This window comes from Benincasa hispida, chromosome 1 (assembly GCF_027475165.1).
Source record: "Benincasa hispida cultivar pf3 chromosome 1, pf3_genome.v1.1, whole genome shotgun sequence".
Taxonomy (NCBI): domain Eukaryota; kingdom Viridiplantae; phylum Streptophyta; class Magnoliopsida; order Cucurbitales; family Cucurbitaceae; genus Benincasa; species Benincasa hispida.
In genome coordinates this window covers 76,829,976-76,902,064 of record NC_143478.1, presented here as the reverse complement: position 1 = coordinate 76,902,064, position 72,089 = coordinate 76,829,976, and the positions used below count along the sequence as shown (strand labels likewise).

The following is a 72,089-nucleotide window of genomic DNA, read 5'->3' as shown; positions in this document are numbered from 1 at the left end:
TTTTCTGCCAATTGATCATGCAATTGAATTATGCATGCACAACTACCAAATTGATGCGATTTAACCAACTTCTACAAAGCCCGACAACTAATCAAATAAAAATCAATCAAGCATCTTGATTGTTAATTAAGGTCGGAAAGATTATATCTTAATTAATCTACATGCTTCTAAATTATATTGGGTCCGATAGCAGCCATATAGAACTAAAAACACATGCATTACGATTTAGGATTAAATTATGTCAATTAATTGTCAAGAAAGCCATATTCAATTAATCAGTTTTATCTTTGAACCTAGCAATTAGCGTAGTATTAAGAATAGCAATCAAATGCCTAATTTACTATTGCTATTTAGGTGATCATAGCAAGACTAAGAATCATTAGCATGCACAATAAAGTGTGAAAAGTCAACCTCAATAATCATGTTTGGGAATTTAAATAGATTCAAAGAAAAAACAATTTTGAATTACAAACATCAATTAGAGCATAAAACTCAAGAGATTACAAGGAATTCTCAACCCAAGAACTATATAGAAAATTACCTCATCGATTCATGGACAAACCCATGAGATACGGTCCAATCTATGTTTACAAACCAAAATTAAACTAAACACTAACATAATGATACTGAAAACATCAAGGGAAAGGAAGAAAACAAGGCCTTTCCTCGGCCTCCATGAATTTCAGCATAAGTTTGACCTAAAACTGAAGAGAGTATTTATAAAATTAATCGCATCGTTGCAACCCTAGGAATGGGTGTTGCAACGTTGCCCTGTATTTGAGCTGAAGAAGAAACTTGCGCGCACGACTAATTAGCATCAAAATATCCATAGCATCGCAATGCTAACGACAATGTTGCAACGCTGCCCTGCGAAAGCAGTTACTACCTTATAGTGGCAGGTGAATGTTAGGCTTATGTAAGTCACTAATGTTGCAATGCTCTCCAGGGTCATTTTGGTTATTTTACTCTCTTGAAGCTTGGATGCTCAAATCAACACCAATTGGCTTCAAATTGACCTCTTTTAGCTCCAAATGGAAAATTCTACCTCTTGGTTGCGCGGTACCTACAAAATAAGACAATAAACGCATAAAATCCATCAACGAGACCAAATTAAGCTAGGAATAATATAGCTCTTTTTTAGAGCTATCAAATACTCCCAACTTAATTCTTGATCGTCTCAATTAAGGTAGAAGCACACAGTGAAACACATATATAAAACACATGCTAGCTTCAGTTGCAAAGTTGTTACTCCAGTCTCAACAGTCAATTAGAATAAAGTTTGTAATCAAGAACGAAATTCAATTACAATAAATCAATGAAGAACATTTTTAAGAAAGATTCTGAAATGTATTCATGCATGAGTGAGCCTAGAGTCTTGCTACTTAAGCTTGCACGGCTTGGAAAGGTTTTATACAATCCTCGATTTGTTTTCCCCTACTATGGCTCAGATATCAACCTTGGACATACCAAACTTGTAAAAAGAGGGCAACACTAAGACAAGAGTGCCTAAACACACACACAAAAAATATATAAGGCATTTCTTTTACCTAGAGGGCTCGCTTTCACACTCAACTACCAGGAACCTAGCCACTCTTTTCTCAGGGGCCTAACTAGACACGACAAAGGTAGCTCTTTTCACCTCTATTCATGCACACACACTTTTTATTTATTTATTTATTTATTTATTTTTTTTTTTGTTGGCACACTGTCTTATGCCTTATTTTTTGCATTTTTTTAAAACTAATTTGCTTTTCCTCATTTTTCTTTTATCCACAGTAGGCCCTATTTTATCAATTTTATCTAGTTTTAGGTGGACCTTTTGGGGTGACAATAAAAATACAAACCAAATAACCCCATTCTAAGCATGCAAGACTTTAATTTTTCAAAACAATGACTTAAAGATGCATGAGAGAAAAGAAAAAAAAATAAAATTAGGCTAAAATCATGATCAAGCTTTCCTACATTTTTTCATGCAAATTTTATTACAGGAAGAGTGCGTCACAAACCATCATGATAACAACAGAGCAACAAAGCAAACAAGATAATCAAAGCATAAAACATAGTCCGAGCACAGCATTCAAGGACCCCAAGCTAATATATAATCATTACCCAATAGATACCCTACCCCCAACTTAAAATCATACATTGTCCCTAATGTATCCTAAGCAAAGATCAAAAGAAAAGATCAAGGGAACAGAAAAACTTTCTTGAAAACATAGTCGCGCACAAGATAGTGGTTGGCAACTTCTCTTCACTTTGGCCTCTTTCTCTTCTTAAGACTTTGGAAAGACCTACAAAAAAGAAATAAAAAGAAAAGAAAGAAAAGAAAGCAAATAAATTTGTCACCTGGATGCCTCCAGGAAGTGCAAATTTTTAACATTGTTTGCTTGACGCAACCTGTCTTGTCAAAATACAAAGAAATTTTCGTATTTATCTTGTCCTTTCTTGGATGAGTTGATATAGTCTGGTAAGGCCATAAGGGTTCCCATCTTTTGAAAAGAACCAAACAGGTCAAATTTTAGATTTTTAATTTTTATAAAAGACAAATGAAATAAATTAAAAGACTCAAGGACTAACTCTTTAGAAAATAAAAACTCTGACTCAACTGACTCACAAGGAAAATATGAGAAATATTAAAAAAAATGTTAAAAAAAATACCAGGAGAAAGAACAGATTGAGGCTTGAAACCTCTAACTTTTTTACCTGAGACTTCTCGAAGTAAAGCTTAGACTTATATTTAACCTCACCAACTTGTTCTGGACATGGCATGGGATAGTGAACATCATTGTTGTAAGTCCTAAGTTCCTCCACGAATTCGGCCTCAGTGGTATGGACAGTGGAAGACACGGGATGACTCTCCAACGTAAGTATGAGGGCTTGAATCTCCAAGTAAGACTCTATAGACTCTTGCACACACTGGAAGGAACCACTAGTAAGTTCATATATAAAATCCAAAGTCTTACCTTGACCTAAAATTTGAGAAACCAGTTGCTCAACGAGGGGGTTGATGTCAGTCACTCTACTACTCATCTCAATACTCTTAGAAGATGCTTTCATCCAAGACTCTTTAAGTCTCCCAACTGATTCAGTAATCTAAACAACAAGATCACATAGATTTTGAAACTCAGTTCTAGCTTCATCTCTGGAATAGAAGCTATCCTGCTAGAAACTCAAGGGTTTTTGATAACTGATAGGGGCATTCTTGCACAAACTCACCAGAGCTGTTAGAAAGTTCCCTAACCAAATCTTCTAAAGAAGTACCTGTATTGGCAGAAGAGTATTGCATCGATAATGGAGTTTGGCTAGGCATCTCCCAAGGAGGATAATATTCGCGCTTAGGACCACATGAAATTTGCATCTGCTCAGTAGCCAAAACTTGAACGTTAAAGATTTGCTCAAATATTTGACTTTTAAGTTCATTAAATTTACTTATCTCTTATTTTCTTCGTTGAACTACGTACTTCATATGAAGCGAATAATAGATATTCATATCATCTACCATGAGAAAACACGTAAACATAAGAAAAGAAAAAATATTTTTGGGGTTTTTAAGGTTAACAGTTAGTTTTAACTAAAAGAAATTAATTGGCTTGCCTCCTTGACAACAACGCCATTTTTGTTCACAACCTTTTGGTGTCACCCCCAAAAGAACTTCGAAACAAAAGAAAAATTATAAATCACCGAACTACTCCTATTACTATAAAAACGTAGCAACAGTGATAAGTGCGGAGTTGAACCACAGAGAGGCACAAAATTAATTTCTATTAAGCTAAATTTGACTGTGAAAGTGATAAAAACGGATTTTGTTGTTTGGTTCATAGATAGATTAAATGCAAGAAATTAAATTGCAAGAGATAAATGTAAACAAGGTTGGTTCATCTAGTTATCGGATCAAGATAGACATTCAATGTAATTTCAATCATCGTTCTCTGCCAATTGATTATGCAATTGAATTATGCATGCACAACTACCAAATTGATGCGATTTAACCAGCTTCTACAAAGGCCAACAACTAATCAACTAAAAATCAATCAAGCGTCCTAATTGTTAATTAAGGTCAGAAATACAATACCTTGATTAATCTACATGTTCTAAATTCTACTGGGTTCTATAGCGGCCATATAGAACTAAAAACACATACATTATGATTTAAGATTCAATTATGTCGATTAATTGTCAAGAAAGTCATATTCAATTAATCGGTTTTATCTTTGAACATAGAAATTAGCGCATTCTTAGGAATAGCCACCGAATGCCTAATTTACTATTGCTACTTAGGTGATCGTAGCAAGACTAAGAATCATTAGCATACACGATAAAGTGTGAAAAATCAACCTCAATAATCATGCTTGGGAATTTAAATAGATTCAGAGAAAACACAATTCTTGATTGCAAATATTAATTAGGGCAAAAAACTCAAGAGATTACAAAGTATTCCCAACCCAAGAACTAGATAGAAAATTACTTCATCGATTCATGGACAAACCCATGAGATACGATCCAATCCATACTTACAATCCAAAATTAAACTAAAGACTAACCAAATGATACTGAAACATCAAAGGAAAGGAAGGAAGCAAGGTCACTCCTCGACCTCCATGTATTTCAGCATAAGTTTGACCTAAAACTGAAGAGAGTATTTATAAAATTAATTGTAGCATTGCAATGCTGGGAATGGGCGTTGCAATGCTGCCCTATATTTGCACTGAAGAAGAAACGTATGCACGTGGCTGATTAGCATCAAAATATCTGTAGTGTTGCAACGCTGCCTGGTGAAAGCAGCTACTACCTTTGTAACAACCCAGATTTGTACGCATACACTACAGGAAATTAAATGTCAAATGTTAAGCAGGACGAAATTTTATTTAAAGGGGTGGTAAATGTAATACCCTAACCCTAATTTAGAAAGCAGGAAAACAAATAAAATATATAATTAAGAATGAAAAATGAAAAATATATAAATTTAATAGGAAAATCGGGTGGAAATTTAGAATTGGAAAAAATAGGAAATTTATTAATTATCCAAAAATAATGAATAAGGTGGCAGAATCAGGGAGAATTAATTAGAAGTTGGACGCTAGCTAATTTAGGAGACAACGGGTAGTAGATAACTTTTTGTTTGGGCACTGCTCATTGGAAGAATTGGAGGTGAATTAACTGCACATATACTCTTAAAATTTGAAAGAGTTAAAAAGAGGAATTGGAATCCACAAGCAGTGAAGGCAACCATGCGTGAAAACTAGCGAGATTTGAGAGAAAATTGGAGAGAGCGAGAGTAAAGAGAGTAAGATTCTCAGCGAGACAGTGGGAGAGAGAGAGAGCGAGAACGAGACCAATGAGAGCGAGAGTTACGAGAGCCAGACCAGCGAGAAAGCTGGAGAGAGCGAGATTCTGAGAACAAAGAGAGCGAGATTTGGACAGAAGTGTGGATTATGCATTGAATTTGGCCACGATCTTATAGATTATACATGGAGAACCCTAAAATTGAATACAAAAAAAGGTTGAAGACGTAAGGGCAAACGTTAGCCAAAATTAGGTATCTTATTAAGAGAAATTCTTAAACCTAAGTAGTTTTAAAGAAGACATTTGTAGGATAAGTTGTCACACTGAGAAGAGCTGAAAACCACTATAAATAGAACCCTTTGCCTGAAGATTTAACCCATTTTCAAACAAATCTCAGTAATAAAGAATCGTATGAAAGAGTAAGTGTGAGTGAGGAAGTTCTGTGATGTTAGAAAAGATAAAGCTCGGGTGAGATGCTGCCCAAATTTCCTTCTAGTTTAAGAGGGAAAGCTCTACTGATCAAACCATAAGAAATAATAGGGAATAATTAAGATCGCAGTCAAGGTAAGTAGTTATCTCACCAGTGTTTCATGATAGTGTACCTTTAATATGTTGCATAATTATGTTATTGTTATATTGCATTGCATGTTTAAAATACGTTTATCGACAAGGGACCTCATGCATTATGTTTGTTCATAAGATTAAATTTTAATTAGATAAAGGTTATGCTTCTAGGGCTAGCAGGGCATGTATGGTTGCACCCCTCTAGACCCAATTCTATGTCAAGATTATTCTAGGGCTAGTAGGGCATGTATGGTTGCACCCCTCTAGACCCATTTCTTTGTCAAGATTATGCTAGGGACTAACAGGGTATGTATGGTTGCACCCCTCTAGTCCAATCTTACGTTTATGTTAATGGTTGATGTTGGATGCGACTCTGGCCCTACTGACTGCATGACCCGTTAATCATCAGATGGGTTAGTTTTCGCCTAAGTCCTCATCTTCCTATCAGGGCGGAGAAATTTACATTAGTGATGTTGGATACGACTCTGGCCCTACTGACTGCATGACCCACTAATCATCAAATGGGTTAGTTTCCGCCTAAGTCCTCATCTTCCTATCAGGGCGGAGAAATTTACGTTAGAAGCATAACCGACCACTACATGTTATTATATGTTGTCGGTCCCAATCATATGTTTTCAGAACATGTTGCATGTGATTGTGCATTTGGTCACTACCTTATGTGAGAACTACTTACTGGGTATATTATATACTCATCTTATTTTTATAGACTTTGTAGGTAAGGACACAACGTAGGTGGCCGAACTGGACGTTGCTCAAATAGCCAACCATCAAACTCACTATTATAGGCATATGCATTTTTGTATCACTACGCTAGTGTTTTATGGATCCTGACGTTTTGTAAAATAAACTTTTTATATAGTTTTCTACACTATTAATAAAATCTTAGATATGTTCTTTTGAGATGTTTGTCCAAAACTCATCTCATAATAGAAAAGTCTAAGCATGCATGTCGTAGCAGTCGGACCATAGTATGTAAGAATCCAGTCGTTATAGGTTGGTATCAGAGCATTTGAGCCAATTAGGCTCTACTAATTAGAAGAGTCGTGGTGTTTGATGGTTCGGCTATTAAGTGATGCCCACAGTTATGCCAAATACGTTGGTAAGTAGAATTTTCAAATGAGTAATTTAGTAAATGATTTAGTAAACATAAGGTATGAGTTAAAAAAAATTAAAATTAGATTGCTTCCTTATTATGAAAATAAAATGTGTGTACCAGATGCCACCACAAAGAGCTCTAACACGACGAGGCAGACCTCGAAGTGAATCCACAAGGGATCAAAATCAAGGACATGGACAGACGCCTTACGTGTTACTTACACCAGAGGCACTACAAATACTAATACAAAATATGAGTAATGGAAACACAACCTCGTCCACCATACCAACAACCAACGATACAAATGACTCGAAGATCATTCGAGAATTCAGGAAGTTCAATCCTTCAACATTTGATGGATCATCTGTGGATCCAATTATAGCAGAGGATTGGATAACAGAAATAGAAACTATTTTCTGCCATATGAACATCCCAGAAGAACAGAAAGTAAATTGTGCCACCTTCATGTTAAGAGGCGATGCAAAGTTCTGGTGGGAATCCACACAAAGAACAATCAAAGGTACAGTCTCATGGCAGGAATTCAACCAGGCTTTTTACAACAAGTATTTCCCTTTGACAGTGAGATGTCAAAAGGAAGTGAAATTTCTTAATCTTCATCAAGAGAACATGTCGGTGGCAGAGTATGAACGAAAATTTGATCATTTGTCCCACTTTGTTCCTCAACTAGTGGACACAGAAGAGAAGAATGTGGAAAGGTTTATTTGGGGATTAAGAGAAGGCATTCGAGGCATTGTTACTGCTTTTCGACACAAAGAGTATGCCCTTTCCCTCGAGTTGGCCTTACTCATGGAAGTAGATCTTACTGCCAAAACCTCAACTTCTGAATGAGGATTCATGCCAAATCAAAAGAGAAAATTCACCCAACAGAGCTTCCAACGTTCACAACGGCAAGCAAAAATTTTCCAAAGCACTCAGGGCGTACAGTCACAACAGAAGAGTCAAACATTCACATATCCTATGTGTAGAAATTGTGGAAAACACCATCAGGGGAAATGTCTTCGGAACTTAGGGTTGTGTTTCAACTATGGCCAGACAGGTCACTATACAAAGGCTTGCCCAAAGCTCATCAACCAAGCATTAACTGCCCAGACCACCCAGCCTACTAGTAACAAGGTTACCCAACAACAGAAAGGACGAGTGTTTGCTGTTACGCGTCAAGAGGCAAAGGATCAAGATGCAGTTGTTACAGGTACATTACCCATCCTCGGGTATTATGCCTTCACTTTATTTGATTCGGGCTCTAGTCATTCATTCATCTCTACAACATTTACACAACATGCTCAATTAATATCAAAGCCCTTAGGCTACATTCTATCCGTAGCTACTCCTGCCGGAGTATCTATGTTGGCCCATTCAGTAGTAGAAAACTATGAATTGTCAGTATTAGGACATAAATTAGGGGTGACCCTTATCATCCTAGACATAAGTGATTTCAACATAATACTAGGTATGGACTGGTTAGCAGCAAACTATGCAAGCATAGATTGCCATAATAAAGAGGTCATATTCATCTTTTCAACAGGAACCAAGTTTAAGTTTAAGAGTTCTAATACACAATCAGCCCCAAGAATAATTTCAGCCTTAAAAACTAAACATTTGCTCAACCATGGGGCTTGGGCATATTTAGCAAGTGTAGTGGATTTACGAGACCAAAAGGATGAAATTAAGGCCATTCCTGTAATAAGGAAATTTGAAGATGTATTCCTAAAAGATTTACCAGGTTTACCACCTAGTCGAGAAATAGAATTTTGTATAGATCTAATTCATGGAGCTAAACCAATATCTAAAGCACCATATAGAATGGCACCTGCAGAATTAAAAGAACTCAAAATACAATTACAAGAATTGTTAGATAAGGGATTTATACACCCTAGCGTGTCTCCATGGGGAGCACCTGTCTTATTTGTTAAGAAAAAGGATGGATCCATGCATTTATGTATAGATTATCGGGAGTTGAATAAGTTGACAATAAAGAATAAGTACCCACTCCCACGAATTGATGACCTATTTGACCAATTACAAGGAGACTCAATATTCTCCAAAATAGACTTACGATCTGGTTATCATCAACTACGAATCAAGGAGTCTAATATACCCAAGACTGCTTTTCGAACAAGATATGGGCATTATGAATTCGTTGTGATGCCCTTTGGATTAATGAATGCCCCAGCAGCTTTCATGGACTTGATAAATAGAATTTTTAAGAACTATCTTGATAACTTCGTGATCGTATTTGTAGATGATATTTTGGTCTATTCCAAATCTGAGGCAAGATATGAAAAACATATTAGGGACGTCCTTTCCATACTAAGAAATGAAAAGTTATATGCCAAATTCTCCAAATGTGAGTTTTGGACGCGACAAGTCGCCTACCTAGGGCATATTGTAAAGCAAGAAGGAATCTCAGTAGATCCTGCTAAGACGGAAACAGTTAGTAAGTGGCCTCACCCAACAACAGTCAGCGAAGTGCGAAGCTTCCTTGGATTAGCAGGATATTATAGACGATTTGTGAAGAATTTCTCAAGTATAACATTACCTTTAACTAACCTCACTAAGAAGAATAATCCTTTTGTTTGGAATCAAGCATGTGAGCAAAACTTCCAGGAACTAAAAGAAAGGTTGACCACAGCCCCTATTCTTACTATACCTGACGGATCAAGGGGTTTAACTGTGTACAATGACGCATCGAAGAAGGGACTTGGTTGTGTATTGATGCAACACGGAAAGGTAATAGCATATGCTTCAAGACAACTAAAACCTTATGAACAAAATTATCTCGTCCATGACTTGGAGTTAGCTGTCGTAGTCTTTGCTTTAAAGATATGGAGACATTACTTATATGGGGAAAAGATCCAAATTTATACAGATCATAAAAGTCTTAAGTACTTCTTTACCCAGAAAGAGTTAAATATGAGGCAACGAAGATGGTTAGAATTAGTCAAAGATTATGACTATGAGATCCTTTATCACCCAGGAAAAGTTAACATTGTTGTTGATGCTCTTAGCAGAAAGTCAGCTCATACAGCAGCTCTAAGTACCATCTCCAAACACATAATGAATGACCTTGAAAGAGTTGAGATCTCACTAATACCAGAAACCTTCACAACTCAAATAGCACAGTTAATTGCAAAACCTGCATTAAGGCAAAGGATAATTGATGCACAACAAATAGATAAATACCTAAACAAACAACTACAATCAGAGAATGGAGAAACCAGTCAATTCTCTACAGCCCCAGACTCTGCATTCCTCTATCATGGACGTCTATGTGTACCAGATGATGAAGAAATCAAGAAAGAACTATTGAAGGAAGCTCATAAATCATGCTTTTCAATACATCCTGGGAGTAACAAAATGTATCGAGACTTGAAAGGACATTACTGATGGGTAACCTGAAAAAGGATATAGCCGACTATGTAAGTAAATATTTGCTTTGTCAACAAGTGAAAGCTTTACGAAAACGACCACAAGGACTCCTCTAGCCTCTAAATGTTCCAGAATGGAAATGGGAGCATATTTCTATGGACTTCATCTCAGGACTCTCGAGAACTGCTAAAGGCCACAACATGATTTGGGTGATTGTAGATCGACTCACCAAATCAACCCACTTCCTACCATGCAAGACTACTCATACTACGGAAGCACTAGCTCAAATGTACTTAAAAGAGGTCATCCGGTTACATGGAATCCCAGTATCAATTGTTTCAGATCAAGACCGTCGTTTCGTCTCCAAGTTCTGGAAAAGTTTGCACAAAGCAATGGGCACACAGTTAAATTTCAGCACAGCCTTCCACCCACAAACTGATAGCCAAACAGAATGAGTTAATCAAATCCTAGAAGACATGTTGAGGGCATGTGCTTTGGATTTTACTGGAGCATGGGATTCGCAGATACATCTTATAGAATTTGCTTATAATAATAGTTATCAGGCGACAATTAGTATGGCTCCCTTCGAAGCCTTATACGGAAAGAAATGCATATCCCCTGTACACTGGGATGAAGTCAGGGAGCAAACATTACTAGGACCTGAATTGGTGCAGCAAACATCAGAGTCAATTAAGCTAATTTGGGAAAGAATGCGAACAACTCAAAGCAGACAGAAGAGTTATGCTGATAACCATCGAAAAGAGTTGGAATTCAAAGTAAGAGATCACGTATTTCTAAAGGTAGCACCAATGAAGGGCATTATGCATTTCAGACAAAAAGGCAAACTTAGCCCCCGCTTTATTGGACCCTTTGAAATATTAGAACGTATTGGCCAAGTAGCTTATCGATTAGCATTACCACCTACCCTTTCTACAATACATAATATCTTTCATGTATCGATGCTTCGAAAATACGTGTTTGACCCATCACATGTAGTAAATTATGAACCTCTACAAATAAGTGAATACTTGAAATATGAAGAGACTCCAGTTTGCATCCTAGCAAGAGAGAAGAAGTCACTTCATAATCGGGAAATAAGTTTAGTGAAGGTTCTCTAGAGAAATCAGCAAGTAGAAGAAGCTACATGGGAACGAGAAGAAGAGATGAAAGTCAAATACCCTTATTTGTTTAAAAACCAAGAAACTTTCGAGGATGAAAGTTCTTAAGGGGGGAAGAATGTAACAACCCAAATTTGTACGCATACACTACAGGAAATTAAATGTCAAATGTTAAGCAAGACAAAATTTTATTTAAAGAGGTGGTAAATGTAATACCCTAACCCTAATTTAGAAAGCAGGAAAACAAATAAAATATATAATTAAGAATGAAAAATATATAAATTTAATAGGAAAATCGGGTGGAAATTTAGAATTGGAAAAAATAGAAAATTTATTAATTATCCAAAAATAATGAATAAGGGGGTAGAATCAGGGATGATTAATTAGAAGTTGGACGCTAGCTAATTCAGGAGACAACGGACAATAGATAACTTTTTGTTTAGGCATTGCTCATTGGAAGAATTGGAGGTGAATTAATTGCCCATATACTCTTAAAATTTGAAAGAGTTAAAAAGAGAAAGTGGAATTCACAAGCAGTGAAGGCAACCACGCGTGAAAACTAGCGAGATTGGAGAGAAAATTGGAGAGAGCGAGAGTAAAGAAAGCGAGATTCTCAGCGAGACAGTGGGAGAGAGCGAGAGTGGGAGTGAGAGCAGAAGCGAGAGCGAGAGCGAGACCAGCGAGAGTGAGAGCGAGAGTTACGAGAGTCAAACCAGCGAGAAAGCTGGAAAGAGCGAGATTCTGAGAACAAAGAGAGCGAGGTTTGGACAGAAGCGTGAATTATGTGTTGAATTTGGCCACGATCTTATAGATTATACATGGAGAAACCTAAAATTGAATACAAAAAAAGGTTGAAGACGTAAGGGCAAACGTTAGCAAAAATTAGGTGTCTTATTAAGAGAAATTCTTAAACCTAAGTAATTTTAAAGAAGACATTTGTAGGATAAGTTGTCACACTGAGAAGAGCTGAAAACCACTATAAATAGGACCCTTTGCCTGAAGATTTAACCCATTTTCAAACAAATCTCAGTAACAAAGAATCGTATGAAAGAGTAAGTGTGAGTGAGAAAGTTTTGTGAGGTTAGAAAAGATAAAGCTCGGGTGAGATGCTGCCCAAATTTCCTTCTAGTTTAAGAGGGAAAGCTCTACTGATCAAACCATAAGGAATAATAGGGAATAATTAGGATCGCAGTCAAGGTAAGTAGTTATCTCACCAGTGTTTCATGATAGTGTACCTTTAATATGTTGCATAATTATGTTATTGTTATATTGCATTGCATGTTTAAAATAGTTTATCAACAAGGAACCTCATGCATTATGTTTGTTCATAAGATTAAATTTTAATTAGATAAAGGTTATGCTTCTAGGGCTAGCAGGGCATGTATGGTTGCACCCCTCTAGACCCAATTCTATGTCAAGATTATTCTAAGGCTAGTAGGGCATGTATGGTTGCACCCCTCTAGACCCAATTCTATGTCAAGATTATGCTAGGGACTAACAGGGTATGTATGGTTGCACCCCTCTAGTCCAATCTTACGTTTATGTTAATGGTTGATGTTGGATGCGACTCTTGCCCTACTGACTGCATGACCTGCTAATCATCAGATGGGTTAGTTTCCGCCTAGGTCCTCATCTTCCTATCAGGGCGGAGAAATTTACGTTAGAAGCATAACCGATCACTACATGTTATTATATGTTGTCGGTCCCAATCATATGTTTTCAGAACATGTTGCATGTGATTGTGCATTTGGTCACTACCTTATGTGAGAAATACTTACTGGGTATATTATATACTCATCCTATTTTTACAGACTTTGTAGGTAAGGACACAACTTAGGTGGTCGAACTGGACGTCGCTCAAGTAGCCAACCATCAAACTCACTATTATAGGCATATGCATTTTTATATCACTACGCTAGTATTTTATGGATCCTGGCGTTTATTAAAATAAAATTTTTATATAGTTTTCTACCTAATTAATAAAATCTTAGATATGTTCTTTTGAGATTTTTGTCCAAAAATCATCTCATAATAGAAAAGTCTAAGCATACATGTCGTAGCGGTCGGACCATAGTATGTAAAAATCCGGTTGTTACACTCTTATAGCGTCAAGCGAGCATTGGGCTTATGTAAGTCATTAGCGTTGTGACGCTCTCTAGGGACATTTTGGTCATTTTTACTCTCTTGAAGCCTAGATGCTCAAATCAACTCCAATTTGCTTCAAATTGTGTTCAGCTTCTAATGGACAATTCTACCCCTTGGTCGCTCAGTACCTACAAAATAAGACAATAAACACAATAAATCCAAAAACAAGTCCAAATTAAGCTTTAAATAATAGCTCTTTTTTAGAGTTATCATAAGTCTAAGAGATATGCACCACATTGTCTAAAGCAAGTGGGAATATTATTGAGTATAGTGTACGATCTAGTTTATTGCATTAGTGTACATTGTAATTGTTATATTTACTATTTTGTATACCTACTAACTTTAGGACAAGTAGGAGATTATTAAGGATTGTGCCATAAATATCGTGGTTTGTAATGTATAAATAAAATTCATTTATTTAATAAAAAAAGTTGTTATTTTATTTAACATTGAGAATTGTGTCACTCAACCCAATAAATTAAGATCCGAGGTTATTATATGTAACTTAAACATGTATGTGGTTGACATACAAGTGGATCATGTTTAAGTAATAACCTAAATGGTTTGTAGTATATGAATAAGGTTGGATGTCTTATCTTGGTGACACTACGAATACAATTCACTTTGTATTTGTTACAATAGTTGTAAAGTGTTACAAACAATGTGATCCTAATCGTTATGTGGAGACAACTGAGTGCAGTATCTTATACAAAGGGTTTGTATAAGACCGGACCATGAAATGATTAGTCTCTCTTTATAACGTCGTTTCTTGAAGAGACTAACATTTCAATAGGATGACCATAGGTGACTCGACCTTCATCCTGAGTGGGTTATGAACTCCTATCTATGAGGGCAATCCTTTGTTCTGTATGAGTGAAAGTGGCTAATTTTGCAGACTCAATAAGCCTACCATTTTAGGGATTTGTCCAAGTAGGGAGCTGGGAACATAGTTACACAAGATTAAATTCACTCATTCATGTCTTTAGGATAAGTAGATGAATTGCTTTCTTAAGGGTTGATTCCAGGTTTTGAACAATGAGGCGTCTCATCATCCCATTGGCCCAAGAGGAGTTTTGTTTATAGTTAGACTATAACTAATTGTTTACTAGAGGAATTATTGGTACTTAAGAAGTTAGATGTAACTACAGGAGTAAAACAGTAATTTGACCAAACTATAGTTACGAGTGATACGTGAAGGGGTCGACTTACTATTGATTGGTTATATCCATGGACACAAATATATCTACTGTGCGAAGAGTGCAACTGTAGGTCTTTAGTAGAGTAACCTACAGTTAATAAATGTTGATTAATTAATTAATTAATCTCGTATCATTGAAACTTCTAATTTATAGATTCATTAGGTCCCTTTGCAAGTTTACTAAGGATAAAAGAAGGAATAAGTGATTTTGGAATAATTTGAATAGTTCAAACTATTTAAGGAAAATTTTATATTAATATGATTAATATAAAGTACAATGTATATTCATACATTATATACATAGTTAATTATAAATATGATTTACAATTAATACTATGTATAAGAGAGGTAAAGATTTGAATAAGATTCAAATTAACATAATGTATATTGATACATTATAGTTAACTATAAATGTGATTTAAAATTAATGAGAGAGATAAATCTTTGAATGAAATTCAAATTAATATAATATATTGTAATATATAGTTAATTATAAATGTGATTTATAATTAATACTATATAATATATGAGAGTAATATATTTCAATAAGATTTAAATATTAATTATATGAATGGGATTCATATAAATACTATATGTCAAAATTAATACAAAGAGATTCATATTAAAACTATAGATTATGTGAGAGGATTTCATTTGAGTATGATTAAATATACGATATTTAGTTGTTAATTAATCAACATTATTAATTTATTTATATATTAAATAGGATTTAATATATATTAAATTAAATAAGACTAACTCCCAACGTTAATTGGAGGGGAGTTGCAACTTTTCCTCCATGATCACTCTCTCACGTTAGACACTCATAAGTATTTTTTGTGAAAGTTATAGAAAATGACAAGAGAAAATAATCTCTCTCTCAAAAAAATCCTCATTGCGGTTCCTTTCATCTTCCAAAAATACTAGAGATCCCACAATCTTCATTTCTTGCCTGAGAATAGCAAGGAAGTCCTTTTGGTGGTGTCCTCGGTTTGTAACTGGTTGTGTTCGTCGGAAGATCCAATAGTACGTTGAGTTTAAGAGATATTTTTCGTGTTCTCCTAGAGGAGGAGAGGAGTTACGTGAATAGTAGTCTTCAAGGTAAGTTTTGTTTTATCGTTTCTCCTCCTTGTAACATGCTATATAATTAAATGTTTATCCTGTTTTTGTCTCTGTGTTTCTCTAAATTTTGTGTTTTTCAAAATTGTTTAACATGGGCTTTGCATTCATACGTTTCCACTAAGGAATTTAATTCCTTCAAAGTTATATATAAAAGTGGGGGCTCCCTCCTCCATTCCCCGTGTATTCAGGGATTCCCCTTTCTATTTGAGGCAGGTTCCCGTGGCTTCCCAGCCCCATGCGGTTTTCGAACATCTAGATGGGCATCATGAACTCGTCGAAAGTTGAAAACCCCAACAAACGATGATGAAAGCTTTTGACGAGACTATGAACCCACGAGTAGCAAACAAACGTGATGACCACGAACTAGTGATAGACTCGACCAAACATGACGGTAGTGACCACGAACTGGATGAAGAAAGAGACCTTTGCAAATACTGAGATGGTTACAAATATGAAGCCTCGAACTAGTCCTCTAGCAAATAAGAACGTCAAAAGCTTGAGCGAGTGAAAAAAAAAATGATGGGTATTGTTGGAGATAGAGGTCTCGACGCTAGAAGTGAGGTGCACTAACAAACCAAAAATGGTTTATTATTACAGAGTGATCAAGAAAGCTATCAGACTTATCTTGTAATAATTCTTTGTAACTCCTCAATTAGAAAATCATCAGCTTCTCCGTGGACGTAGGCTATCTTTGGCCGAACCACGTAAAACATCGTGTTCATCTTCTTCCTTGATCTTCTTTACTCTATTGTGTACCTTTTAGCCCTCGATCGTGTACCTCAGCACTTCCATCGTGTAGACTCTCCTCGACTTTGAACCCCATCGTCTAGACGATCTTCAGTAAAGCCTTCATCGTCTAGACGAATCTTGCCTTATTGTATAGACGAATCCCTATTTTACCTTTAATCGACTAGACGATAGCAGCCTACATCGTCCAAACGATCTTTGGCAACATTCTCCCCCAAGTTCTCCCCTTTCTTTTCTCTCGTTTTCTCTCTGCAACAAAGAAAAGAAAGAATAGTCATTGAAAGTCTTCAAACCTCAATAGTGCTTGATTCTAATCTCGACTGTCAAAGTGTAGGGTGAAGATTATTCTTCACACGAATTGTGCTTTTAGCACATTGGTTTTGAGTTTAGTGTTTTTCATAGGTGGTATCTGGTTTTCACCATCGGGCCTGGTTTCAATAAGCCCAAGATCAAATTCATTTTTAAGTTTGTAGTGAATTCTCAACCCATTTAAGCATATCAAACCCAACATGGTGGTTAGGGTTCCAACAATAGTGACTGAGAGTTTTAGTGTTTACATATGATTAGGTTTTCCTTCTCTAATATCATCTTGGATTTTTTAGATATAATTATATTTTTGTTTATTGATATGTGCAATATAGGTATTCTTATATAGAAGAGAGACCGTTAAAAATAAAGAAAGAGAATAAAATAAAATAAAATATTAACAATAAGTATTTACTCATATATACTCTAAGTAACAGAATTTTCAACTATGGACTAAAATGGTATGATCTTTGAAATCTGAACTATAAAATATAAAGATTACAACTAAAAGAATGATTAAAAAAAAAAAAAAAAACAACCAAGTTCTCATATTTCATATAAAGCAAGTATAGAATAACTCGCATATGATATTAATTAGAGATTAAAAAAAAATTCGTTGCTCAGTTCTCCAATTTCTAGTGGTACTTATGAAAAAACAAAACAATAAGATTCCCCTGTTTCATGAAGTCCATTAAACACTCACCAACTGTACAACCAAGAACCCAAATCTTATTAAATTCATTTAACCTAATTTTCAAACTCAATAATTGATTGTGTTAGGTCACCCTTTTCAACAAACTTGGCTTTTTATTTATTTTTAGATAAAATACACTTTTTCAACTCTCAAGTATGATGTTGATATCTATTTAGTTCTTACAATTTTAAAAGATACACTTTAATCTCTAAAAAATAATTTTAAAGAATCCTTCATTTAACTTTAAACTAAGAAAATGATAATTAGACCGTTAAATATTAACATGGATGAGATGATAAGTCTATTTCTTTTTCAATTTTTTTTCCTTCTTATTTAAATAATAAAAATCATCATCTTCTCCAAATTTTTCACAAAATAAATCGAAAACAGGAAGAAAAAAAAACGCGTCTAAAAATTATAGATTGAGATCGAACTTAAAAGCTTTTATTTGACATTGAGCATCAAAGATCAAACATTTTTTTCTCTCTTTTATGTTTTTTTTTCTAATTATTATTTTTTTGGGAGGGGGTTTTAGTCCTAATTATTTGTTTCATTATTAGGAAAAATTCTTTCATTCTCTGGAAAAATTCAATGTTCATCGTCGTCAACCAGAAAGAAGTGAAACAGCTGCCGGATCAAGCAAGAGCCCGGCGGCGGATTTGGCCGGCGGCAGTGGTGGTTGGAGTGGCCGGCGTGGACCTCAAGGCTCTTGGGGAATCTAAACTGCGACGGAGGATCTGTCTCATAGCCGTAATGAGATGAGGCGTCGGGTCCGGCGGTGGTCCAACGGCGGCGGCGAATTTCTTGCAGAAGCTCATGTGCTTTGCTACGGCTTCTTGGGTGGTGATGAGTTCGTCGGACTTGAGAATCTCATCTTGAACCGCCTCCGAACACAGACCGCAAATCCATTTCCCGTCGAATCGGCGGCGGATTCCCTCGATGTAAGCCCCTGTACACTCCTCTGTCAGCCCACAACACTCGCATTTTGCAAATTCAACTTCCATTTGTCCAATCAGCACCGCCGCCGCCGCATTTTCCGGAACTGGTGCTGATATAGCCGCCATTGATTCTGTGATTATAGTCGCTGACATTTCCAAAAAGAAAAGCTTTTAGAAACTCCTCTGTTTTGCTCTGTTTTATTGGAAGAAGCTTTTAATTTAAAAAACAGAGAAATCCCAGTCCAGAATCCAAAACGAAAGATCATTCCAGAACCATTTGAGAAACTTTAGAATGAAATCAAACCAAAAAAAGAGTAAAAAATCTGAGGAAATAAAACAAACCAAATTTGAAAATTGAGTAGAAAAAGAAAAAGAAATGATAAAAGAGATAAAACAGAGAAATACCTTGGGGATATTTTTTGTTAATGGGTGTTTGGTTTTATCTTTCCCTTTCCCACTCTCCTTCTTCCTCAAAATCTTTGTCTGTAAATCTAATATCAGACATGAAAATCATTTGAAAAGGATAAAACTTATGGGAAGCCAAACAAAAAACCAAAATTAGATCCACTTTGTAGTTTCTTTCTATCTCTGAACAATCACAGAAAAACCCAAAACGTTTCTCTCCCCAACAATGGGCAACAAAATCCAAAGCCAGTGTGGAAAAAGAGAAGAGATTGCTTTTTTATTTTTCCTCCACAAAATGTCTTCCTTTCTGCCTCTGCAAATAATATTCGACAGAGAAAAGTCTAGAGAGAGTGAAAGAAAAGACCCAATGATTGATGCTTTTAAAGGGTAGGGGGTGAAGAATCCTAGCCGTTGATTGTTAAATTTGCCAGCAACGAATAATTTGCAGTTAAATCTGTCATTAGTAACCTTTTCCAATGGTTAATTTTAGAGAATCACCTGCGCGTGTCAAATCTCTTTAAAATATTCAAATATTATTTTTAGTTTTTTTTTTTTTTTTACTGCGTATTTATTTTGATATTTAACTAAAAAGGGTATTTTTTTATTCTAAATTTTCAAATGTGTTTTTTTAGGCTAAATTTCACTTTTAGAAAGTTTCGATTTTTGTCCTAAAAAAAGTTTCAATTTTTCTTAGTACAAGAAAATTTTAATCAATCACTTGATTATGTTCTCAAATTTTGGATAGAAGAAATACATTTAACCTTTACTTGACATTAATAATGAATTTGTTTAAAGAGAAGAATAACGTGAATAATAAAAGAGAAAATTTGCACACCTGTGTGATTCTTGCCACACATACTTCAATGCTTAAACCAAAGAGTAAAAAGATGTGTAAAAGCTAGAGAATTTGAGAGTAAGACTCAGGTTTTCTCATATGAAATTAGAATGATGTATTTATAGAAAAAATTGACCTAAGTTTGTCCCTGTCGGATAAAGGGTTATGTTCGGTTTCATATTTGACTAGGGCCGGTCTCGACTAAGGCCAAAGTCGAGCATCTCCCCTCAGGCCCAAAATGGACCTAGTGTGATGCTTCGGGTCAAGGCAAGCGTGGGATATGCCCCTTTAGCTACTTTGCAAAACCAAGCTCGAGGTTGAGTATATCTATTTGGGCTTTGACTCCCATTAGTCCTCTTTCTTAGGTTCATTTTGGGTTAGAGTACTATTTTTGGCCTAAACCTTGTTATTTTATTGACCTAGTTGTTTTGACTCCATTTATACCTTTTGACTCAAAATCGTCGCTAATAAATTAGATTTTATGTTATTTATTAGTATTTTTTAAAGAAAAAAAGAAATGTAATGTATAGCCATTTTTACTCTAAATAAGTAAATTATTCTTAAAAAAGTTAACCACGTAATCTTTTTATTTTTCTAATTTTATAGAAAAGTCAGGACAAATAAAAAAGTTAGTTTTCTTTTGAAGAAGATATAGTGTAGGATCGAACTTATAATTTTGAAGTTAATAAGATAAGTTGGGTTTATTTAAGGTGAATATGAAGTTGAATTAGTCCAAATTTATTTCTTTTAATTTTTTATTTATATTTGGAGGAAACCCAAATGTAAATTATACCAATCATAAAGGAGTAAGAAAGCTGTGGGGTTAGGAAGTTTCTTTAGAATTTCTAGATCATTCTGAACAGCAAATTGGAATTAAAATTTTCAAAGATAATTATTGTCAATACTTACTGGTAACGCACCCATTTAACTCATTTTAAGTTTTAATACATTATAATAAATTATCTTATCTTTTTAATTGCAGAAATAGTCAAATGGAGATTTAAACATCAAATCTGATACTTTACTTCCCATTTAACAAGAAATTGTATTTGATTTTACTGCGTATGGCATATGCTATCGGATTTATTGTATTCCAGATAACATTAAAAATATATATTCATGATTTAAGTCTCATTTCTTCTCCCTTCTCTCACTTTGGAAAAAAAAATCATATTTTTATCTCTTATTTTCACTTTAGTGAATTTTATGATTAAATTTAATTATTTTATTTGTAAAAAAGACATTTTAAACCTATTCTCTAAAATTCATGGACTAAAATGATCAATTTAAAACATTAGGGATCAAATACACTTATTCTCGAAAACTAAGAGACCAAAAAGATATTTTTTACATACTTAAATTTATTAATGACTAAACTTAAAAAAATAATTACCAATTTAAACACAATCTAACGGTATAAAATATGTAAAATTATTAGAGAATTCCCTTTAAAAGTGATTGCAATGGATTTTTAGGAAATGCATGTTTTTTCCTAATCTCCTCCTTAAATATTGAGGGTCTGTTTGGATTAAAACTCATTTTTATTTAAACACTTTTGATAAAAACTAATTAAAATACACTTGAAAAGTTATTTTAAGTGATTGTCAAATACTCTAATTTTTTCCAAAATGAGTTATTTTTTTAATTGAATACTTGAAAATGTATTCCAAACACAGACCGAGTTTTGAATGATAAAAAAGGTTGATATTTACCAAACACATGGAAGTAGTCAAAGTAGGGTTTAATGATATGTCTAATATGATTTAGTGATAAAACAGTACTAGCTCCAAAACATTACCCAATTCTTAATTAATATGATTTAGTGATGTGTCTATTAATTTACATATAGTAGTTTCAACGCTTTCAAATTTCAATGTCCCATTTGTCTATTAATTTAGTCAATTATCAATTCAAATGTGGTAAATTAATAAACCGTTGAAAGAGTTTGATTTTGGTCTTTAAAAAATTGAAGTCTTTGATTTAAGATAAAAACTAATATTCTTTTAAAAATAATAATATTCTTCTCAATCATTAAGCTGTTTTTCAGGAATGGAATGGTGTATAGGAGATGCATCGACTGTCATGAGTAAAATAAATAATAAAATAATTTAAATATTGTTTATTTATTAAATTAAACAATATTTAGAACTAAAGAATAATATTTATTTTTTTAAAAAAAAAAAAATATATATTTTTTAATATATAATGACAAAAATAGGGTAGGAGGGAAAATATTGTCAAAAATAGATTTTTAAATCGTGTACTCTTTAATCGTGTACCGGGTACACGAGTTGCCATGGCAGTCATGCAGCGTTGACTGAGGTAATCATGTATCCGGTACACGACTTCTTCCTCCATTAAATCGTGTCGCGTCCCTTCTTCTTCCTCATCCGAGCTTCTGCATTTTTCGTCCAAAATCACGTTCTGCCTTCTTTTGTTTTGTCTTCTCCATCCAAAATCATCCGAAATCTTCCTCATTTTGTTTCCGTCTTGTGCATCCAAACGCATCATTTTGCCTCCATTTGTTTGTCTGTCCAAAATCGTCCGAATACTTCTGTGGTAAAATTCTTTTCCTACATTGTTTTCTAATATATAATCTTCCTATCATCTTGTTTGCATTTGGGCTTAATGTGTAGTTTATGGATTCATAATTTATTTGTTGGGATGAATCTAGAAATATATGTATATATTTGTCTATTTGTTGGGCTGATTATATCTAATGTAGTTATGAACTTATTAATTAGATTTTGTTGGGCTGATTTTGTTCGGGTATTTTTCTAGATGATTATGTTTGTCTATTTGTTTGGCTATTTTTTTTTATGATTAATTAGTTGGATTAATATATGTGTATGTTTATAAAAATGAAGATTGGTTCATATATATATTATTTTGTTTGTATTTGAGGAATTAAATGTATGGTTATGGATATATTATTTTGTTTTTATTTGGGCTGATTTAAATGTATAGTTTATGAATCTTAGATTTGGGTTGATTTAAATGTATAGTTTATGAATCTTAGATTTGGGTTGATTTAAATATAATATTTAGATCTTATATGTTGAACTTAGAAATTGGATTTTGTTGGATTGACATATTAACATATTTTTTTTGTCAACTATAACAGTTGAAAAAATCATAATAAATATGTCGATGAGTCCTGAAGATTTAGTTATTCTTGAACCGAGAAATGATAGAGATAGTTACATTGATGTTGAAGTTGATGAATTATTTGGAAACGATAGTAGCGGGGAACATGATCTTGAGTTGTACCGTGGATATGTTCACCCAAATAGATTGGAAAATGACAAATTCAACCTGTGAACTAGGGTATACTTTAGAAGAAAGGAATATAGGTGTAGATAACTGTAGTTTAATACAAAAAGGAATGTTGTTTAATACCAAAGAAGATCTACAGCTTGCTGTAAAAAAATATTGTGTGACAAAATACCACAAAATTGTTGTAGTGGAATCAAATCAAGATCTTTGGTATGTTAGATGTAAATCATGGAGGGATGGTTGTGCTTAGAGATTACGAGCATGTCGGCGTAAAACTCATGGGATGTTTGAAATCACCAAACTTGGGAACACTCATGTTTGTTTTCAGAATTGACACAGGATCATTCACATCTTGATTCAAATTTTATGAGTATTGAAATTCAAAATTTGGTTAGAGTTGATCATGGAGTACCTGTGACACTACTCCAAGAATGCAATTAAAAAACAATATGGTTATAATATTAATTATAGATGGGTGTGGCAAGCCAAAAGAAAAACGTTGATTGTGGTGTTTGGTGATTGGGAGAAATCATATTCAGAGCTTCCGTATTGGTTGAGTGCTCTTGTTCATTACAATCTAGGAACATGAACAGATTGGTTTTTCCTTTCCTTTGATGTGCCAGGTACGACTATTTTTGGACGAGTTTTTTGGTCTTTTAGTCGAGAAGGGTTCAACCATTTTAGGTCATTAATCCAGATCGATAGAACTCATCTCCACGGAAAGTATAAGGGAAAATTATTGACCGCCTTATCTATTGATGCAAACAGACATCCAGATCGATACAAACGGAACTCATTTATGTAATTGTATCTTTTTATATACTTTTTATGTATCTTTATGTCATGGATTTTATTATGTAACCTAATTTGAACTTCTTAGGTAATGGTATGGTCCTTCTAATCCTGTACAATTATACCAACAAAAAACGCATCGTTCACAATCAGTATGGGATAGTTCATATTGAGTTGTTGGAGAAGGGAGGCAACTGCACAGCATACTATCCCATTTGATTGCCGCATTATTTCCTATATTCAGCAGACAGGTTTTCTTGGGGTTGCACAAATTGGTTTTATCCAGCTTGATTGGCACCTTATTACTGCTCTAGTTGAGCATTGGAGACTAGAAACCCATGCATTTCACCTGCCTTGTGGGGAATGTACGATTACACTGCAGGATGTTGCCATACAATTTGGGTTACGAATGGATGAGCAACCATTAACAGGTTCATTGTAGTATGATTGGAAGAACGTTTGTGAAGAGCTCTTAGGCGTTCTACCAGAGGATCTGAAAGGATCAAGATTGAGTATCCCCTGGTTGGCATCCCAGTTTCCAGATTTACCTTCCGATGTCGACGACATCAGCGTACATAGGTATGCACGAGCATACATCATGCAGCTTATTGGAGGATTTTTGTTTACTGATAAGTCAAATACTCTAGTGTATCTCATGTTTCTCCCACTATTGTCTGATTTCGAGCACGCTGGTACGTACTCATGGGGTGGTGCATGTCTTGCATGGTTGTATAGAGAACTTTGTCGGGCTTCCAATGCACAAGCTTGGAAATAACGGGGCCACTGATACTACTACAAGTATGGGCTTATGACAGATTTCCAATTATAGCACCACAAGTCCAGCTACAGGCCCAGATCATCATCCACTTAGTGCCAGGTATTATTTCAATTATATATTTATTTTGTTACTATTTTATGTAAGAATATAAATTAGTTGTATTTTTTATAATTTTAGATGGAGTGGTGTATTAGCTGCCTCTGAACAGTCAGCAAATATGTTGCTCGTGTACAGAAAAATATTTGACATGCTGATGCACAATCAGGTAGCAAATGTATATATAAATGAATATTTAAAACATTTTAGATGTATACTTATTATTGTTCTTTTTGTTAGATTATTTGGACGTCATACACACAACAGATTTGGTCATCCTTACCTGATTATTATCGTGATGATGAAGACATTTGGTTGACTGTTAGCCCTCTTATATGCTTCCATATAGTAGAGTAGCATCATCCAAATCGTGTGTTGAGACAGTTTGGTCTATGACAAATAATATTTTCGTTGTCCTATACACTCCCAGCATTACACCAAATCGATTTAAGAGGTAAGCACGACCAAGACTGGCGTTGAATCCATGTGGAATATTTATCCTACTGGCATGGATGACATGATCATTGTGCACAGGGAGAATTGACAAATGGGCTAGTTGTATCAAACGACTACTTTTCCTGGTACAATTCAATCATGAGGCGATTTATCACACCTGACGGCGCTTATTATTATTGCATGGTAAGAGATTTAAAATCAGACATTTTCCATATATATGATATGAATATTGTTTAATATTTATTTTTTGTTGTTGTACAGAATAATTTTATTGGCGATATTCGACAATATTCAGTGTAGAACAACATACCAGAATTGGGTTCAATATGTCAGCAAACATTGGTCAACGTAGAAGGTATTATTCAACAAACAAGACAACTCAATGTTGCTGACACCGATCAAAGATGTATTCGTCGTAGACGATAGCGACAATAGGGTGAACCTAATTTAGAGGGACACGAAGACAACCCCCATGAAAGGTAAGGGCCAGGGAGTTGTTTTTAAATTTCATGTAAATTTTCATTTTCAAATTGTAAATTAAAAACTGTTTGTAAATATTCTTTAATATCATGACATTTTTTTTTGAATATGAGTGCAAGATGTTTTCATTATAGATTAAATATATAATTAAGTTTAATAATGGAGGAAATTGTAGACCCATTCCTAAAATTTTAATATTGTTGTACATCTACAATTGAAAAAAATTAGTTCACACTTTTAAAAAAAAGAAAAGAAAAAAAATGCAAATCGTGGACCGGGTCCACGAGTTTGCATCTGACCGATCAACTAGTCAGCCGACGTGGTGCTGACTGGATTAAATGGTACTCGTGTACCGAGTACAAAGTTTACCACATGGCAATCGTGTACCCCGTACACGATTTCACTACCCCAATTTTGTCAATAATTTCCCCAAACACCTATTCTTAGAAAAAGTTTCCATCTTACCCTATTTTTGTCATTATATATTAAAAAAACATTATTTTTAAAAAAGATTCAATAATATTTGAAAAATGGTTTTAATTATTAAGGCCCTTTGATTTAAGGTTTTATAGATACGGGAATTAAGGATGCTTGAGAATAAAATTGTTGTGAATCAATAATAATTGTGTTTGGTATGAGAATTTTATCTGAATCTTTATAGGAACAAATTATTTTTGTATTTAATTTATAAAATTAATCAAGACACCTCTATAAAAAATTTAATAGATTATTTGGTAAACAATAAATTCAATTCAAAGTTTTGAGAAAAATAATTATTTAATAATCAAATAATAATATTAATTAAATTATTAATTACAAATATTTATAAAATGAACGTTGTATAAATTTCGTTTTTGAAGATAGAACCACTTATAATAAAAGTTACATGATTACATAATTTGTTGGAACAATTGTATGAGTTTTTATAATTATGATTTAGTGATAATAAAACAATCAAAATTAGTTTGAGAAAATAGATAAAATATTTTGTGATTAAAAATTAATAATTATAATTAACCAATGATAATCTAATTATAATTATTAAAAAACAATCTCATAAAACATTAACCGTAATAATAATTAACTAGCTACATATATACTTTATTAATGAATTTAACAATTTTAATGCCTAAATTCTTTACGGTTTATAAAATATAAGTGTACATATAAGAAACTAATTTATTAAACTAAATTATATATATATCCTCAAAAGTTAAATTATATTTCATAATTAATTAATTTTTGTAACCGAAGTACTTCAATTCAAATATTATAATTTAAATTTTAATATATTTTTCTAAATGACAAATTTGATTTTTATAAATTAATTATTTTGTTTAAAAGAAGATTGAATAAAGTGATCCTTTTCTCCTAATTGAATTGTGATTAACAAAATAATAACATATTTCAAATATTTATTTATTGAATTAAAAATAGTTGGAAAAAAATAATATTTGAATAACCATTTGAATTATTAGGTGATCGAAATATAGAAATCTCTCTTCCCCTTCCTCATTCTTCTTCTTCCTCTCCTTCCTTACATCACTAAACCGACCATATTTCTGAACTTTACTAATTTTGGTTCGACCCTTTTAATGATGACTATATGGACATTAATTGTCATGTTAAATATCTTTATGTTTAATCGTCTCTTACTTTTAGATTGTTTATCTCCCATGTTTGAGGTCGTAAACATAAACATTGTATATTATGTTTTTCTTTTTTGTTAATGATAAGCGATACTTTGATTTTTTGAAACAAACATCTTACTCTTAAGTTGTGACATGAATTAAATTTTAACTCAAAGGTACCTGAAAAATTAATCCATGTTGTACAAAGGGTTCTACAATTCATAAAAAACATCCACTAGAAAAAAAAATAACAAAATAGCAGCGAAAGCGAGCATAACTCCACCGACAACTAATATATATTAATAACCACGAGGTCTATGATTTAAGTCTTCCACCACCCCCATTTTACTCTAAAAAGGGCCAAACAAAACAAAATAGCTAAAGCTAATAAAATAGGGAAAACAAAACTATAAAAACCAGGAAACCAAAACACTACAGCCTTGACAAAGTATTTTGATTTCTAAACTACATAACCCTACACACCCTACATAGTTTTCTAATTCTCAAGCATTTTAGAGCCTAGGCCACCAACATATCAGAACCTTGATGGTTCCTAGATTACACATCTTTCTACAGCACACTCAAGTGTCCAATAAAAAGTTATCATCTCATTTATGCAGCTATATCCAGATCGAACCATATTAAAAGGTCTATCAATCTTAATCTTGTTTCTTCTTGTATAAGCCATGCTAGTTACATCTCAGTTGTCAGTACTAAAAATTCTCTCGTGGGAGTAGCTGCTTGACAACCACTTACAATTTGATAAGATACTGCCTGAGAAACAGCAAAAAAAAAAAAAAAAAAAAAAACTACATTCAAAGTGATGCACATGGAAGAATCAGCAACTTGATAAGATGTTGAGATGAATTTGCATCAAGAATGATAACATTCTGAAAGACAGCTTGAGCCGAATCCATTGCGACATTCAAATTACACTCAAGGGCATTGAACTCTGCCAACAGATAATTACCTCATTCAACGTAGTGGAAAACTATTGCTATAAGAAAATTGTGGGACGCAAATACTATTCTGTACAGAAGTTCTTAATAAAATGTGTAGTGACACTACGATCACATTTCTCTATAAAACTTTACCTTTCCATTCTACAATTGTAACAATCTTCTTTCTCCAATTCTTTAATTAACTTTTCTATTTGTCTTCTATAAGCTGGCATGTAGTGGTCACTTATCATTGTCTGAGACAATCTGAGTTTGCTATACAATGATCTTGATGTAAGGAAAATACCAATCTTAGACTCTTCCAGTGGGCTATTGTCTGAGATGCTGGATGCGGAGCTGCTATCACTTTCACAAACTGGGGAATCTGATTGAATATCGATGATGTGCATGATCTTCCCAGCAGGAAAAAATCTGTGTGCTTCCTTTATTCCAGAAGTAGAGCTATCAGACTGTCCTACTGCTGCCATAGCAGCAGCTTCTTCTTCCCTTATTTCCTTGGCAACATCAGGCTCACCCCTATCGTATAGTTCGTGTTCAAGTTGCTGCCATAACTCAACTTCCGTCATTTGTTCATCTTGAATATGATCCATGAGGGCCTGACCATCATCATCAAGCCCATCTGTCATACCCTCAGGAATTATCTCCTCAGAATAGGAACATTCAATTTCATTAGTCCACTGCATTGCTGTCGTTGAAGATTCAGGATGTTCAATAGCTTCAACAATTTCTTCGGGGGATGATCTAAGTGGCTCACAAGGTTCCATTTTTCTTGGAGATGGTTTAGGAGAACTTCCATCTTCTTCAGCCACTGAATGAGAAGCCATGGCTCTACGACGTGGGCCTATGCATGACCAAGATGATAATCGGAGTGAAGGTCGTGTCCATGCTGCCTGAGCCATGCTCTGTGCTCTCTTCATCACAACCTGCAGAAACACAAAACATAACCAGGTATAAATTTAACTATGATATACTAGTCACAGGAACTAACCCGCCGTAACACCCCCAAGAATATTACGGATCATCATTAGATGTTCGAAATCTAATTGTTTATGAATCTGGGTATCTAATATCTATAGATTATTGTGTTTGATCATTAAAAAAAAGAAAGAAAAAAAAAGAAGAAGAAGAAGAAGAAGAAAGAAAAGAAAAGGTAGTACGAAAATCCTAAGATGCCTGTTGAGGTATACCACGTTAAAGTTTAAAAATAAAACCGTTCGACTATCCATTTCATGGGATCCAAGATAACTGCACAACAAAAAGCCTCTTTTTGCCATCGTATGACCTGTTTATTTTAAGTCTATACCAAGATCACAAGGTCCTAAGCCTACATTTCAGTAAACTATTAAGTCAGAACCAAACCCCATCCACTTCAAAATTTCTGTCAAATTCCAGCTCTACAAAAATTACCAATATGTATCGATCACAAGTGCACGATGCATCTTACCTGTGTGCCACTAGAGACTGGTCTCAGAATGGCCCCCGCACCAGCAACTTTTGCTCTCGCACTGGCTATGGATGGGAGACGGGATCCCAACGCCGAAGCAGAACGGTAAACAGTACTAAGAATTCGAGTTCTCTCAATTTGATTTCTCAGATCATTTACCCAAGCAGAAGCAGTCACCTATACCAGAAATTTCAATGCCTTCAGCAAAAGATCAGAGGGATGTGGCTAAGTTGGCAAATTTTCGTTCATCTAAATTTCATTCATCTTGGTGAGTATGACACACACACACACACTACCCTGCATATAACCTATGGATGGCCCCTTTAAGGGTAGAACCAATAACATGCTGGATGTACACATATATTCCAACTTTATACGTCTTAATAGCCAACCTTTTTCATAATATCTATAAAAAGCCAAGTAAACTCTAGCAGGCAAAAAGTGTCCAGACAGATTACCCATAACTGATCCACAGACATTCATTCCTAAACTCTAACAACACAAAAATTCTTTCACCAAAAGATAAAATGTAATTAGAAAACTTTCAGAAGAAAAGACACGAAATTCATAGAGTAATCACTTGAAGCAAATAAACTGCTTAATAATTAGATGAACTTGAAACATACCTCACCACGCAAGTCATCTACTGAAGCAGCTGAGAAGGTGGGTACCAAATCAGCTCCATTAATCACAGAAGTGATAAATTCATTGCCTGATTCTGCTAGTTCCCATGTCATACAAGCAGCTGCAGAAGTTAAAGATATTCAATAACATGATCGGTTCAAAAAAAAAAAAAGTCAAGTCAGAAACATCATGTCAAAAACACATACACACCCACACACAGAAACCATGCAAAATAATACCTGGGGCAAATGTAACACAAGAAGTAATAGACAACTCCTTCTGCTCTCTTAAAATATAAGTTAGAAGTGCAGCTGTCCCTCCACCCAAAGAGTGTCCCACAACCTATTAGAAACCAACACATGATTATTTCATCGATATTCTTTTCTTCATACTTTTGATCTGCTAAAAAGAATCACAGTAAATTAAGAAGAAATGTCAAACCTTAATATTATAACCAGAATATTGAGCAAGCGCTTTCAAAAGACAAGGAGTAGATAACTTTGCAATCCAACGAGCAGCCGCAACCATTCCACAATGTGCATATCCTAAAACCAAATTGCTAACCCCTCCCTCATGCACAACACTATGATGGAATGGCACCACAGCTCCAGTGGCAGCCGTAAGAGTGTCTTTGATACTGTGTGTTCCACGAATCAACAGGAGAATACATTTTGTATTATGGTCAACAATAATGGTAAAAGCAGGCTTCAAAATCTACAGTCATGGATAAATATGATAAATGTCAATAATAAATTGAACAAAATGAGTGGGAGAGCGCATAATGTACAATATCTATTTCATTTTTTATCTAAAGTTCATCAAGACTTACTCCTGCTTTTGGTTCCTGAAGGAGAACATTCTCCTTGGAAAAACCAGTTTCTTCTAGAAACAGCGGAAATGGTTTTTTTGAGAAATGCCAACACAAAGTTAATAAGTGCAAAAGGTACTTCAGCTCAGTAATCATTTCAGTTCCCTTAAGCTGAATACTATCTTCGTTACCAAATACACTGCCTACATGTAAGTTTCCCTGCACAATAAGAACATCCCATCAAAGGTCAAACCGATGAGATATGTAGCAGCATTAGCAATTAATTTAGATTGTTCAGGTCAAACATTATCTTCTTCTGTTGAGTTTTTTTTCTTTTTTCTTTTTTCTTTTTCTTTTCTCTCTCCCTCTCTCTTTTTTTTTTTTTTTTTTTTTGTTTCTATCTAAAGAAAATAAGAACTTCCTATTGATGTCTGAAAAGTTGCAGCAAAGAAAAGAAAATCTTCCTTTAAAGTATTACAATTACAAATTGTACCCGAGAAAAATCCCTTCAAAAAAGTTACGACATCATCCCCTTTAGAGCTACTACTTAAAAAAAAAAAAAAAAAAAAAAAAAAAAAAAAAAAAACTCCAACCTCCAAATTCTACAAACTACATCCCACACGAAAATTTCATATGGAATCGATCATACTACCTTCCTCCATAATTCGTATTTTAAAACTCACTAATGAAACCAGACTAACGTTACTGAATAATCCTATTAGTAAATACAAGATAAAAACCTGAAGTTTCTCAATAATCCACCATACTCAGTAGCCACTAGAAGAAACGTGAAAATTTTGAAGAATGAACTCCTAATTTGGAGAAGTTGAAACTTCATTTTTTCAAAAGTCGTCATTCTCCAAACCCAATAAAGTAGGCCTTGCCAATCACCATAAAATAAGTCTTTCCAGGTGAAAATCGATAAACCATCCTCTCTTTTCCCTCAAAACCAAAAACTCCAAGACCCTTGGTATACAATGGTAATATATCCAGTTCACCTCTTTTCTTCTTCCAAAAAACGCATATAAATAGACCCCAATTAGATTATATAATAAAAGAAATTCTGTTTATAAACCACCACTAATAGAACAATTTAGACCTATATGAAAGGTACGACAATATAATTCAAAAACAGCATAATTACTCATCATACATGTTTTTATGCATGTTAGGAGAATGAGAGATCAAATGAAGTGAAGACCACTACATCACGTAAACCCAAAGTGAAAACTTTCATTCTCACACTTTAAAGTCGTAACACCTTTAAGGAAACAGATTGATATCAGTACCTTCAGTTTTGAAGGGAGACATAGTGAAAGCCAGAACCAACCCAGCTTAAAACATACTCGGCTACACATCAATACCTTAAAAGTCTACAACCATCAAAAAGCTCCATACCTGTCTCTTTAAGAGAAAATTAATTCCAAATGCCAAATCCCCAATGGGCCACTTTCCAAGAGTCTCCGAGTATGTAAACCTTAAGGTCTCAGATAATGTTGAAATAGTTTCAAGCCATGTAGCAGGCGCTTGAATCAGTCTATGAGAAACTCGATCACCTCCCAGAAGAGCATGACTGGGAGTATCATTACCATCTACATCCCCATCATCTTGATCTCCACTTGAATGCAACTTACGATTCAATGTATAATATAGAAGTGCAGCTGCACCAGCAGCCGTGGCCATAGTTGCAGTTGCCATGAACTTGTATTCCCTAGAGCAAGAGAGCAGTAAAATAATCTGTTTAAAGAAGACTGCCCCTAAATTTCAGAAATTTCTCAATCGCCTGACACATACATGCAATAAACAAAAGACAAAGCTACAGCTTTCAACTTCTATTCTGTTTTCGAACAATAACTAGCATCCAGTAGGAGCAAAATTTTCTAGAAATGGATACCCAAGAACATGTCCTCTTTTCTTTCCATATTATCGACGCACCCCAAAAGTATGAGCTCAGTCAACCAACATAATGCCTATATCCAAACAGAAACTGCGAAGATGAAAGTATAGCATAAAAAGAGCATATTTGAGAAGAGTTCAATTACACGACTGACCGAAACAGAGAACACAAAAAAAGGATCGAAAATTCTGGAATCAGCTAGCGAAATTGAAGAACATTAAAAAAGCGTACCCGAAAAACTACGATTGTGCGGCGGAGTTCGTAAGGAAAGGATAGACGTCGCCGACGATTTCCAAGTTTATACTGTGTAGAAGAATTGAGGTTTTGGGGTTTCGATCGCTGCTTCTCCACGGCAGTTCTCAGTAAATTGATTCGCGACGAAGCAAATTTGGTACTTTCTTAGGCTTAGTTTCGTTAACCATATTTTTCTCAATTACACGCGCCAATTTCTTTCTTTTTTTCCCTCTTTTTCCAGAATTACACGCGGCAATTCCATTATCAACGAAACCGACTTTACAGGAGAACGTTTCTAGTAAATTCAATGCTACAAAATCATATTTATTTATTTATTTTTGTAAGAATCAGTATAAATTTAACAAATTTCAATACTTCTCATACAAACAATTATTTTTATAAAAAAAAAAACCCCAAAATTAAGCATGCAATGATTGTAAACATGAATCTTTTTTTAGTACATACAAGCTCGTGATTGTAAATATGGATTCTTTATAAAAAGTAAATACTACAAAATTATTTTCATCCATATGCCATTAGTATAAAAAATAGATGAATGTGTCAAAAAAATTGACTTTTTAATCCAAACTAATGGATGATTAAAAATAACACTATTTTGACCGGTCCTTTTGAAAAACTGCCCAAAAAAAGGCTGCATGTAATTCCCAAGTTTCCAAACGGCCCACATGGTCATGGTATTTATGATCCATAATATTTCAAAAAAAATTATGCATATAATCAAAATGAACATATTGGTAGCAGTAAAATGCGTTTGTTTTTTCTTCTTTTACAACAAGTGACTTGGAAAGATTTATTTTTTCCTTTTTTAAGTATGACATTGAGAGATTGAGGATCGAGTATTCAACCTCAAAAGATGAAGGTCATACCAATTATTGATAAGCTAAACTTTTACACTCTACGCTCACGTATATAAGAATATGATAAACAAAATGCTGGGGGCATAGTAATATATCGGATGAGCAACGCAACAGCTATTAAAAAGAAATCCAAAATAGCAAAATACAACAACAGAAGGGGCCATTGTGTTGAGAAGAAACGTCTACAGCTACGATTGGGAAGCAAACTAAAGGAAAAGTAGGCGGAAAGGGATGAAGGCAGGCCGCATTTCTTCCGGATATTGTGAGTGCGCCTTTTTTTATGCTCTAAACAAGCAATAATCTGATGTTACTAAAGCCTTCAACAACATTTAATGATACCATTCCTCCTCATGGTTTGGCCTCCAACATGCCTCTATATTCAGTCACGTTCACTTATTGCAGTTAAATGTTCGTCGATCTCCTCAGTCGTCAACACTCTAAACACAGGATTTTCTTGCCTCACCACTCCAACCTGTTCGTGTCAAAATATTCAACGATAATTACTCTTATGTTTGTACAACAATTTACTAACCTACTGCTGAGAGATATTTGGAATGCCAAGTAATCAATCTATGTCTTTTACACGATCTTACAAAGTCGAGTGATAATTGGAGCTAATAGAAGTAATCAGTGAAACAGTTTACGTTCAAATTACCTTAAACTATGGTTATATCTAGGAGATAAAAGGAAGATATGAAAAAACATATCACAAAATCATACAAGCTTGTAAAAATTGATTAAATTAGTTTTAAATCACTAGCGACTCCACAACTGAGTTATATATCATTAATATTCATATTTGTATTAATATGGTGAACCATTGTAACGTTTTTCATTCTTTTAACATTTCCAACGTCTTTTTGGCATTTCCTTAACATTAAAGGAAACAGAAGACTTCTCCTCCCCTCTACAATATCAAACCCTTCATCAATAAAACAATAAAAATTCTCCTCTATGGTATAGAACTCCCATCACATTATCACTCTAGTATAATTTTTTTTAGAAAAAAGAAAAGACAAGTAAAAATATCAGAACCTCAATCTCATTTGCCTTGAAGTCCTCCTGCAGAACCGATTGGAGGGCTGAAATTGCAGTCTGCAAATGGAAATACAACAATATTGGAGGAGGCATACACACAAAAGTAAAGGCAAGCATCCATGCACGTGCAGAGAGCCTAAATTATTATAATTTTTAGGTTTGCTGTGTGTCATGTAAAGTTTGAAAGAAAGCACATCGACCTGTACTGTCTCTTCATAGGTGAACTCTGGATCGTTCTTCATTTTCTTTTCCAAGAAATTGATTGATTCCTGCTCTTTTAAACCAGCACTCGTAGCCTACACACATTGGGAAAAAAAAACGTCTCAAGCATAGTGATGAAATACCAAATTCAAAAAAACCAACGGAAATTTTCAATGAGATAAAAGAAGGAAATTAAAAAAACAACCAACTGAGAAAAAAAAAAGCACTCTATACGTGAATATCTTTGAGAGACCAGCGAAGGTACACTCATGATGTTTGATGCTATAATTGTATTATACATAAATGAGAAAGTAAGTTCTGCCACAACTAATGTGTAATGTGCAATCCACACAAGCTTCAGCGCCTATTGCAGTTGAAATGGAGCAAGAGTGTGCAACAACACACTGACTTTATCCCTATTAAAAAAAATCCTATAAAAAAACAATGCATTGACATTCATTTGATGCATATAAAATGTTTTCAAGCTCACACAGAACTGGCGGTAGTTAGAGTATAAGAAACTTAATCTCACAGTGATTGATAACTAACTATTCCACGTTGGCAGCTGGAATAGAAAAATGTAAATATTTCAATATGATATGCCTCCCTAAAATATTAACCATAAGAGTAAATAAATTAACTACACCAACCTTGTGACCAAAGAAATGACCAGCTGGATCACATTTGTAAAGCCGAGGTCCAAACTCATCATCAATACCTAAAACCATGGCAACTGGATGCAGACGAATGAAAAGAGCATAAGGTTAAAAAAATATGGATAGATCACTTTTATTGTCCATAAATTCAAAAGTTGAAATTTAAAATATAATGCAACACCAAAACCTGGGAAAAACATACCTACTCCAAGTGGTCTCATATAAGCATGCTGAGTATAGATTTGCGATTTATCAGCTATCCTGCCAAGCAACAATCCAGCACAAGAGGTTAAAGAGGCCAGAGGTTTGATTCCCACGGTACATAATTACTCACAATTGTAATTACTACATAATATATATTATCAGTATGTCGCTGAAAGCAACAGCCATGATGAAAAAGAGATGCATGCAAAAAGCTGTTACATTGTGATTGTGCAGATATAGAAGATTATATTTTCACAGCATAAATAGAAATATAAATAAATTAAATTTCAAGTTATAAATTCACAATATCCAGAACAACATTATGGATAATGGAATAATAAACTACAGTCAGTAAGCAACATGTAGAGCTATTCTTTGCTCTACAATCCAGAATTCACATGATAGAACAAATTGTTTGCATGTGTGGTACAGAATTAAAACAATAATGTCATGGTATAGTATGAAACAAATATGATACCATTTAGCTAATACATCCACCGGCATCTCATATCCATATCTAAAACGAAACTCGGCTGCTTCATTCCTCGCTTGCTGAACTAAGGTTCTGGCATCAGCTGAAAACAGTATAAAAATCATATCAGTGAGCGCTCATCCCAGACAATCATGGAAAGACCACCAATGAGACAAATACTAAAATCTACTGTCAATTAATACATTGAATGAGAAACAAATTAATAGTTGAGTGTGAATATACAATGTGCATCAACAAATAGTTTAAGGTCATATATGTAGGTCTAAATTAACCATATCATTTTGTTTAATTGTTTTCTTCTGGATGGAAGACAGCTGATTGGATTCTGTTAAATTTCTCGACTAAATAACTAAGCAATATCTAGGAAAGGGTACTGCTACTGTAACACCACGTATAAGGATCACATCTGTACATCCCAATACCATGCTACATTATGATTGGTCATTAGCTAGAAGCAATACTATATAGCATATGCTGCATGCCATAAATAATTTCAGTTGCGTAGCTGGTATGATGAACAAATAAGTCACCTCCTATAAATACAATATATCTGTAAGTAAATTTGAATAGGCTAAAAGAAATACCTGTCATGCCTGTTGCTAACAACCCTAGGTACTTTGTTATAGGGAAAAGATGTGAGACACTTGATTGATCCAGAAGCTTATCCTGCATTGTATTTTCAAATTTACACATTCAGCATCGCCCATAGATTATATTACTAATAGAGATGCAATGTTTTCTCAGTGTCAAACCAATTGTACTCACCGGAACCTTCTTTTGGGTCACGACACAAACTGAATCTTTACCCCGAACACCAATAGAAGTAATTCCAGCAGCCTTGACAGCCTTAAATGCATATTCTGTTTTCCATTACAAAAATAAAAACCAAAAAAATCACCTCAAGTTATAAGAACACTCTATGATCCCCAAACTGATAGGGTAACCTTATTGACTAAAAGACCACTAGAGAAAGATTAGATTGACATCTATTGAGAATATAATGAATGATGAAATTTACTTAAACTCAACTGCATTAACTTTAACGAAAATAATATGGAACCATAGTACAAAGTTCCAGGTTCCCATGGATTAGAATTCATGAAATGACCTCATTTACGAGCCTAAAATGAGAGGTACTGAAAATAAAATAAATAATTGAACTTATCCTAAGTTAATAGCTTAAACGTTTGGTCTAGTGGAAATTGACAACATCCAAATCTCCCAAACCTAGGTATATCTGTACAATGAAAAAGGAATACATTTTGGAGTTTAGTAACAATTTAAAGAGCAAGATGGATTAAGACGCTCCATGCAGAACTTCAGAAAAAAGAAAAAAAGGAACAGCTCAGATATTCTGAAGTTGCAGAGTTTGAATCTCTTAAACAAAATGAGCTTCGAATTCGCATTTCTCACTGGAACTAAGAAGAACGCAAACAAATGGCCATAATTCAATCCAAAGACTCCAGCCATCTCAAATTGAACTCCATTCCACATACAATATTTGCAATTAACTTTTCGCGATCAAATTCGATCCATCCTGTACTTCCGTCCCCTAGATTCGTTAGCAATTCGAAAGGGAGTCGAGTTCATTTCGAGCAACGCGAAGTAATCATTTCAAAAATCACTCTAAGTAACCATGAACACCACAGAAAAAGAATCTAAAAAACCAAAAAATCACTGCAATTGCAAGAAATAAGAGACGATGAAGGTATTGTGACGAGAAAATATACGTACCAACTTGAAATAGACGGCCTTCGGGAGAGAAAATTGTGATGTGACGATCGTATCCGCCTCCACTTCCACGACTCATGGCTTAGGGCTTAACCTCTTCCGATTTTCTCTTTGCAGTTGCAGTGTTCCAGTAAAATTGATGAAGGATCAAATGGAAGACTGATAAAAGAAGGAGCGATGTTAAGAAAGCTTTCTCGCCAAGAATACTCGTTTTTTTCTCTTCCTTGAAGCAAGAATACATTTTTAAAAATTTCTTCATTTTAGTGTCAATACTTTCCATAAATCTTAAATTACCTCCACAGCTAGTTTTTTGTTATTAATATATATATATATATATATACACACACATGTGTGTATGTGATCAATTAGCAAAAATATATTAGACTACTTACAAATTTGACCGAATAAGTTTCCAAAATTAGGCTTATAGTCCAAACAAGTTACTTTTATAAAAATAGCAAAAAAAAAAAAAAAAAAAGTTCAACCTACTTGATACACCTGGTATACATACCCTTGATATACTACTAATATATATATCCGATACCTTGATACATGACTGATTAATACTACTAATATATATATCCGATACCTTGATACATGACTGATTAGGGACAAATCTAGTATGGGTCCAAGAGGACTCGAGCCCCCTCAATTTTATGCTCTTTATATAATAAATTGGCATTGTATCAAAACCACTAGCTAGCCTAGTGGTAAATCTGTCTTCTAACTCTTTCTAGACCTAAGTTATAGCCCCCGCCAGTTATTTAAGTGTTTTAAAAAAAATTCATAAAAATAATGTTTTTAAAACACCTTTTTTCTCTAGTTATTCCAAACACAACCAAATTAACAAATGAATATACTAAACTAATTGTTAGTGAGCTTTAGGTTGAATCTCACCAGTCTATTATAAATTTATATCTAAAAATGAAAGAAAAAACATCATTTTAAAAGGAAAAACAAACTACAAAAGGGATAAAAGATATATAGGAAATGCATAAATTAAAGTGAGTAATAACTCATATTCCTACAAACAACAAGTATAAAAAGTATTCAAATCAATAGAAAAAAATACACAACTGATATACTTTAAATGTGATATATTAATTGTTTGATATATATAAAAAAATGTGGGTTTATTAAAAGGGCAAAATTGAGTATGGGATACACGTAAATTTAAATTTGAGAATTTTTCCATATTTACAATTTTTCATATGTTAAAGGCACACCTCTAATTTGGATTTTCCATCCATTGCAGATTCCCAAATATATTCACATATTGTATGTTTTTACATGGAAGTTATTATTATATTTAACGAATTTGAGGATAGAAAAGGGCCACGTAAACTTTTTCAAATAAAATTGGGCTAAATTCTAAAAAATGCTCATCAACTTTGTATTTTGTGTCAAAAGTATTTTTAAACTTTCAAAAGTTTCAAAATTATCATTAATTTTTTTTTTTTAAAAGAAGTTAAAATTTCATAAGTAAGACTTGTCTGGAAAGTGCTTAGGTCTCTACATCAAAAATTTGATATGCAAGTTATTGTCATCAAGTAGGCTTAAGACATAAAATCCATGAAAGTAGATGAACTATTTTGGCTCCTTGCTCACTTTTGAGATGTCCCTAGACGGAAAGCCCAAAAAGAAGAATAGGGGAATTGCTTTATAGTCCTCAGTTGATGATGAGCATGATGATCCTGGTAGAGAGTCTTTCAAATGCAGAGAGTGTGAAGATTATGGACACTTTCAAGCATAATGTCCTAATTTCTTGAAGAAGTAGGGTAAAAGTTATCTTTTAACTCTATCTGATGATGATTCAGAAGACAATAGTGACTCAAAGGAGGATGTCAAAGCACTTATTAATAACATCTCATTTAACACCTTGTCTTATGAGATTTCTGAGTAGGATGATGTGTATGCAAAAAATGTTCATGACAATGCTAAACATAGATCTACTGATCCTTCATATCAAGCTCTTTTTATCAAATGGCAAGATGATCTTAAAGTTCTTGATGTGCAAAAAGAAATAATTGAGATTTTGATAGCTGACAATTACAAACTTATGTCTACTATTGCAGATCTAGAATGAGAACTTAATCAGGTTAGAGCTGAGAAAGACTCTGCATGTAAAAATGTCAGAATGTTGAACACTGGTACTGAGTCTCTGGAGAAAATATTGACAAAGGGAAAGACAGCTGGTGATAAATCTGGGCAAGGTGTTTCTACAAGTGAAAATCAGCATAATAAATAATTTCGATTCAAAGGGAAGCAAAAGATTGAGTTTGTTAGAGCTCAAAATCCAGAGTCTTATGGCTTTACAGGTACATCCTCTAGCTATTCAACATGGAAAGCCAAACAAATTTATAGACCAAGATGGATTTGTCATTATTGTGAAATAGTGGGCCATAAACGACCATTTTGCCATTAATTGTTGAGTACTCTTCACAGATCCACAAACTTTAGAAAGGCTCCTCACTTCCCTCGAAACAACTTTCAAAGAGAATCAAAAGTAAAACAGGTTTGTAGAGTGAAGAATGTCAGAATAGATGCAATACTGAACTGATGTCCTTCAGATCTTCTGTTAAAGGAGATTGATATTTTGATAGTGGGAGCTCTCGATATATGACAGGTCAGAAGAACTATTGAAGGAAATCTAAAACATAGATCTCCATGAGCGGAAGCAAGATCTTTCCAATCCCCTTGTGCAAGAATAAATGCATTCACAAACATATAAGAATAGTTATGCATCTTACACAAAAATACAACATGCTATCTTACTAATAACAAAAGGAATTGAGAAACATACCTCGAAGAACTCTTCTTTTAGAAATCTTTCGCTCTCGTGAACAATTGGACAGCAATATCTCGCTCTTGTGAGCAATTGCCTATCCAAGCTCTCGCTGTCACTTGCAATCACGAACAATCTGATCCTTGAACAACAACCCTTAGACACTACCACTCGGCAACCTCGGTATTCTCGGAGCGAGAATCTAGGAGGTGTTGGCCTTTTGTGAATTTGGTAGAGGGAAGAAGGAAGAAAATGATTGAACTACATGATCAAGTAAGTGAAAGAAAGGTTCAGTCTATCGCATAGATTTAGAGTACTTGATCGTTTAGTAAATCTCGCTCTCGTGAAAATTTTTCTAACCGATCGTTTAGTCTCTCGCTCAATCGTTTACACGATCGTTGAGCAAATCTTGCTCGATTGCTTAGTATCTCGCTCAATCATTTACACGATCATTTAGCAAAGCTCGCTTGATCGCTAAGTATCTCGCTTACATGATCGTTTAGCAAATCTCTTTGATCATTTAGTATCTCGCTTACACGATCGTTTAGTCTCTCGCTGAGGGTTATCGTATAGTCTCTCGTGAATAAACGATTAGTTAAGCTAATAATGAAGCGATTCTTCATAAAATGAAAACTCTTTTCATTTTATCCTTCAATTATTCAAAACTGAAATTGACCTTCCACTTTTACGGTTAATAGAGAAAATAACTAACTAAACAATTATCTCATAATTGTTTTTATTATAAATGAATATAATAACTAACTTATCATATTATATTTATAACATATAGTTTTAATATCACATCATATGAAATATTTAAACCATAGATCTTTTCTCCTTTATTTAATATAAATCATATTTATATCAATTCCTCAAATTAATGTATCTAATACATCAAATCAATTATATCACATATAATTGAACCAATTTAATTATATCATATATAATCAAATTCCCTCTTATTAACCTGAACACTTCAAACTAACCCAAAAACTAATTCTCAACTTGAATCTATTGAGCTACCAAGGGGGCCTTATAGATCTATAGTTTGAACCTTATGGACCTGTTGCTTAAAGCTCCAACGGTACGTGAATAACTGACTAAACTCTTTAGTCACGAGATCCACCATCCATTAACTACCAGTCACTCCACTAAAGATCGACAACTACACTCTTCGTACTACAGATATATTTCTGTGTTCATTAACCAATCAACAGTGCGATGACCCTTCATAAATCGCTCATAAGTACAGCTGGAGCAATTTACCATTTTTTCCCCTGTAGTTACATCTAACTCCTTAAGTACCACTGATTCCTGTAATGAACAATAAGTCATAGTCCTACTATGACCAAGTCCTCTCTTCCAAAGAGAGGGTGTGGCCACTATGTTCAAGATCCGGAATCAGCCCTTAAGGGAGCAATTTATCTACTTACCCCTGCTTCGGGGAATGAGTGAATTCTGTCTTATGTAGCTGAGTTCTCAACTCCCCAATTAGACGAATCTCTAAAAAGGTATGCTTGTTGAGTTGGCAATCTAGCCACTCTCACCCATACTAATCAAAGGACCGCCCTCATAGGCAGGAGTTCCCAACTCACTAAGGATTAAAGTCATGTCACCTATGGTCATTTTAGTGAAATGTAAGTCTCAATTATCAACGATATTATATAAAGAGACTAATCATCTTATGGTCCAGTCTCATACAAACTCTTTGTATAGGATACCTCCACTCGCATGTCTCCACATGAATATTCAAGATTAAACCATTTGTAGTACCTTACAACGCCTGTAACATCTACAAAGCAGGCCGTATCCGTAATGTCACCAGGATAAGGTATCCCTCTTTTATCCATCTACTACAGACCATTTAGGTTATTACTTAAGGCATGATCCACTTGTATGTCTCACAAACGTGCTTAAGTTACATAAAATAATCACGGATCTTAGTTTATTGGATTTGAGTAAATGCATATAAAATAACACTTATTTTATTAATAACAATGTGTGTACAAAATGTTTACAAACAACAAGACCACCAAGAGAATTAGGACACTAATCCCAACAATCTTTCACTTGTCCTAATGCCTCAGGAGAGTAATGTACAATACATAAAAACAGTACAATATACAATAAACTAGGGCATACTCTACCCCAGTATCATCTCCACTTGCCCTAGAAAATATGTTGCATGTCCCGTAGACTCAGACTCTCCAGATGACCCTCGAACACTTTATTCGTGAGAGCCTTTGTAAACGGATCAACAATGTTGTACTCCGACGCGATCTTCGTGACTATCAAATCACCGTGATGCACAATCTCCCTGATCAAATGATACTTCTGTTCAATATGCTTGCCTCTTTAGTGACTCCAAGGTTCCTTAGAATTTTTCATAACCCCGTTGTTATCACAATAGAGAGTGATCGGCAAAGACAAATTTGGAACAACTTCCAAATCTATAAAAAACTTCATAAGCCAAATAACCTCTTTAGCAACTTCACAAGCGATTACGTATTCAGCTTCCATAGTGGAGTCCGTGATGCATCCTTGCTTGATGCTTCGCCAAACTACAGCCTCTCCATTCAGAGTGAACACTGACCCTGATGTCGATTTCCAAAAATCTCTATAATTTAATAGTGAAAGTAAATAACTAGACATATTGTTTTATATGTTTTTAACTAAAGACTTCCAATTTATATGATCCAAGTCTCACCCTGTGAGATAGAATTAGTTCAGACCTCTGGTGGTTCTCCCAACCGATCTGCGTCCACAACTTGGGGAAGGGAAAGAAAACAAAACATGGAAAATGTGAGCTATAAGCCTAGTGAGTGGTGCCTTTGTAAGAAATCAAGTTTAACTTTAGAAATTCTTTATTGGGAAATACAATTCTAGAAACAAATACAGATCTCATAATAATAAATGTAACTTCCTAGCCGGCCAGCTGGATGTTCTTGGCAAGATCATGTAATCCCAAACCCCTTAGTATTCTCCACGAATAACCCGCAATGACTAATGTGGAAACAATTTCAACACCCGATAACCTGCCGAATGTGAACATGTCGACATTTTCTACTAGACATGTTTGGGTACGCTGAAAATCCCAGCCAGATACCCTTGCAATCCTAGCCAAGTGACCACAAATATGCTAACAATATCCTGGTACCAATCCAGTTTCCAGTACAACCACTCATGCATTATACCAATATCACAATAACAAACTCAGACAAAATACCTTTCGTAATCATGTCAACATTTTAAATCTAACCTATATACATCTATATATATATCATTCATATATATGTATATAGAAATCAATCATACAAACAACGAAGTAACCACTCACTGTTTCTCCTGTAAGATTTCCTTCAGGCTGCTTCTTATTTAGCTCATTCGATTTCTCCTTTTTCCAAGAATTTCAAATTAATCCATTATTTCTTCAATATTCTCAATTTATTCACACATAACTTTAAAAATCATAATATCCAGCTTACCCACTTAAAATAACCCAAAGATAGGTTGAGCTATTTCAAAATAGCTTCTTAGAGGTTATTTCGGCACTTTGGGAGGCATTAGGCGACAGAGGGATGCGTCGGTGCCTGCAGATGGGCAGAGGGACACACTGGGCAATCGTTCCTGCACAGACAGCTGTGGGCACCTGGGCGCGCATCTAGCTAACCGAGTGGGCGATGCAACATGTGTCCGCCTGGTGATGTATCCTGCAGAGCACGCATGCTGAGTCGGTGGGAACACGTGACAAGGCTGCTGTCGACAGCCTATGCCGACCACTGGACAACTTTACCTCCAACACAGGTTTTCCTCTTCTTTAGCGCCCAAACACAGTAGTAGCCCGGTATTCCTCACTACACTCCTCTCCGAATATTCTTGCTCTGATTTCACTCAAATGGCTCGAGTGAGTTGTGAGAGTTCTTTGTCCCAAGCCCCCTATTTATAGGCATCCAAAATCTCCCCCAGCCCAACACCTCCTACTAGGTTGCATGGCCAGTCATCTTCTCCTCTTGTTGCCAATGCAGCCCCTTGCCAAACGACACTGAAATGTCTCCTTTTCCCTTAGCCAACGCACAAGTCCCTCCTTGCATGCATCCTCAGCCGCCCACTTCATTTGCATGAGATCTCCAATTTTCCCTAGATTGCCACATCTCCAGACAAGTTGGTACTTCCGACTTGTCCTCTAAGTTCTACCTCATCAACGCATCACCCCTTTAACTTGGTTGCACACTTTCTTGGCCGTACGACATTAACCTTATCAGCCCATAGGTCTCTTATCAACACACCATCTATGTCGTACTAACTCCCAAGATATCGCAAGTCCTCTCTTGGTCGTAGATCTTTCTTCGTCCGGCTTACTCTTGGCATATGCGTTCTACCCTTGAAATCTTTCCACGCATAGTGCTTGCCCCAGCCTCGTCTTATGTGCCCATATGCCTTCGGGTATCCTTGGTGCATAGTGTATTACCAATGGATACCAATCCTTAGGTTAACTAAGTCTCAGCTCAATGCCTCATGGTTTGTCTTACTATCGCCTAGCCCCTTGCTAACACGTACTTCATGACTAACGTTAGCATACCCTTGTTGTTTGCCAACGTCTTTAGTCTCTTGTTTAGGACTTTGCCATCCGACCGTGCAAGCCTTATGTACCGCAAGCCTTTGTAACGCATAGGCACTTTACCATGCATCCACCATGGCTTGGCTCATCGTCTAGTTCCTCTACTCATTGCCTAGCTCATTATCTAGTAATCTCTTGTTGTCACTCATCATCTAACGCATAGCTCATTGCATAGCGTCTGCATCTATCGCCCGACGCATTACACCCATCGGCTAGCACATTCTTCCATCGCGTAGCATCATCGTCTACCGCCCGTGTCTGTCGTGCAACGCCTCATCCTCTAGCACTTCGCCTATCGTGTAGCACTCACGCTCATCATGTAGCGTCCACCATGTAGCTTTTGCATCTGTTGCCTAGCGCCTGCATCGTCTAGGCATCCACACTTATCGTCTAGCGTGTCCGAGCTCATCGTTTAGCGTTATCGTCTATTATTTCCATTGATCGTGTAGCGCCATCGCCTATCATGTAGCTTTTGTGTCTATCGCCCCATGCCCGTGCATCGTCTAGCGATTAGCTTATTGTCTAACACCCACTTAACGTTTAACACTATTGTATGGTGCTATCTTTTAGCGCTGCATGCAACTACGCGATCGCCTGTGCTCATGCTCCAACGCCCAGCACCTTGTGCATGTTAGTTAGCACGCATGCCCAGTCCCAGCGCCTTGCGCCCATTGCTCTCGCTCACGCAGCATCTTATCATCCCTGCACATGAGAAACCTTTGGACAACGCCTCTTGCTAATGCTTCTGCCAACATGCATCCAACCCTTACAAGCTTAACGCATGGTTGTCCTTGGCTTCCTCTACAAACTTAGTCCAAACGCATGGTTTCATTTAGCTTTATACTTAACCAAATTTTAACCAGTTAAGGCTTATCTCAAAGCTACTAAATAAATCTATTTAAACACTTAGAATTTTCTTTAACATAGGGTTTAGCTTATACTTAGTTAATTTCCTTACCTTCATGCTCAAGTAGGGAAACTGAAATCCGGATGTGGATTAATGGAGTTTCTGGATGTTTACCTCTGGTTATTTAATTTTTTTACATTCAAAGTTAATTGTAAAGGCTCCTTTATTTTTAGGCATATTAACTTGCTATCAAGTCTGTAATTCAAAGTGTTTAAGTTAGTGTGAGTCCCTCATGATCAAGCTTCAAAGCAAGGAGTTGCGCATAACTTTGAGGAAGAAGAAGAAGACCAAGCGTTGGTCAGATCATCGTGGGGTAAGCGATCGTTGAGTATGAGATACTCGTAGCAAGGTGAACGTGCGCGCACTAAACGATTGTGTAGCTCAGCAACCTTCATTGCTTAGTCACTAACTACACGATCGTGTAGTAAAAGTTACTTAGCACTTGTTCTATGATCGTCTAGACGATCGTTCTTCATAACAACGTAGTCATCTAAACGATCGTTTAGACTTGCGTGTTTAAATTTAGTGCACTAAAAGATTGAGTGGCCTCATGCTTCATCGTATTGTAAATGGTACTCGATCGTAGCTAAGCAATCGTGGTTACTCGCCCAATTTACTAAACGATTAGGGAGGCTTTACCTGGGCGGTTCAAGACTCGGTTCACTTGTGAACTAGTTTGCTCGATGGTTTTATGTAATAAATAGAATTTATTTCTAGTTTTTGAGGATAATTTGAAGGAAATCGACACTCGAGATTTCCATGAGTAGCGGAAGCAAGACTATTCCAAATTATAATCATGAATCAACATATATTTACAGTCGACTTCAAAACAAACAGTTATGCAATTATACAGAGAAATTACAGCATGAACATTACAAATGCATAGAAAGCAAACTCTACGCACATCAGCAGAAGCATCTCCACGCTCCGATGCACACTCTGATCGAACAACAGCAACCACGAGCGCTCGATCTACACGATTGCAACACCGCACGAACACTTCGCACTCATCCTCAACGATCTCCTCAGTCACGATCTCTTCCGCAACATGAACTTCTCTGCAACACCACAAACAGAATCCTCCAAAGCACCAAGAACGGCCTCCAAAAAACCTTGACGGTGTTGAGTTGAGTCTGACACCACTAACAAGGCGACCTTGGTATTCTCGGTGTGAGAATCCAAAGGGTGGGATCTGTTCGGACTTAGTGTGAGGCAGACGAACGGAGGAAAGATAGATCGTGTACACGACTGGGCAAGTGGGAGAAGTCGGAGACCTATCGTATAGGTTAATGCCCAATCGTTTAGATAAAGCTATGCGATCGTCTAGCAAAAGCTATGCGATCGTTTAGCTCTATCGTTTAGCCCGGTCGATTTTACACGATCGTTCACCTTGGGCCAGCAATCGTTTTGCAAAGCTATGCGATCGTTTAGTAAATACTGCATGATCGTTTAGCTTGCCTAGCCGTTGTTTAGTAAATCCATATTTACTTGATGACCTATGAGTTTCTTTGTGCGAGAGAGAAAAACTCAAAATCCTTTTTCAAACTTTTGTAAAAAAAAAAAACTTCTGTAAAAACCTCTTTTTCAAAATAGGAAACCGGTTTCCTTTTAAGCTCATGGTTACCATGATTAATAACCGCCCACTACATTTAGTTATTTAAAAGAAAAAATATTAATTATCTAATAATTAATATTATTATAAATATAAATGATAACCAACTTATCATACTATATTTATAACCTATAGTTTTAATATTTCATCTCATGAAACATATAAACCATAGTTCTTTTTCTATTCCATGGTACTTAATGTAAATCTCATTTACATCAATCCTCCACTAGATGTATCTCATACATCATACCGATTATATCATAAATAATCAAAATACCTCTTGATCCTTCAACATGAATTCAAGCTACCAAGGGGACCTCATGGACCTGTAGATCCGAAACTCCAACGGTACGTGAATAACTAACTAAACTCTTTAGTCACGGGATCCACCATCCGTTAACTGCCAAGCACTCCACTAAAGACCGAGAGCTGAACTCTCCTAACTACAGATATATTATGTGTCCATCTTAACCAATCAGCAGTACGACAACCCTTCACAGATCACTCGTAAGTACAGCTGGGCCAATAACCGTTATGCCCCTATAGTTACATCTGTCTCCTTAAGTACCACTGATCTCTCTAATGAACATAAGTCATAGTCCTACTATGACTAAGTCTTCTCTTCTAAAGAGAAGTTGTGGCCATTATGTTCAAGCCCCGGAATCAGCCCTTAAGGGAGCAATCTCTCTACTTATCCCTGCTTCGGGAAAGGAGTGAATTCCATATTGTGGATTGAGTTCCTAGCTCCTATATCAGACAAGTCCCCAAAAAGGTAGGCATGTTGAATTGGCAATCTGGCCACTCTCACCCATACTAATCAAAGGACCGTCCTCAAAGGCAGGAGTTCATAAAACACTCAGGATTGAGGTCGTGTCACCTATGGTCGTTTAGGTGAGATGCAAGTCTCTAGTATCAATGGCGTTATATACAGAGTCTAGTCATCTCGTGGTCTAGGTATTATACAAACTCTTTGTATAGGACACCCTCGCTCCATGTCTCCACACGAATGGTCAGGATCAACCATCTGTAGTAGTTTACAACACTTGCAAACCTCTACAAAGTGGGCTCTATCCATAGTATCACCAAGATCAGGTATCCCACCTTAATCCTTATACTACAGACCGATTTCGATTATCACTTAAGGCATGATCCACTTGTATATCACTATACATGCATAAGTTAACATAAGATAATCAGGGGGCTTTGTTTATTATATATGAGTAAATGCTAGAATTAAATAATACTTATTTTATTCATTGAACAATGTGTATCTTTACAAAACAACGAGACTCCGGGAGAATTAGGACACTGATCCCAACATAATCATCCCGGTCCATTAATTGTGGAGAATTTAATGAGATGTATGTTTTATTATATATCATACGGTATGCCATATAGTTGAAATCTCACTTTAGGTTATGCATTGGTCATGCATCATCTCTATATTGTAAGAGTTATGATATAGTAGTTTGTATGATTTAAATTACTTAAGAGGATGCTCATGCATCATATAATATAAGAGTTATATTTATGCATGCATTAGGCATAGACATACATCATCTTTATATTATAAGTAATATAGTATAAGGGTGTATGGAGGCATGTATGCTTAGTTTATTACCAAGTATATAAAAGTTATATATAGTAATGAATGGACATTGCATGAAGCATGACATATATATTAAATTTATAAAAGTTATAAATACCTAGTTGTGCATAGCAATGGGAATGGTTTTGGTTGTTTCTTTTATAAGAGTTATAAGGGAAATTAGAACTAAAATCGATAAGAAAGACATACATGCAAACTTAGGCTTGAATCACGGTTTAGGTTATTACTTAAGGCATGATCCACTTGTATGTCTCACATACATGCTTAAGTTATATGAAATAACCACGGATATTAGTTTATTGGATTTGAGTAAATGCATATAAAATAACACTTATTTTATTAATAACAATGTGTGTACAAAATGTTTACAAACTATGAGACCACCGAGAGAATTAGAACACCAATCCTAACACTACATGTCTGACCTCAAATCTATCAGTCGAAAAAGGTCACATTTGGAGATGGTGCTTCTGAAAAGATCATTGGGAAAGGAAAAATTAATTACCTAGGTCTTTCTTGCTTAAATAAAGTAATGTTGGTTGAAGGCTCACTACCAAATTCATTAGCATCAATCAGCTATGTGATCAAGGTCAAAACCTTAATTTTACCAAAGAAAAGTGTGTTGTCAAAGATAATGTTAAAGATCCTGTTATGACAGCCACACGTTTTTCTGATAATTGTTATTTATGAAATCTTGACAATTCTTCACAAGTTTATCATCTCCCATGACAAGATGAAGCAAACCTATGGCATAAACGCCTAGGCTATGTAATCATAAAGACGATTCAAAACTCACTAGCTGAAAATGTTATATCTGGACTTCCATCTTACCTAGTTCGATTGGAATTATTTATGGTGATTGTCAATCAAGTAAACAAACTCATACTCCTCATAAATAGATATCCCACTCTGGCTCTACACATATCCTGGAACTTCTTCACTGAACCTTATGGGTCTTATGCAATCAGAAAGTCTGGAAGGTAAACAGTATGTTTTAATTGTTTTCTATGACTTCTTCAGATATACCTAAGTTTGGTTTCTTCGTGAAAAGTCAGGTTCATTTACTGCTTTTTAAGCTCTTTGTTTCCAGTTACAACAGGAGAAAGATCTGAATGTGATAGGAATTAGGAACGATCATGATAGGGAGTTTAAAAACTCTCAATTTTTTGCTTTTTGTAATACAGTTGGGATTCATCATGAATTTTTAGCTTCAATCACTCCCCAACAAAACGGAGTTGTGGAAATAAAAAAAACGAACACTTCAGGAGATGACTCAAGCGATGTTACATGCTAAACCTCTGTCATTTCTTTTTTTGGGCAGAAGCTCTAAATATAACATATCATATTCACAATAGAGTTGTTTTACGTATTGCTAACTCGAGCACAATTTATGAAATATGGAGAGAGAGAAAACTGAATGTTAAATACTTCCATATCTTTGGTAGTATGTGCTACATCATAGTTGATAGAGAAGTTAGACGAAAATGGTATTCCAAATCAGATGAAGGCATATTTCTTAGATATTCCACAAATATTGAGCTTACTGCATCTATAATAAACAAACTCGTTATGTGATGGAGTCTATTAATGTTCTGATTGATGATGTTGCTGACCCATCAGGCTCTGCTTCTATGGAAGAAGAAGATTCCAACACACTTCACTTGTCAATACAAATGCCCCTAACATCTCATCTGACATGATTTCCGAAATCCCTATGGAGGACAAAAAGTTAGCTTCTAAAAAGGCTAAAACAATTAACAAGCATCCATCCAGCAGAATTTGTAAGAATCATTCCCCTAGCAACATGTAATCTTGAAGAAGGGGTGACTACTAGAAAGAAAGATAAAGTTGATTATCTGGAGATGATCAATAATATTTGCTTCACCTCTCCTGTTGAACCAAGAAATGTCAAAGAAGCTCTTGAGGATGAATGTTGGGTTAATTATATGCAAGAAGAGCTTAGGCAATTTGTGAGAAGTAATGTCTGGACTCTTTTTCCTGGGCCAAAATCTATTAATGTGATTGACATAAAGTGGATATTCAAGAACAAGTTTGATGAAAGTGACAATGTCACTTGATATAAAGCCAGATTAGTGGCTTAGGGATATATCCAAATGGGTGTGAATTTTGATGAAACATTTGCTCTAGTTACAAGACTAAAGGATGTAACACATACTACAAAGAGTTCTACCTTCTTGTCTTCTGAAATTCAAACCCTATCAAATGGATGTAAAGAGTGTCATTCTGAATGGATATCTGAATGAGGAAGTGTATATTGAGCAGCCCAAAGGATTCGTGGATCCTTCTCATGCTGATTATGCGTATAAACTAACCAAGGCCCTTTAAGGGCTCAAATAGGCACCGAGAGACTAGTATGATTGTTTTGCTCAATTCCTTGTAAATAATGGTTACAGTAGAGAATAAGTTGATAAGACCTTGTTTGTAAAAAAAATCTCGAGAGAAGTTTGCGATTGTTTAAATTTATGTTGACGATATTATGTTTAGAGGGATGTCACAAGAAGGTAGAACTCTTTGTGAATCGAATGCAGATGGAATTCGAAATGAGCATGGTAAGAAAACTGTTCTATTTTCTAGGGTTTCAGATCAAACAATTGAATGAGGAAATTTGCATCTCTCAAAGAAAATATGTCAAGAAGAAAAAGCTAGTATCAAACAAATTTCTGCCTTCACACATGCTAAAAGTTTAAAAGACTTAGGTAGAACTCAAGTTAGTTGGACTCTATACAGAAGTGTTATTAGAAGCTTGCTTTATTTAACAGCTAGCAGGCTTGACATTGCATTTGTTGTTGGTGTTTTTGTCATATATCAGTCTTGTCTTAAGACCAGTCATTTGCTTAGTGCTAAAAGAATATTCAAATACATCAATAGCACGAATGATTATGGTTTATTATACACATTTTATACAAATAGCTCTTTGGTTGGCTACTGTGATGCTAATTGGGCTGGAAGCTTTAAGGATAGGAAGAGTACCTCTAGAGATCACTTCTTTCTAAGGAACAACTTGATCTCGTGGTTTAGCAAGACACAAAATTGTGGTTTTTAAGGACTGTGAAGTCCATAGCGGAAGTGGGGATTGATCCCAATTTTCAAATTTCACAGAGTTTAATACACAATAAACAAAAATTATGCAAATCAACAAATTTTACAGCACGCTTCTAGATTCAACAAAGAAAAGGATTAAGGGTTTGGATTTATACTTACCCTTGAAGAATGGAATCCTCACGAACCTCCTCCTTTTGGTCACGAAAACATTGTATAGAACAAACCTCAATGTGGACGCCACCACAAATGAATCTTTTGTATTCTTCTTAGGGGTGGGAATTACAAGTAGAGTTGTGGGATTTTCTGTTGATTTTGGGAGAGGGAGAAAATTTGAGAGAAGAGGAATTTTTTTGTGTTTATGAGATCAAGACCAGAGAGTAACCAGCAGACTTTCTTGGCGTTAGAAGCAAGAGGAAGTAGAAGATCTCTTGTAACCTCTCATTCTCACGTATGTGATTAGAGAGAAACTAAGGGAGGGAGTTATAACTCCCTCCTTTTATTAAATTCAAATTAAATTAAAACTATTTTAATTTAATTTAAAATATATAATTATATAATTATCATTTTATTATATAATATATATTATACTATATGTTATATCTAATATAACATATAACATACAGTATTTATATTGTATCAAATACAATATAACGTATAGTTTGAATTCTCTCAATCATTTATGACATTTAATATAAATCAAATTCATATTAAAAATTAATTATATGAACCACATCCATATAATTAGTATTTGAATCATATTCAAATATTTAATTCCTCTCAAAATAAACTTTATAATATAATGTATCAAATACATTATATTAATTATATCATATATAATTAATTCCCTCAATTAATTTAAAAAATTTAAATTAATCCAAAATTAATTCTCAATAATCCATGTTGAGCTATAGAGGGGACCTTATGGACTTGTAGATTAAAGCTCTAATGATACTTGGATAATTAATTAAATTTCTTTAATTAAATTATTTAACATCCATTAACTGGCGGCCACCCCACGAAAGACCAACAACTACACTTTTTGCATTATAGATATATTTTTGTGTCCATTGGATATCATTCAATAGTGCGATGACCCTTCACAAATTGTTCGTAAGTACAGTTGGGCCAGAATTACCATTTTACCCCTATAATTACATCAACACCTTAAGTACCACTGATCCCTCTAATGAATAATAAGTTATAGTCCAACAATGACCAAACCCCTCTTGGGCCAAGAGAGGGTGTGGAGCCACATTGTTCAAGCCTTGAAATCATCTTTTAAGAGAGCAATTTATCTATTTACCCCGACATCAGGGAATGAGTGAATTCCGTCTTGTGTAGTTGTGTTCCTAGTCCCCAATCAGACGAATCCCCAAAATGGTAGGTATATTAAATTGGCAATCTGGCCACTATCACCCATGCAAATCAAAGGATTGCCTTCATAGGCAAGTTCACAACTCACTCGGGATTTAGGTCATGTCATCTATGGTCATTCTGGTGAAATGTAAGTCTCTACTATTAACGACATTATATAATGAGACTATTCATTTCCTGGTCCAGTCTTATACAAACTCTTTGTATAGGATACCTCGCTCACATGTCTCCACATGAATGATCAGGATCATATTATTTATAGTACTTTACAACACTTTGCAACAATTAGAAAGTGAGTTGTATCCGTAGTGTCATCAGGATAAGGTACCCAACTTTTTCAATCTACAACAAACCATTTAGGTTATCATTTAAACATGATCCACCTGTATGTCTATACATACATGTTTAAATTACATAAAACAACCTAGAATCGTTGTTTATTGAATTGAGTATATGTTCATAAAATAAAAATTGTTTTCATAATAACAATTTGTTTATATAGAGTTTACAAATTATGAGCATACAAGAGATATTTAGAACACTAATCCCAAAAATCTCCCACTTGTCCTAAAGCTAAGAGCATGAAATGTACAATACAAATAAAGTACAAAATATAATAAACTAGGGCATATACTATACCCCAATAACATCTCCCACTTCTCCTGGACAATATGTCGTAGATCCCGTAGACCTAGACTTTCTAGATGACCCTCAAACACTTTAGCTGTTAGAGCCTTAGTAAATGGATCAGCAATGTTATGCTTTGGAAGCAATCTTCATGATAATCACGTCACCTCGTTGCACAATTTCCCGAATCAAGTGACATTTTCACTCTATGTGTTTTCCTCTTTGATGTCTCCTAGGTTTCTTAGGATTTGCCACAGCACCACTGTTATCACAATAAAGTGTGATAGGCAAAGATATGTTTTTAACAACTTCTAAATCAATAAGAAACTTCTTAAGCCAAATAGCCTCTTTAGTAGCTTCACAAGTAGTTACATATTTGACTTCCATAGTGGAGTTTGCAATGCATCCTTACTTGATGCTCTGCCAAATTATAGCTCCTCCATTCAGAGTAAACACTGACCCTGATATGGATTTTCGAGAACTCCGATCAATTTGAAAGTTAGAGTCCATGTATTCTATAAGATCCTTATCTCCATACACAAGCATATAGTCCCTCGTTCTTCGAAGGTATTTGAGGATTGTTTTGACCGCTGTCTACTGAGCTAATCCTGGATTGGATTGATATCTACTGATGATCCCTACTGCATAGCAAATGTCAGGTCTAGTACATAACATTGCATACATAAGGCTAACAACAGTCATTGCATAGAGATTCTTCTTATTGCCTTAACCCTCTTGAGGAGTCTTAGGGCACTATTCATTAGACAATACAATTCTATGTCTGAAAGGTAAAAAACCTTCTTGAAATTGTGCATCGAATATCTGACAAGTATCTTGTCAATATACGATTCCCGAGACAAGGCCAACTTTTTGTTCTTACGATCACCGATGATTTGGATCCCTAAACAAACTATGTCTCTCCCAAATCTTTCATTTAGAATTGGGTGGCTAGCCAATTCTTTACATTAATAAAAAAACCTATATCATTCCAAATGAGTAGAATATCATCCACATATAGCACGAGAAAAGTTATTGAGTTGTTGATGATTTTCTTGTAAACACAAGGCTCATCACCATTCTGATCAAAGCCATAAGATTTGGTCGCAGTATCAAATCTTATATTCCAAGATTAAGATGCTTGTTTCAGTCCATAAATGGATCGATTAAGCTTGTAAACTTTTTACTCTTGATCTTATTAAATGAATCCTTCTGGTTGATTCATGTAGATGGTCTCTTCAAGATTATCATTCACAAAGGCAGTCTTGACGTCCATTTGTCATATTTCATAGTCATAATATGTGGCTATGGCAAAAGAATTTTAATAGACTTTAACATGGCAACAGGCGAGAAAGTTTCTTCATAGTTCACTCCCTCAACCTGGGTATAACCCTTTGCCACAAGTCTAGCTTTAAACGTGAGGATCAAAGAAATGTGCATATCAAGGAGAATGCACCTCCGTCAGTCACAAACAAATATGGAGTCTGATTTCATGGATTTTCTACTCCAAATAGAGATATTGGAGTTCCCCCTCCTTTAACTAAATGAAGGCATTCTGGTGTCGGTCTACTGTTGATACGAAAAGGAAGGAAAAGATTAGTACCTTTGCTCTCACATTGACTAATCTTATAAGATTTGGTATAGAAATTTACTTGGACAAAGAAAAATCCACTTCGAGTGATTCTTCTAGCCAGATGCATGAGTTTATTGCTCTACCTAGAACTCTATAGATTATGTCGAATCAACTTCTGTTGTTGAAGAGAAAGTTAGGGTTCTTGAGAGTAGGATAATTGCTTATGAGAATCTTGCCTCTATTTCTGATAATGTTGAATCAAATTTACCTAAATCTAGTGCGATTGTGGAAGAAAATGTTTCTTGTAATATATTGTTGGCATTCATGAATTTTCTTTGACAGAAAAAAAATACTCTTGTGTCTGATGAAAATACATCAAATGCATTTGTTGAAAAAGTCTAAATATCTTGTTGCGATTATTGAAAAAGATGTCCTTAATGAACCTGCACAATCTGGTGAAGAGAATGTTAATGCTTTTCTAGAGACAATTGATGTGTTAATAACACGCGATGAAATGATAAGACTTATGAGGTTTAATACTTAGTTTTATCTAGTCGAACCCAACTACAAATTCAACCAGAGTCCTAGTGAGTCCAGGGTCGAATGCAGGGTTTGCTTGTAAATGTGTGGTGAAAATAAAAATATGATCGTAGTGTAAATAGAAATGTTCAAAGGGGTTGAGTGAATGTGCTGTCTTAAATCTAAGTAATATGCGATGAAAATTATGTCTAAATGAAACAGTGTGAATTTAGTGACAAATATGTGATAATAGGGTTGAGAAGAATTGTCACAAACACTTCATAAACAACTAAGTGGATTATACGATCAAGCGATGCTCAATGTTACGACCAACACTTCTCAGTATATCTTGCCACATTTTCTTATTTCTAAGATGCACGTGATAAGTGCAATGTGCAAAGGATATACTTATTTCTAAAAAACATCTTCTCTTGTTTTATGAGTTCCAAATCTAAAGTCTTTCCAACTCAAATTAAATTTACTTAGAACAATCTTTCAATTGATTCAAGCAATGCATATAAGCATGTATAAGACAAGTTGATCGCATGATTCTCTTATTGCTTAGTAGTGTCAGCTACATACTTCTCAACCCATTAGACAATTTAGCTATGCATGATATTGATGGAAAAGATGAACAAAAGATAAGATGAGCATGTATTCATATTGCAAAGTCTGAATTTGTCAATATAGAAATACAATGCAAATACACAAAGATAAAGAAATGAGTATAGAATCAAGCCATGGTCTACAATGTCTTGCTCCCTCTGGCTCTTTTGATGACTGCTTCACTTAGAACATTAAATAGTGGTATCCTTCTTCCTTTCTCGCAGGAATACTAAACTCTCACTAAGGAATTTCGATGGAAAAATAGGAAGGTTTTTTAGTAGAGTTTCTTCTCATAATTTTCTCTCGTCTCCCACTATCTCTTTTGCATTAAAATTGCATGGGTATTTATAGGCGTTCAAGGATGCTTTTTTTTTTTTTTTTTAATCTTTCTCATGATTGCATTGATGGGGTACATTAAATTCCATACCCTGATGCACCGTTTGCAACGTGTCAGGGGTTCATTGAATCTTCGATAAAGTTCTCTTACCAGCTACCAACACAATCTGTGATTTGACTCCCACCACCCATGTCATGTCATGTCTCATCACTTATACTTATGCGATCATCTGTTTTTTTGGTAGTTCTTACATGATCGCGTCAGTGGGTACTTGGCTTATGTGATTGTGCATTCATCTAGTTGCGCTGAAGGATATTTTGTATTAAGATAGCAATATCAGCCCAAAATTTAGATATGTTAGATATTGAGAGTGTCTGATCGCATACTTCATTTTTTTTTTGTATAAGTTCTTTGGTAAAGAATGTCGAAGTTTCATGCCTTTTTCTTATTTTGTACATGGAAGAGATACAATAACTTGTATTTCTATAAGTTATCAACAACCATTATGACTGTATAAGAAACTGTGAATGATGATCTTGAGAATCTGTTGACAATGTTAAGAATTTGAATGCTGAGGTTTTGGATGATATTGACCCTGAAACTAGTGAACAAAAATATGAGAAAGCCTCCAGCTCTATGAATCAGTCTAATGAAGATATTGATGATAATACTCCTCTTGTTGAGCCTCATTCAAAGAAAAGTGAGGATATAAATGCTAAAGTTGACGCTGATGCTGATGCTTCTCCTAAGACATCAAAAAATGCTTATGAAAAGTCTAATTTAGAGGAGGATTCCAACTGGGGCTTACGAAGCAGCTAGAATAATGAGGACACTGGAATTGTTCGTGTCACTAATGCTTCAGCAAAAAGAAAAGGGAAATAGACTGTCAGTTCCAATGTTTCTTTTGTACCCTTGGATGGAGTATCTTTCCATACCAAAGATGGTGCTAGTTTGTGGAAGTATGTGGCGAAGAGAAACATTGTTGATGAAAAGGAAATTTCACAGTAAGGAATGTCTTGATCTTATGGAGTTGTTTTTTGCTACTGGTTTAGAAAGAACAGTGTTGAATTTGAGGCCCTATTATCCCCAACTTTTTCGTGAGCTTATTGTGAATTTGACCTCAGAATTTACTAATCCTGCCAATCCATACTTCTAGAAAATTCATATAAGACACCATCCATTTGTTATATCTCCTGCCTTAATCAACTTGTTCTTACATAGGAATGTGCATAAAAAGGTGATAGAACTGCGTTCATCTTTTAGAGACTTAGTGTTTCAGTTAATGGGTGGTGCCCATTCTTCGTCACCTAGGAAGGGACAGTTGACTACTACTATGCTAAGCGTGAAGTATACCTTTCTCCTCAATATTGGAATCTCAAACCGGTGCCCCTCATCTCATAGGTCAGGTCTCTCTATATCTCTTACTACTTTGTTATGAGGTATTTTAATTCAACTATAAGGTATTTTAATCAAATAAAGCACCACATTAGGTCAAAAGCCCATCAATTGTCCATATGCCACCCTCAGTTTACTTATGGCCTTTTATTATTTCAGAAACCTGACTTGATTACTCTTATTAATCCCATTAGTTCTCCTCCTAGTCTTTTCACCATCCATCCCAAGCTCCTACAAAGTCACCAAGTCCCTGATATTGACACCATAACCATGACTCTTCATATTGATGCTCCTAGTCAAACTTTAATTGAATCTTCTTTTGGCAATCATATTCTTTACATGTTATCGAAAAAGTCTCGTGACATTGGTAACATTGTTCAGAAGCTTCAGGAACATAAGTCTAAGATTGATGAAGTACAACAGGTGATGCGAGCTGTTTTGACCAAATCTGGTGGGTTTTTCTTTTCTCAAAGGAGGGACTGGTTAAAAGAGGGGAGAAAATGGAGAGAGAGCTAGCTCAGTTTGGTTTTGGCTCTTGATGTTAATGGTTTTATGCTTGGTTTTGGTGTTGGTTGTTTGGTTGATTGTTTATGTTTGGTTTTGTTTGGCTAGATGAATTACTTAGTTTGTTTGCTTTATGTTGTAAAGATCCTACTCATTTGATTGTTACTATTGTTGTTTAAACTTCATTTTTTATAACTCTTATTTTGAGGATTGGTTATTAAATATTCTGCCTTAAAAAATATCAGCCAAAGGGGGAGCTTATTGGAGATTTGCTAATTGTATCTATATTTTTCTAAGGCAACTTCTGGTGGTTTTTGCAGTTGTCACAAATGATGTCTTAACATCTGTCTCAGATAATACTAATTCCTACAAAATATTTTACTTTCCTAATCTGAAAAATTATATGTGAAATAATTTTTTCCTATTTTGAGAAATCTTAATGGTTGTATTTTGTCTGATATTCTCCTTATTTATGCCACAAATTATTTTGACCGAAAGGGAAATATTTTCCAAAAATTCTTTCCTTAATTGCCCACAGTTTTTAAAAGGAGAATAATGGTTCTCATTTAGGGTTGTCACATTTGTTCAAGGTGAGAGAGCATCTTTATTCTTGGTGGCTGATTTGTGCAACATAGTGTTTTGATCTTTGCTCACTTTATTTCGTAATGCTCATCCATTATTTGAATAATTCAAGAACTTGAAGATAATTTTTGTCTTAGAGGCATTGGTGAAAAAAAGGGATTCTCGGTCTTAGGTGAAGCTTAAGACTTCATTCTCGAGAAGGATTTCTCAATCTTAGAAAGAACCTAAGATTCGTTAGTGAAGGGAGTAAACTGGATCACAAGGAAGATAATCAAGCGAAGAAAAGGGTCATACACTGTTAGAAGCCAAAGCGTTCAACATTAATATTATCGCACTTAGAGGGAGCTAGAGTACATTTGAAAGGGAGTCTCGGATCTAGGTGGAACCTAGGTGACTTATGAGTTAGTACAACTTTTCACCCACAGATTGATGGTTAGAAAGAACATTTGAACCAGACATTGGAGGATATGTTGTGCACTTGTGCATTAGAGTTTTTAGGGAGTTGACACTCTCGCCTACATTTGATAGAATTCACATAATAACAGTTATTCGACTACCATTGGCATGTCGCCATTTGAAGCCCTCTATAGGAAGAGCTGCAGGTCTCCTGTGTGTTAGGATGAGGTAGAAGAGAGGAAATTGCTAGGACTTGAGCTAGTGCAAGCCACAAATGAGGCAATACAGAAGACCAGAGCTCGTATGCAAACAACTCAGAGCAGACAGAAAAGCTACGCTGATGTGAGACATAAGGACCTGGAATTTGAGGCTGGTGATAAAGTGTTCTTAAAGGTGGCACCTATGAAGGGTGTTCTAAGGTTTGGAAGGAAAAGGAAGTTGAACCCGAGGCTCATTGGACCTTTCGAGGTCTTCAAGCAAATTGGTCATGTAGCTTATCGCTTGGCATTGCCTCCATCACTTTCTTCAGTTTATAATGTCTTCCATGTTTCGATGCTGAGAAAGTATGTGACCGATCCGTCCCATGTAGTTGACTTTGAGCCATTGTAGTTGAATGACAACTTGAGCTATAAGGAGAAGCCTTTAGAAATTCTCGCCAGAGAGGTAAAGACATTGCACAGAAGGGAGATAGCATTTGTGAAAGTCCTGTGGTTAAATCATCAGTTCAAGGAGGCTACCTGGGAGCGATAGGATGAGATGATGGCCTAGTACCCAGAACTTTTTCAGGAATGAACTTTCAGGACGAAATTTCTTCTTTAAGGAGGGAAGAATGTAACATGCCGAAATTTTGTTCGTAATGTAATTTCATTATTTTGTAATTTTCAAGATCATTTGTGAATTTTGGAAATTTAATTAGATTAATAAGATTCAATTATTGAGAAAGTGATGTTTCAATTTAATTGTTTAATCAGAGAAAAATTGTGGGAATTATGTCACACAGATTTAATTTGAATTAATGTCAAGAATTAAATTCACTTTGGAAAGAGGTTATGTCACACAAATTTAATTTGAAATTAATGTCAAGAATTAATTTCATTTTGGAAGGGGGTTATGTCACACAAATTTAATTTGAAATTAATATCAAGAATTAATTTCATTTTAGAAGGGGGTTATGTCACACAAATTTAATTTAAAATTAATGTCAATAATTAATTTCATTTTGGAAGGAGGTTATGTCACACAAATTTAATTTGAAATTAATGTCAAGAATTAATTCCATTGTGGAAGGGGATTAGTTAAATTCTTTGTGAATTGAAAATTTTAAGGGAGAAAGGGATTAAAAGTTGAAAGTAGGGTCTGATTGAAGGAAGATTTTTTAGATTGAAAACTTGAGGGTGGTTGTTGCTCAAGCTTCACTGGGAATTGAATTCAAAGATTGATTATTAAAGACTGCCGCTTGGATCGATATCTGAATCTAGTATCAAGGTAAGTAATCTTACTACTGAAATTACCCACATTTATTGAGGATTTGATGATGGTTTGATGCTTATGTATGCCTTGTTGATATGAGGATTTAAAAGACTAGATGCGCATAGAGATATTCGATTGCTAGCATGATTTGAGTATATTATTATTCTATGAGTTTCTATTTGATATGAGGATGATGATATATATATATATATATATATATATATATATGTTATGGGACTAGGATGACGAGATGTGTATGTATGTTATAGAACCATGATGATGAGATGTATATATATATTATAGAACCATGTTATGATACTTGTGATATTGAGATTGTGATAGTGTCTTCACTGATTAGTTAGATGCCCACTAGAGGTTATGTTTCCTTCAAGATTCATTAGAGGTGGTTCTTTCTTTTGGGATTCAACAGGGGTTATGTTTCCTTCGGGATTCACTAGAGGTGGTGTTTTCCTTCGAAATTCACTAAAGGTTGTGTTTCCTTCGGGATTCACTAGAGGTGGTGTCTACTTCAGGGTTCACCAGAGGTTGTGGGCCTTATGGGACTTATTAGAGGTAGTGGGTATATTTAACTACAGTAGGATGAAATTTAGATATTCATATATATATGTGTCCCATGGGGACTAGGGGCGTGCTTACGTCCCACCAGAGATAGGCATCTAGAGGACATAGAAGCCTAGTCTAACCCCAGTAACGGGGTTACTTACTGAGTATTTTTTTATACTCACTCTTTCTCATGTTTATGTTTCAGGTAAAGGTAGGGATGCGCTGGCGAATGACAAAAGGAATCCGTGAAAAAGACACTGGGGACTAGTTTTAATACTCCCGCTTATGTTTTAAGAGTTTTTTTTTTTTTTTTATGATTTTAACTTTCGGTCTTAACAATTGAAACTTATCGTTCGAGGTTTGTTTTCAGTCTTATTTATTTCCATTTATGAATTATGGGTACCCTATCATTTGATTTCAATATTTGAATTTATCTTTTAAGTTACCTTATTTAATTAGCATTTATTTCACTATAAAAAATATGTCGTTTTAACTTCTATGCATGCATGTATTTAGTAACGGTCTAGCCCAAGTCCTAGGAAGTCAGGTCGTTACATGAAATGCATGTTTTTAGGCTCTTGTTTATGTATTTTTACTTGCATGTGTTTTCCCTCTAAAGTTAGTCTTAAATTTCTTAAACAGGTCAAGAGGGCCTTAATTTGCATCGCAAAGGATATTTGTTAATTTTGGGATAATTTTGTTGGTTTTGGTAGGTTTTTGGTCATTCATTGAAGGATCTACTTCGAAGCGGCTGGCAATACGACCACATTAACGTGCCCTAATTTTCCATCCAGTCAAGGGTTGTTGTGACTTTCTCGTTCTGAGCTGTTTTTAGTCCCGATTTCACCTGGTAAATCTTCTAAGCATGAAATTTAGTCCTTCCTAACCGTTTTTGGGGCCTATATAAGGTAATGAAGACCTCCACTTCAGAAAACTCATTGTCCCCTGAAGTCACCACGTTTTTCCTTGTCGTTCCTATCATTTTCCAGAAGTCTTTTGGAAAAATTTTCAACCTTTCAAGTCAGTAGCCTTACAAACGAAGGTTCCTCTAATGCGTAGCTACTCTAGGTCCTTCACCTTGTGAAAACATGTGGCTTCACCTCAAAAAGGGGGAATGTTCCTAGAGAAAGACTAAAGGTTGAAGGTTTGCTCAAAGATCCCACCTCAAGATTGCACTTTCTTTTCAGCATTTCTATTTCATTCGTTCATTGTATTTATTTAATTTTCTCACTTGAACGTTAACTTGAGTTATGGTTCACGATTAAATAAAGATGCTTATTCTGCCATTTACCATGAGCTAACTTCTCCTAAAGGTTCAATAATTTGGATGCCCTAGGGTTATTATGGCTTAAGCAATGCTACTCTCGCATCAACTTGAATTGTTCATTCCCTTTGTTGAAATTAATGTTAGAATTGGTAAATTGAACTAGCCACTTAATTTAACAATCTAGTGAAGCTTTAGTATTGGGAAGGTTAGAGTATAAACAGTCTCACAACGGGATATGGAACTAAGAGCCTAGGAATAGGAGGGTTATGACACCTTAGGAATAAGGTGTTGGGGTTGATGTCCTAAATCTTGTGGGTCTTGTAGTTTGTAATTGTACTGTACAAACAATTTGTTTGTCCAATAAAATAAGAGGTATTTTATTTAACATTTAGTAGCATTAACTCACAAAACTAATAAACTAAGATCCAAGGTTACCTTCTGTAAGTTAAACATATATGTGGAGACATACAAGTGGATCATGTTTAAGTGAAAACCTAAATGTAATGTAGTAGATGGATAAGACTGGGTACCTCATCCTAATGACACTACGAATACGACCCGCTTCGTAGTTGTTATAATTGTTGTAAAGTGTTACAAATAATCTGATCCTGATCATTCATGTAGATACATGTAAGAGGGGGTTTTTTATACAAAGAGTTTATATAAGATTGGACCATGAAATGAATAGTCTTTCTATAATACTATTGATAGAAGAGACTTACATTTCATCAGGATGACCATAGGTGACTTGACCTGAATCTTGAGTGAGTTGTGAACTCCTACCTATAAAGGTAGTCCTTTGATCTGCTTGGGTGAGAGTGACTAGTTTCACCGACTCAATATGCCTACCATTTTGGGAATTCGTCTGAATGGGATGTTGGGAATGTAGCTACACAAGAAGAACTTCACTTATTCTCTATAATTAGAGTAAGTAGAAAAATTGCTCCCTTAATTACTGATTCTGAGGCTTGAACAATGTGACGCCACACCCTCTCTTAGCTTGAAAGGGGTTTCGTCATAGTTGAACTATGACTCATTATTCATTAGAGGGATCAGTGGTACTTAAGGAGTTAGATTTAATTACATGGGCAAAACGGTAATTTTGGCCCAATTGTACTTACGAGCAATTTGTTAAGGGTCAACACATCGTTGATTGTATCCAATGGAGATAAAAATCTATTTGTAGTACGAAGAAAGCAGCTGTCGATCTTTAGTGGAGTGACCAACAGTTAATGGAAGTTGGTTAATTTAATTAAATAGTTTGATTAATTAATCAAGTACCATTAGAGCTTCAATCTATAAGTCCAAAAAATTCCCTCGTCAACTCAATTGGGATCAATTAGAATCGAATTAATTTTGAATTAATTTGAATTGTTCAAATTAATAAAGGGAATTAATTATATGAGATACAATTAATATAAAATCAATTATATGAAATATAATTAATATAATGTATATGATACATTATAATATAAAGTTTTATTTGAGAGGAAATAAATCTTTGAATTGAAGGAACTTATACTAAAGAGATCCTTGAGCGGAAGCGGATCATCCAAATTTCATTTTGATTGAAAAACAAATTTATAGTAAACATACAAGATATACATTCTTAAATAAATTATATCATGCTTTTGAAAAGAAAAAGAGTTCAAGAGATTATATCTTTGAAGAACGTTTCTTCGTGTAAAACCCCCTTGTTGTCACGAACCTCGAACTCAGCAACCTTAAAGACTTTCTTCAAGACTTCACAAACCAAAACAGAAGACACAACCACTAGGAGCCTCGGTATACTCAGGGTGAGAGTCTAGAAGTTGTGGGCTCTGACTATTTTGGTTAGAAGGGAGTTTTAAGGAGGAAGAACATTGAAGAAGATACAGAACTTTTCTGCTCTCTATCGTATAGTAAACTTCAATTGTGTAGTGTTTCAACGTGAGTCTTGTTGGGGTTGGTGTCCTAATTTTCTCAGTGGTCTCATAGTTTGTAAACATTTTGACACATGTTGTTATCAATGAAATAATTATTTTATATGCATTTACTCAAATCCAATAAACTATGATTCGTAGTTATTTAATGTAACTTAAGCATGTATTGAGACATACATGTGAATCATGCTTTAAGTAATAACCTAAATGGTCTGTAGTATATGGATAAAAGAGGGATACCTTATCTTGTTGACACTACCGATACGACCCACTTTGTAGATGTTTACAAGTGTTGTAAAGTGGTACAAATGGTCTGATCTTGACCATTCATGTGGAGACATGCGAGTGGGGGTATCCTATCCAAAGAGTTTGTATAAGACAATAGGTGATATGACCTTAATCTTGAGTGAGTTGGGAACTCCTGCCTATGAGAGCGGTCCTTTGATTTGTTTGGATGAGAGTGACCAGATTGCCAACTCAACAAGTCTATATTTTGGGGATTCGCCTGATTGAGGAGTTGGGAACTCAGCTACACAAGACGAAATTCACTCCTTCCCCAAAGCAGGGGTAGGTAGATAAATTTCTCCCTTAAAGGCTTAGTCCAGGTCTTGAATATAGTGGCCATACCCTCTATTTTGAAGAGAGGACTCAGTCATAGTAGGACTATGACTCATTATTCATTAGAGGAATCAATGGTGCTTAAGGAGTTAGATGTAACTATACAGGGCAAAACGGTGAATTAGCCCAATTGTACCTACGAGCGATTTGTGAAGGGTCATCACACTGTTGATTGGTCATATGGACATAGAAATATATATGTAGTGTGAAGAGTGCAGCTGTCGGTCTTTAGTTGAATAACCAACAGTGATAATGGATCTCATGATTAAAGAGTTTAATCAATTATTCACATACCATTGGAGCTTCAAGCTACAGGTCCATGAGGTCCCCTAGGTAGCTCAATGAGTTCAAGTTGAGAATCATATTTTGGGTTAATTTGAAGTGTTCAAATTAACAAGAAAATTCAATTATATGTGATATAATTGATATGATATATTAGATACATAAATTGGAGGAATTAATATAAATATGATTTATATTAATACCATAAAATAGAAAAGGAATTATGGTTTATATGTTTCATACGATGAAATATTAAAACTATAGGTTATAAATATAATATGATAAGTTGGTTATTATATTTATTAATAACATATTAATTATATAATAATTGATTATTCTTTTTCTCTAATAACCGAATTAAGTGCAAGGTTATTGGAAATTTTATGGTAATCGTGAGATAAAAATAAATTTATTTTCCAAATAAAGTGGTTGATTTTTCACTCGGATTAATCTCATAAATGGCTATCAAGTAAAAAAGTTTTACTAAGCGATAACATAGAGAACATACACGATCGAGCTGACCATACGATAGTTATTCGTTCACTTGTTGCTAAACGATCGAGTAGTAAAGTCTATACGATAGGCTTTCATCTTCTAAACGATCGAGTACATCGTCTATATGATAAACAGTCTTCATCTCCCACTTACTCAATCGTCTACCTCCTGTTTTCCTCAATCAGTTTTTGGGTCAATTTGAAATGTTAAAATTAAAAAGAGGGAGTTCGATTATATATGATATAATTGAACTAGTGAATTATATATGATATAATTGACTAAATGTATGAGATATATTATTTTCGAGGAAATTAGATATAAATATGATTTATATCAAGTGGAGGAGAAATTACTATAGTAGATATATGATAACAAACTATAGGTTAAGAATATAATATGATTATATTCATTTATTAATTAATTGGTTGGTTATGTGATAATTGGCCGGAACTTTCTCCTCAATCGTGCGTTAGTGGGAAAATCAAATTCAGTTATTGTAACTGAAGAATAAAATGAAAATTGGTTTCATTTTGCAAGAAGAATCGTGCGTTAGCGCCCTATCGCCTAAACGATCACACACCTCGCGTACTAAATGATCGCTTAGCACGCCAAGTTTTCTAAATGATTGCTTACTCCTTACTAAACAATCACTTAGTAAAACCTACACGATCGTGTAGCTTTCTCTAAATGATAAGCATCGACTATATAATAGCTTTCTCCCACTTGCTTGTCGTTCTACACGATCATCCCTTTCCTCCTTCCTTTATCAATTCCAACAAAGACCACTCTTTGAATTCTCACTCCAAGAATACCAAGGTCTCTAAGTGGTGGTGTCATCCTCGATCTTGCTTGTTCATGCGCTGCCGTTCGTGTAGACGATCGTGCTACTAGTAGCCGACTGTTTGTTGGGCGATAAAGAACGTAGAGGGTTGCTTCCACTGGAATGAGTTCGAAGTGAAAATAGTCTTCAACTGATAAGTTTACTCAATCCTTTCTTATTTAATTGTCAAAGCATGCCTATAATTAGTGTTAAATTGCATACCTATTTGTTAGAATGTGTTTATGGTAATTTGGTCAAAATGAAATAGGAAAGATCTCAACGCGCTCATGGATGCACTTGTTTAAGAGTTCCTTCAATTGGTATCAGAGCTAGGTTATGATATTCAAATTTCATTGATGCAACGAATTGCATATACATTCATGGTGGGTGCATATCTGCTCTGTTTAATTGTTAAATTGTTGTGGATGTGCGGATTAATGGAGTTTTCTAGGATGTATCCTCGGTTTTGATTTTAGTGGGAGTTTTGCATAACCATGTAAGTTCTTCCTACCAAGGTCCTGGAAAAAGTTGGAAGATGGAGAGTTGACTCTTCGAGTCGATATTGGTGAGGTTGTTTTGACTGTTGCTGTAGGCAGGCTAAAGTTATTTTTGGACAAGAAACGTTATCTGTTACTCGATAATGTTTATGTAGTTCCTCATATCGAGAGGAACTTAATCTCAATTTCTTGTCTTATTGAACAAAGTTATATCGTCTTCTTTTCTGAGAATAAAGTATTTATTTTTAAGAATGGTATGGAGATTGGTTTTAGTTCAATGGAAAATAAATTGTATGTACTAAGGTCGTTAGTCATAAAAGCCTTGCTTAATACTGAAATGTTCAAAACAGCGACAACTATAAAAAGACTAAGGGTTTCTCCTAAGGAAAACGCCCATCTTTAGCATCTACAGTTAGATCACATTAACCTCAATAGGATTGAGAAGTTGGTGAAATGTGGACTTCTAAATGGTTTTAAAGAAAACTCTTTGCCAATATGTGAATCATGCCTTGAAGGCAAAATGACCAAACGACCTTTTACTGGAAAAGGTTATAGAGCCAAGCAAACCTTGGAGCTTATACATTCAAACCTATGTAGTCTGATGAATGTTAGAGCTCGAGGTGGGTATGAATATTTCATCTTTTTCATAGATGATTATTCAAGATATGGGTATCTATACCTAATGCAACATAAGTCTGACGCTCTTGAAAAGTTCAAAAAGTATAAGGCTGAAGTTGAATACTTGTTAGGTAAGAAGATAAAACACTACGATCTAATCGTGGTGGAGAGTATATGGACTTAGAATTCTAGAACTATATGATAGAACATGGAATCACGTCCCAACTCTCGACCACAGGTACATCTCAGCAGAATGGTGTATTAGAAAGGAGAAAAAAAACCCTGTTAGACATGGTTCGGTCTATGATGACTTATGCTCATCTTCCAGACTCGTTTTTGGCATTTGTAGTGGAGACTTCATGTTACATTTTGAACAATGTTCCCTCAAAGAGTGTTTATGAAACACCTTTTGAGCTATGGAGAGGTCGTAAAGGTAGTTTACGCCACTTTAGGATTTTGGGTGTCCGGCCCACGTGTTTGTGTCTAACCCAAAAAAGTTGGAATTGCATTCAAAATTTTGCCTCTTTGTAGGCTACCCCAAAGAAACGAGGGGTGGATACTTCTATTATCCAAGTGAGAACAATGTGTTTGTATCGATAAATGTTATGTTCTTGAAAGAAGACCACATCACGGATCATAAGCCATGAAGTAAGCTTGTTTTGAATGAGATTTCTAGTGAGACTACTAAGAGTTCAATAAGAGTTTTTTAATAGACTGATAGATCAACAAGAGTTGTTGATGTTAGTTCATCTAGTCAACCATCTCAAGAGTTGAGACTGCCTCGATGTAGTGGGAGAGTTGCGAACCCACAGGAACGCTACATGGGTTTGACTAAAGCCCAAAACATCATGTTTGATGATGGAGTTGAGGATCCATTATCTTATAAGCAAGCAATGGAGGATGTTGACAAAGATGAGTGGATTAAAGTCATGAATCAGAAAATGGAGTCTATGTACTTCAATTCCGTCTAGGAACTTATGGATCAGCCTGATGGGGTAAAACCTATAAAGTGTAAGTGGATCTACAAAAGAAAATGAGGTGTAGATGGAAAGGTGCAAACCTTAAAAAGTTATACTCAGGTCGAGGGAGTGGACTATGAGGAAACTTTCTCACATGTTGTCATGTTGAAGTCTATCAAGATTCTCTTGTCCATAGCCATATTTTATGATTATGAGATATAGAAAATAGATGTCAAGACTTCCTTTTTGAATGGTAATGTTAAGGAGACCATCTACATGGCTCAACCAGGGGGATTCATTGTTCTAGATCAAGAGCAAAAAGTTTGCAAGCTTAATAGGTCCATTTATGAGCTGAAACAAGCATCTAGATCTTGGAACATTAGATTTGATAGTGCAATCAAATCATTTAGCTTTGATCAGAATGTTGATGAGTCTTGTGTTTACAAGAAAATCATCAACAACTCGGTAGCTTTCCTGGTGCCATATGTGGATGATATCCTACTCATAGGGAATGATGTAGATTTTCTGACTGACATTAAGACGTGGCTAGCCACCCAATTCCGAATGAAATATTTGGGAGAGGCGCAGTTTTTTCTAAGGATCCAAATCATAAGTGATCGTAAGAACAAAAGGTTAGCCTTGTCTTAGGCATCGTACATTGATAAGATGTTGATCAATACTCGATGTAGATTCCAAGAGGGGTTTATTGCCTTCCAGGCATGAAATTGTTTTGTCTAAGGATCAGTGTCCTAAGACACCTCAAGAAGTTGAAGAAATGAGATGGATTCCCTATGCATTGGCTGTTGGAAGCCTTATATATGCAATGTTCTGTACTAGACCCGACATTTGCTATGCAGTAGGATTGTCAGTCGATATCAGTCCAATCCAGGATTAGATCACTGGACAGTAGTCAAAACGATCCTCAAGTATCATCGTAGAATGAGGGACTCTATGCTCGTGTATGGAGATAAGGATTTGATCCTTACAGGATACACAGACTCTAACTTTCAGACTGATAGAGATTCTCGAAAATCGACATCAGGGTCAATGTTCACTCTGAATGGAGAGGTTGTAGTTTGATGAAGCATCTAGCAAAGATGCATCCGAACTCCACTATAGAAGCCGAATACGTAACCGCTTGTGAAGCTGCTAAAGAGACTGTTTGGCTTAAGAAGTTCCTTACAGATTTGGAAGTTATTCCAAATATGTCTTTTTCGATCACACTCTATTGTGATAATAGTGGGGCTATGGAAAATTCTAAGGATCCTCGAAGTCACCGAAGAGGCAAGCATATTGAACAGAAGTATCATTTGATCGGGGAGATTGTACATTGTGGTGATGTGATAGTCACGAATATCGTGTCGGAGTACAATATTGTTGATCTGTTTACAAAGGCTCTCACGGCTAAAGTGTTCGAGGGTCATCTGGAAAGTTTGGGTCTACGAAACATGCGACTCCTTGTCTAGGGCAAGTGGGAGATGATACTAAGTATAGAGTATGCCTTAGTTTATTGTATATTGTACTGTTTTCTGTATTGT

At 35.1% G+C, this 72,089-nt stretch overlaps 3 protein-coding genes across 4 annotated transcripts; all 3 read right to left on the bottom strand.

Moving 5' to 3' along the window:
• Positions 1-18,103: 18,103 nt before the first annotated feature.
• LOC120088232 (uncharacterized) lies at positions 18,104-19,382 on the bottom strand. Its single transcript, XM_039045387.2, has 2 exons — positions 19,025-19,382; positions 18,104-18,765 (listed from the first exon to the last, which is right to left on the bottom strand). Exon 2 carries the CDS (start codon positions 18,743-18,745, stop codon positions 18,317-18,319), a length of 429 nt encoding a protein of 142 aa, XP_038901315.1. The 5' UTR covers positions 18,746-18,765; positions 19,025-19,382; the 3' UTR covers positions 18,104-18,316.
• Positions 19,383-28,214: 8,832 nt separating this feature from the next.
• Positions 28,215-33,795, bottom strand: LOC120088127 (Alpha/Beta hydrolase fold-containing protein). Of its 2 annotated transcripts, none has more exons than XM_039045214.2 (8): positions 33,332-33,795; positions 32,602-32,914; positions 31,225-31,422; positions 30,837-31,109; positions 30,635-30,737; positions 30,398-30,516; positions 29,772-29,948; positions 28,215-29,250 (listed from the first exon to the last, which is right to left on the bottom strand). In XM_039045214.2, the coding sequence occupies exons 2-8, from the start codon at positions 32,899-32,901 to the stop codon at positions 28,459-28,461; spliced, it is 1,962 nt and encodes a 653-aa protein (XP_038901142.1). In that variant the 5' UTR covers positions 32,902-32,914; positions 33,332-33,795; the 3' UTR covers positions 28,215-28,458. The 2 variants fall into 2 exon arrangements, with proteins under 2 accessions (XP_038901142.1, XP_038901150.1); XM_039045222.2 differs by having other exon boundaries at positions 32,493-32,914; positions 33,332-33,501.
• Positions 33,796-34,194: 399 nt separating this feature from the next.
• Positions 34,195-38,881, bottom strand: LOC120070859 (proteasome subunit alpha type-6). Its single transcript, XM_039022754.2, has 9 exons — positions 38,539-38,881; positions 37,570-37,664; positions 37,389-37,470; positions 36,790-36,886; positions 36,310-36,368; positions 36,102-36,184; positions 35,451-35,546; positions 35,248-35,307; positions 34,195-34,684 (listed from the first exon to the last, which is right to left on the bottom strand). The coding sequence occupies exons 1-9, from the start codon at positions 38,612-38,614 to the stop codon at positions 34,592-34,594; spliced, it is 741 nt and encodes a 246-aa protein (XP_038878682.1). The 5' UTR covers positions 38,615-38,881; the 3' UTR covers positions 34,195-34,591.
• Positions 38,882-72,089: the final 33,208 nt, after the last annotated feature.

Coding starts and splice junctions, on each gene's coding strand:
- LOC120088232 (XM_039045387.2), bottom strand. CDS start 18,745: ATGGCGGCTATATCAGCACCAGTTCCGGAAAATGCGGCGGCGGCGGTG.
- LOC120088127 (XM_039045214.2), bottom strand. CDS start 32,901: ATGGCAACTGCAACTATGGCCACGGCTGCTGGTGCAGCTGCACTTCTA. Junction 30,738..30,836: donor ATTCTGGTTATAATATTAAG/GTTTGACATTTC, acceptor GGTTTCTAATAG/GTTGTGGGACACTCTTTGGG. Junction 29,251..29,771: donor CAGTCTCTAGTGGCACACAG/GTAAGATGCATC, acceptor GTGTTTCTGCAG/GTTGTGATGAAGAGAGCACA.
- LOC120070859 (XM_039022754.2), bottom strand. CDS start 38,614: ATGAGTCGTGGAAGTGGAGGCGGATACGATCGTCACATCACAATTTTC. Junction 37,665..38,538: donor AGGCCGTCTATTTCAAGTTG/GTACGTATATTT, acceptor AATGGAAAACAG/AATATGCATTTAAGGCTGTC. Junction 36,185..36,309: donor TATGAGACCACTTGGAGTAG/GTATGTTTTTCC, acceptor GTCTGCATCCAG/TTGCCATGGTTTTAGGTATT.